The sequence below is a fragment of the Antechinus flavipes genome, chromosome 4 (genome assembly GCF_016432865.1).
Source record: "Antechinus flavipes isolate AdamAnt ecotype Samford, QLD, Australia chromosome 4, AdamAnt_v2, whole genome shotgun sequence".
In the NCBI taxonomy this organism is placed as follows: Eukaryota; Metazoa; Chordata; class Mammalia; order Dasyuromorphia; family Dasyuridae; genus Antechinus; species Antechinus flavipes.
The window spans coordinates 397023604-397095692 of NC_067401.1; positions in this window are offsets into that span (position 1 = coordinate 397023604).

The window sequence follows — 72089 nt, forward strand, 5'->3', positions numbered from 1 at the left end:
CTTGGGGAGCTCCACGGAGGACACCTGCCAGTTTGGTATTGAACCATTCACACATGCCCTTTGAATACAAATATTCACTAATTTTAACTCTGCTAAAGTTTTATATCATGTAGAAAGGGGTTAGAGGTTAGCATATTGTAGTCCATGGGCCAAATGCCACCAATTTGTCATATTTAAGAATGAAAGATTTCTTATGTCTGGAGCCATTTAAAAAAATATGCCTTGGGTAGAATTTGAAATGTAGATGGTGCTAAAAAAAAAAAAAAAGACAACAAAGCTAAAGAAAAACAATAAACAATGGCATTAGGTTGGCCAGACCTATCTTTGATGAAGACTTACTGCTTCTTTTTACCTCCTCCTCTCCTTTCTTTTCCTCCTTCTCCTCTACATTTATCATGTGGAACAACATTTAGATGTTCTGTCCAAAAGAACATAATTTTTTTTTCACTTCTATTTCACAAGATATATTGAGATTTGGAGGCTAGATTTTTTTTTCTTTTTTTCTTCATCTCTTTATTAATTCTATATTAAAAAAAAAAAAACAAGAACTTGGAATACTTAACTCTTGTCTCTTGTAGTTTTCATTTATGATATCTTGAAACATAGCTCTAAAAAATCAGGCTTTGTTAAAGTGGATTGGTTGGCAGGTCATTTTCATTCATTATTTAAAAAGGCCAAAATGACACCACTGTGTTAGAGCCAAATTATAGTGTGACTGATCAGACTAAAATGAGAGTGGAATGCTCTGCCACAGATCAGACAAAAAAACATTTCTGCTTTGCTCATAGAGTACAGCATCTTTTCCAATGAGGGCATGCCATATTGAGCAGCCCTCCAGTGTCTCCCATGTCATACAATCAATTTTTAAACTCTTAAGACAGACCTTGAGAGTATCCTTGTATGCCTTTTTCTAAAATCCATATCATTCAAAAAGAGCTACTTGATTATGCCTTTGTACCCAAATCACTCTGACTGTCAATGATTTGCCAATAACACTTCCCAGTCCAAACCTCACTTGTTCATTATTTGGGCTTTGATGGCTCAAAATGAGTATAAATAATAATTGTTTTTGTTCTGGCCAGGAAGTCTGAGAGCCTTCCCCTTCCAGAATGATTCTTTTATGAGGCAAACTAGGTTATCTTTTGTCTCAATTCTTACCTAATATTTATTTGCTGAATGGGCATTGCTTCACACACACTGAGACCTGGAAAAGTTTGAAAATGTAGAGGTTTTCCACTGAATCTAGGGATATTGCCAGTCATCTTGAGGTATGTCTTGTCACTGAACTCCAATGACTCTGGAGGAAAGAGAGAGGCTGATAACTTCACAGCTCTATCTTATATAAATACAATTCACTTGTGATTAGAAATCACCCTCCTGATGTTATTGGCCCTTTTTGAGAAAGAGAACTGGCTCTCTGGCATCCATACTTCTTTGTGTAGGTATTGAAAAATGTATTTTAAGAATATATTAATAATATATTATAGAATAAAATATTCTAAGCAGAAAGGTAGGCGTCACAGAAGAAAGAATGCTGTTCCCTGAGTCATGAAGAATTGATTTCAATTTTGGTCAAAACTCTTAACTGTGAGAACATTGCTTTATATTTATTTTTTTTTATTTTTTCTTTATTTTATTAACTGTCCCAGCATTGTTGTGAGGATTAAATGAGATCATCTTTGAAAAACCCCCAGCACAGTGCCTAGCACATAGTAGGAGCTATATAAATACTTCCAGTTATTATCATTGATTTTACCTGGAATTGAAGGAAAGCTTATTGACTTATAGTTGAAATATTCTTCACTTTTCTGGAATTTGGAATGATAATTATCTCCAAATATTGTAAGTACCTCCCCTGTTCTCTGAAAATTATTCCAAAGGCATTGAATGTAATTTAATTTGCCAGTTAAGAAATTTTCCTAAGAGGTGTAATTTATCAGAACTAGGGAACTTGAACTCATCATCAAAGACATCAGACAGCTCTTTTTTTAATTATCTCTCTAAGATGTTGAGAATCACCTCTTCATTAATCAATATGACCCATTTTTCAAATCCAAAAATGTCACTGAAAAATGGGTGAAAACAAAATAAGAGTTGAGCTGCTCTTTATCATTATTTAAAATCATGGAGTAGTTAGGTGGCACAGTGGATAGAGTTCCAGGGCCAGAGTCAAGGATGCTTGAATTAAAATCTGTCTTCAGATATTTACTAGATGTATGATCCTAAACAAGTCACTTAAACTATTTACTTCAGTTTCCTCATCTTTAAAATGAGCTGGAGAAAGGAATGGAAAACTACTCCAATATCCTTGACAAGAAAATACCAAATAAGATAGTAAGGAGTCTTACATAATTTAAATGACTAAACATATGTATGAGGAGAGGAGAGAAAGAGAAAGGAGGGGAAGGGAAGAGGTGGGGAGAGGGAAAGAGGGAGAGAGAGAGAGAGAGAGAACAGAGAGACAGGCAGAGAGAGACACACAGAGAGAGAGACAGAGAGAGACAGACAAAGACAGAGAGAGAGAGAGAGAGAGAGAGAGAGAGAGAGAAAGAGAGAGAGAGAGACAGAAACAGAGAGAGACAGAGAGAGAGGAGGAGGAAGGGAGAGTTATAAGATATTACCTAACTGAACTATTTAGAAGTCTAACAAAAGCTTATATTTGGGGAAAGTAATGATAGAAACAAGCCCTAGAATATAATACAGAATATATTACAGGGCCTCCCCAAGAATATACTACTGAAGTGAGGCTAGTATAAGAATCAACATAGTGAAAATAAAAAGAATGGAGAAGAGATAAAGAATGAGATGGATCCCAACTTGTGTAGGAGCAAGAAAATAAACTTGATAGAGCTTCAGATCACCCCGAAATATCTTGAAACTTTATCTTTTTAACACATATTCTTTTAGTATATTATATGGATGGGCATCAAAGGATGACATACCTGTTGAAGAATTAAAACTATCTAAGACTTAATAGATAATGGTGAAATACACAGTAGGTAAAATTAGTCTGAGGCATATTACTTTAACTTCTGGCTTAAGTTCTAAAAGATTGAGATTATTCAATTAATAAATGGAAAAAAAAGAAAGATTCCCAAAATGCTATGAAGTTTTACTATAACAGTGAAATAAATGTATTCACAATAAGAAAACAAAAGTTTTATGGAGTACATATACAAATATTCATGACATATATGTGTGTTGTATATATGCATAAATATATATGCATACATATATCATGATATAGCTAGATATTTAGCTATGTATCTAGATATATCTACTTCTGTCTCAGTTTCTCTGTTGGTCGTTGGTCTATCCATCCTCAGTCTCTCTTTCTGCCTCTCTGTTTCTTTTTCTTTCTGTTTCTGTCTGTTTTTTCTCTTTATCTCACTCTCCCTCCTCTCTCTCTCTCTCTCTCTCTCTCTCTCTCTCTCTCTCTCTCTTCTTCTATGTGTATGTCTCTCAGTCTCTCTCTTTCTCTCTCTCTCTCTCTCTGGGTCTCTGTGTATGTCTGTTGGTCTCTGTTTCTCTCTCTGAATTTCTCTGTCTTTCTATCTTTCTCTGTGTCTCTCTACCTCTCCCTCTCTACCTCTCTACCTCTGTCTTTCTCCCTCTTCCCTCTCACTTGATAAATAGACTGACCTATATATCTCTGAGGCCATTGAAAAATCTACCCAATCTTGTACCAGAATATATTTTTTACATTAAGCAAAGTCATTAGCCAGAAAGAACATATCTGTTAGAGTATACAAAGTGTAAGACTTCATATCTATAGTCCCCCAACCCTACCTCCCTACCCAAGGGTATTTGCTAGCTAATCAGTTTAAAGTGGGCCCTGTACCTGCACTGGGCCCTTCCCCAAAGGATGGTTCTCCTGTCCTTCCCTCTCATTGTCAATGTTAGGAGTTATTTGGTCTCCAAGGGGAAGGCTAATGGGCAAGGGGAGAGTGCTAATTGAAGGTTTTTTTTTTTTTTTTCTGGCCAAAATTACTGGGCCAAGTTACAGACATTGTTGTTCTTCAGTCATTTATTAGTCATTTCCAACTCTCTATGACTCCTTTTGGCAAAGATACTAGAATGGTTTCCCATTTCTTTATCCCACTCATTTTACAGTGAAAAAACTGAGACTCAGAGATTTAAGTGACTTGTCTAGGGCCACACAGTATATAAAACCAGATTTGAACTCAAGAAGAGAAGTCTTTCTGACTGCAGACCCCCAATCTATTTGCTAAGCCACCTATCTGCAATTAAGATTCTTTAGTTGTCAGCATGATCAACTACCTCTGAAGGCTTAAACATCTTTCTTCAGATGCAGCTAATTATGAAGCTTTTCAACTCTCATGAACTCCCTTGGTCTTCCTTAGGATTTCAATAAATATGGTTTGGTCAGTCCCATAATGATCACTTACCTAACAAAAGGGAAAAAAAATCTGACCCACTTTGTTAACATTTTCATGTATCACTATTAATAAACTATCATGATAACTGTCTAGCACCATTTTTCTCATGTAACTCAGTTTACCTTAGAGTCATTTTACCCACCACAATTGCATTATAGTAGTCATTTTATACATTGTTCCCCTACTGAATTACATTTGCATGAATTGATAGCTTTCCCAATATAGCAATCATTCCTGATATTTGTCATTACTCATAGTATAATTATATTTTATTATTTATAAAACACATTTTAATCAGTATTTCTCAACTGGAAGATTCACAATATTTCTTTTCTACTATAAAAAGGGAGATTTTACTTTATGTAGTATCTTTCTTTTTGTCTTTGACTACCCTAGGTCAAAGTAAGAACACTAGCAGTAATGGGGTCTTCGGCCAAATTATAGAAATAATTTATTCAGTTTTCTTACATGATTCTAAAAAAATTTCTTACAAAAATAAAATAATTTATAGCTTCACTAATAGTATGTAATGTCTCACTCTACCATAAGCCATGCAAAAGAGAATGTTTATATTTTTAATCATCTTAGGCAATTTTATGACAAAACTCTGAGTTGTTTTGACGATAATTTGTTATTGTATATTTAGTGTATTTACATGTTTGTTGATATTTTTAATTTTTATAAATCTGAATTATTTTCTAATATTCTATTTATTAGGAAATGATCTTTGAAGAGAGAGATAAGAGAAATAAAAATGATATATATATATAGATAGATAGATAGTATATAAAATTTTAGTCATTTGTTGGCTTATATGAGAAAAGGAACTTGGTTCTACTCTTTCATGGCTGATACAGTCACTGAAAACAAAAAATACATATCAGAGATAAGGAGGTATCAATTTTTAACGAGATATTTAGATCAGGGATTCTCTTGACAATGTGTGGGCATCTTTCTCTTAGTGAATTGGAAGGGACAATGAGCTCTAAATAACTAAAATTGGTCATGCCTATTAAAATTTTAAATACTTAAACTCTGATGAAATTTCAGATTTATAGAATACAGGTCAAAAGAATGCAGTGATAAAGATACTTGAAGGGAGCAAGGGAAGGGATATTTTTCTTTGTCTTTCACCCAAACAATGATTATGAAATCTAGCAGCCGAACTTCTCACCCAGAGTTGTTTCTCCCACCTATTTCTTTTCTTTATCAGTATAATTACACAGCTAGTTTTTTTTTTATTATATTTCCTTTAGGGGTCAACATAATTGTCGTGAGGTTACCTTTTTCTAGTTAAAAGATTCTATACTGGAGCAGCTAGGTGTTGCAATGGATAGAGCACCAGTCCTGACATCAGGAAGACCTGAGTTCAAATCTGATCTCAGAAACTTCCTAGCTGTGTGACCATGGCCAAGTCACTTAACCCCAATTGCCTCAGGGGAAAAAAGATTCTTATGTTGAATGCATACTATGTAGGTTGCAACCATAGAATATAGAATATTAGGGTCTAAAAACTGTGTGCTTAAAGTGTCTGGAAACTCATCAAAGTATTCTTTCCTTCCTTCCTTCCATCCTTCCTTTCATTCTTCTTTCCCCTTTTCTTCCTTTCTTCCTTCCTTTGAAGAAAATAAAAGTTCTACAGCCATCACCATGGGCTCATCAGCTCATTAGTTTTATGTTGTTACACAAAGACCAGGAAAGTTATTTGTTTTTACCTGAAAGCTTAAGATATGCCTTCCAATCAACCTAGAGTCTCCAATACCTCTGAAGAGAAACCCTGTCAATTCTGAGAGCTCTGTAGTAAATATCAGACTTTCTTTCTGTGGAAAGTATGTCAAATATCTTGCTTTTATTTTTCTTATTGTTTTTGGGTTTAAGGAAGGCCATTGTAAGCAGTAAAATAGATGGTAATCTTTAAGTATTTCACAAAATGATGTCTACTTGTTAAAATTGCAATAAGGACTTAGGAAGTTATCATCACCAGGCCCATCAGCTGAATTGTCTGAATTCTCTTGCCAGCATGTCTTTTTTTTTTCTTTTGCCAGATTTTTTTTTTGAGAATGCTACTGCATGAAATCTTCTGATACTTTTTAGTAGAAGACACTGAAAACAATATTTGAGAGAAAATATGTGAGACTGAGAGGAACTAGAGATTTCTCTATAATTGGGAATATGGTGTTAAACAAAAACAAAGCATGTATGTTTGATTTTCTGAACAAAATAAACATTTAATTGGAGGGAGAGTTAAAGGGGTGGTAAGAAGAATGGTAATTTATAGCCTAATATAACTAGAGTCAATATAACAGAAAGTATTAAGTAATTAATGAAATAGTTATGAGATAGAAAGATGAGAATACCCGGTGATAATTTTACACTGAGATATATAGATATAGATGATATAGGTATAGATATAGATGATATAAATATTGTTCTGAATGAATAAGAAGCAACATGAGTTATTGGATTGAAAATGATTATGGCACTTGGAGACTTCAGAAGTTGCACAAACCCTGTAAAATTTTGGAGTTCAAAGGAATATAAGTCAGAAGAACTCTTTGGAGTGGAGACATGCTTTGGATGTAGAAGTGAGGAAAATAGATTTCTTTCACCTCTTTTATTAGCCAAGTGTCTAGCAGCAAATCTTCTCCTAGGTAGAGGACACCATATCCAGTAGATGGAGATTCATTGGAAGAAAGTTAAAAGAAAAGGTGAAGAAGCAGAAACATACACTCTAGATATTCACTTAAAGAAGAAAATTGGATCTAGGAGTGGGAGCTCTAGGAGTAATACTTAAAACAAATACTTTAGAAGGCCTTTGCAAGAAACAAATGGCATAATGCATATCCAGTATTGTGTGCACATCTCTTCCTTATAGAATTTCTCAGAACATTTTGCTTAGGACTTTCCTGGAATTTATCCCCCTATCACTTATATCACAATAATGTTTGCACCTAACTTTTCTAGTAGATAATCAATAAACATTTACTTGGGACTTACAGTTCCAGACACTGTGAAAAGTGCTGGGGATTCAAAGAAAGGTAAGACAGTCCCTTTTCTCATTGAGCTCACAATCTATTAGCTTATAAGGACTTTAAGAATAAGTCCTATGTTTTATCTGTTTTCATATTCTCTATCACCCAGCACTGTATGTTATTCATAAAACATGAAATGAAACAAGTTGAAAATGTTTAGACTCTGACAGAAACTATGGAATGAATATATTAAGGAAGCAATATTAAAGTACAGATCTTTGTAAAGATGAATGGATCAACTAAGTCCAAGATAAGTATTTTGTTTGTTTGCTTGCTAGCTTGTTTTTAATAAAATCAAATTGCATCCTACTCTTAAATGTCTCCTTAAGCTCCATGAAGTCGAAATAACTGATTTTTGATATGATTTTTGATATTCATGATTTAGTACTGATAGAAATCATTGTTGATGTCAAAAGGAAAAACAAAGAATTACTAGAACGGAAATTATTGTATATCATTCAAAGAAAGATAAGGAATTCTTGTCACACTAAAATTTCTTTTCCTTTGAAATATGTATTTCTGTTTGTTCTAGATTCATAAATGTTTTTCAAGAAATTTATTGTTCTAACTCTTGTGAAGAAATTTATTCAATGAAGCTCCTCAGAGTACTTTTTGTGATGCTTCATAAATGGCAGTGAAATGTTTATTTTTAAGGCATGGGATTTAAAACTTAATAGTTTTTTTTTTCCATTTTTATTTCATTTTTCATTTGCTGATGATCCCTTTGAAGTCACAAATCATTTATACTTTTTTTTGCATTCAAAATAATGATAAAAGAAAATCTCCATGGTCATTTTAGGCAGGTTTTAAAATGTGGCTTATCAATCAACATTAGTGGTTATGAAACTGTCCACAGTTTTCATATGCTATCATTGTATTAATGATTGTTCATGTAGCTCATATGTGATAGTACAAGCAGATTCATAGGCTTGCAACCAGACTCTGTGTCTCCCAATCCTATGTCAAAAGAAAGATTCTTGCTCTATCTATTTCAGTGTGCTGCATAAGTATTCTGATAGAAAACTAAAAAACAGAAGGTACTGGGCAGATCACTAGTTGTATGTGTGTGAATATGAGGGGAAAGAAAGGAACCTCCACTATATATAAAGGAAGAGACTGGCATCCAAGATGGTAAGTTGGTACACAGACTAAGACTGGTTAATTAGTGTATTCCATAGGATGAGAGAAGTCTGAAATAGCTTTGAATTTTAGTTTCTAAGAAAACAGTCATCAAAAGGAAAGGGGAAAAAAAGAACAACAGGAGGATATAAGGAAAGAATATTTAAGTTACTAAAGAACTTAAGGGAAAGAAAATCCAATTATTCAATTGAAAATTCAAAATACAAGTAAATAAATAAGGAATGTATTTTTTAATTTATAGAAAGGAATGTGACCTCTATGTCATCTAAGTCCAGCCATCTGCAGAAAAAAATCAAGAAAAAAGAAAATGAATTAACACTTAATAAGACAAACAATCCTATTTATCTCCAAGAAAACATGAAATTACAGTAGTATATTCTTGAATGATCTAAGAACAATAAAATAAGAATCATGAAAGTAGAATTCATAGCATACATACCAAGATACTAGAAAAACTTGAATCTATGATAGCAAATATCATGAAACAAAGAAAGAAACAAGAGAAAAATTCATAGAAAATGCCAATACACATAAATAAAGGAAAACATGGAAGTGGAAAAAACAGTAATATTACATGAAAATATTATCTCTACTCAAATACAAATATTGATTTAGAAGAAAGTATGTGATGATTACTTAAGGTTATGTCTTGCTGAAAAACATGGCAAATAAAAAAAAAAAAAGCCAAGTGAAAAGAAATAATATAAAAGGAAATAGCTCTAAAAACATTTTCAATTATAGAGCTTTTGCTAACCTTGTGACTGATTATTTGCAGAAAATAATTTTTAACATGCTTCTTGTCTATGATCCAACATATTGGCAATTCAAAAGGCCAGTCTAATATAGCATAAAAGTTCTCCCACCACTTCCCAAAGGAAATGATCATAGCATAAAGAAGCCACACCAAAAGAAGCAAAAAAAAAGACACACATAAAGAAAACTAGCACCTACAACCACTATTTTCTGTGGTGAAGAGGTCTTACTTAAAGGACTATTTAGTTTTAAACAGATAAGACTTGGTCTCATGATTCTCACTAGATACTTTTCTTCCCCATATTACTGAAATTATCTTCATTTTTATCTTTGGAATTTTCCATTTTTCTCATGTTGACATTCTATTTTTCACATCTAATCATTTTTTTTTTCTTGTTTTTCCCCATATCCATAATACTTCCCCTCTGCTTTTCCAGGTATTTATTTTCCCTGACTTCCTTTAAAACCTAACTGGTTGAATGGTACAGACAAGTTATTAACAATTCAATGTCAAGTTGTCAGAAGTTCTCTCAGTAAAGTATCCTAACAATTCATCCTTGGCCTTTTGCTACTTAACATTTTAATCAACAACCTGGATAAAGTCAAAGATGGCATGTTAATAAAATTTATAGATGAGTTAAGACTAAGAAGATAACTATTATGTTGGATAACACTCAGAACCAGAAAATAGGCTGCTTGGCTAGAGCACCAGGAAGAATCTAACACATTTAGATATAATGAGCATAATGTAAAGTCTTACACTTGGATTTTCAAAAATCTGTTTCACAAGTCAAGTGTAGGAGAGGCAAGATGAGACATCGGATCAACAAAAAAGAAAATTCTAAATAGTTTTAGTGGACTACATAATATTAGGCTACATTGAAAGAATTCTACTATATATAACAATATTTGGCTACAGTGAAAGAGTTTACATTCTAAGCATGCAGTATCTACCTTAAAGATTGGTTTTCTGGGGGCAGGTAGGTGACCCAGTGGATAGGGCATCAGCCCTGAAGTCAAGAGAACCTGAGTTCAAATCTGGTCTCAGACACTTTACCCCAATTGCCTCAGAAAAAAATAGTGTATGTATGTATGTGTATGAGACAGAGACAGACAGACAGACAGAGAGAGAGAGAGAGAGAGAGAGAGAGAGAGAGAGAGGGAGAGCGCACGAACACAAGATTGGTCTACTGTATTCCCTGGTCAAACTACATCTGGAGTAATGGGCCCAGTTCTGGGCATAACAGTTCAAAGATTTTATTTAGTTGAAATGAATCCAAAAGAAGGGGATTAGACTGATAATAAGACTTTGATTCTATGCTACAGTAGGATCAATTGCAGAGCATGAGTATGTTTAACCTATCGAAGTGAAAGCTAATGGTGAACATGATAAGTGGTCTTAAATTATGTGAGTTAACTGCCATATAGAAGAGAGATTCACTTCTTTCTGTTTGTCTTCAGTATGCTGAAACATGAAAAATAGAATTAACAATGGGGCAAAAGTTATACCTGATGTTCTAATAATTTTGCGGCTGACAAGTAGAATAATCTCTTATGAGTGGTGATAGATTTCCTACTCTTAGAATTCTTTAAGCAAAGGCTAAAATAAGTATTAGATATGTTATAGCAGGTATTCTGGACGAAATAGCCACTGAGCTCCTTTCCAACAATGAAATTTTGGGATTGTATCTGTAATTAGACTGTAAAAATTAGTTACAATAATTGAATTGGAAACTTTCATTGTTAAAATTTTCTTCCAAACTTAGAATCCCAAACAGAATGATGAAGCAGTATTTTTATGTTAACTATGATCAGGTCTACATAAAGAATTAAAATTCCTCAGATCAGTTAGAATATTTTCTCTATTCAAACAAAAATATTGATTTAAAAGACAGTATGTGAAGATACCTTAACGTTATAAGTCTCCTTGAAGAACATGACAAATCAAAAAAATACCAAATGAAAAGAAACAATATAAGAGAGAATAGTTCTAAAAATACTTTCAAGTATGTAGCCTTTGCTACTCTTGTTTGTGACAGATTACTGCAGAAAAGATTTTTTAATATTCTACATGACTATGATTCAATATGCTGGCAATTCAACAGGCCAGTCTAATGCTAAATCATTGATAAATTCACAACATTGCTAATTATATTTTTTTCATTAAATTATCATTGTGGAGTGGTAGAATTTTAGCTCTAAAGACGATAGGACTTAAATGTCATCTAGTCTAACATTACCATCCACCATCCTACCCATACACACACACATGCGCGCGCACACACACACACACACACACACACACACACAATGCTTCTCTTTTAGAGATAATGTAACCCAGACTCATTGAGATTAAGTGAATTGTTGCTGATGTCCAGACAAGTAACAAGTGATAGAGCCAGAATTTAAACTCAGGTCCAACTCTAAGTTAAATAGTCTTACAAATGTGCTGTATTGATAGTCACAAATATTCATGAACTAGAAAATGAGAGATCAGATAGTTCATTGAGATTATACAACCATAGACTTAGCAGTGAGAAAACAAGTATAAAGAATACCCTTTAAATAATGAGTCATTATATATATATATATATATATATATATATATATATATATATATATACACACACAGACACTTGAACATCCTTCAGTATTTAAATGACAGAAAAATAAGATTATTATTTATGTTATATATTATACAAAAAGGGTATTATTATTAGTTATGTTAGGAAAGACAAAAGAAAACCGTAATAAATGAAGTTTAGAGTATGATAACCATTTTTTCTTTTCTTTTCTTTTTTTTCCTTTCTTTCTTTTTTTTTTTTTTTTGCTGAGGCAATTCAGGTTAAGTGACTTGCCCCATGGTCAAACAGCTAGGAAGTATTAAGTGTCTGAGACTGATCTGATTCGGGAGAGCAATTTGAAACTATGCTCAAAAAGTTATCAAACTGTGCATACCCTTTGATCCAGCAGTGCTACTACCGGGCTTATACCCCAAAGAGATACTAAAGCAGGGAAAGGGACCTGTATGTGCCAAAATGTTTGTGGCAGCCCTGTTTGTAGTGGCCAGAAACTGGAAAATGAATGGATGCCCATCAATTGGAGAATGGTTGGGTAAATTGTGATATATGAATGTTATGGAATATTATTGTTCTATAAGAAATGATCAGCAGGATGAATACAGAGAGGCTTGGAGAGACTTACATGAACTGATGCTAAGTGAAATGTGCAGAACCAGGAGATCATTATATACTTTAACAATGATACTGTATGAGCATGTGTTCTGATGGACATGGATTTCTTCAACAAAGAGATCTAACTCAGTTTCAATTGATCAAGGATGGGCAGAAGCAGCTACACCCAAAGAAAGAACACTGGGAAATGAGTGTAAACTGTTTGCATTTTTGTTTTTCTTTCCGGGTTATTTTTACCTTCTGAATCCAATTCTTCCTGTGCAATAAGAGAACTGTTTGGTTCTGCATACATATATTATATCTAGGAAATTCTGTGACATATTTAAAATGTATAGGACTGCTTGCCATCTGGGAGAGGAGATGAAGGGAGGGAGGGCAAAAGTTGGAACAGAAATGAGTGCAAGGGATAATGTTGCAAAAAAAATTACCCAAGCATGGGTTCTGTCAATAAAAAGTTAAAATTATAGGGAAAAAAGTGTCTGAAGCTGGATTTGAACTCAGAACTCAGATCCCTCTGACTTCAGGACCAGTTCTCTACTCACTTTTCCATCTAGCTGTCTATATACCATTTTTTCTTATAGAAAAAATCAAATTTGGTTCACAAAAATTTTGGCACATTAAATGTTTAAATTGAAATATATATAATCAATGACATTTTTCCAAAATTCAGATGTTGTTATGCCAACATTATAACTACTGCTATTAAATTCCACTTAGTTTTGTCAACTAAAAATGGCTCCTTTGGTGCTTCCAGATTATTTGATTTTACACAAAATGGGAGGAATTATGGTATCTTTTTAATATGTCTTTTGAGAAGGAATTCTCCCTTTACACAACTTGGGATGATGGATCTTCCTTGCCCCAGGATTTCTTTTATATCATCAGTTGACAGAAAGCTAGTGCAAATTTAAATTAAAGCTTAGAAAATGATATTTTAAGATTTCAGATTCTTATTTTCTTTCTTTTTGCAATAAGACTAATCCTTGAGGGCTCATGCCCTAGCCAAAAAAAAAAAATTCTTCTCTAGATATTTCAAAAGATTAGTCATTTGGTGTGAATCATCATTTTCAGTCATGAAAGTATGAGCATTATTGTCACAGCATTAGTTACCATAATGCACTCTACAAGGTGGAAAATGACAGAAATTATCAACAGAATGAACTTGTTCAGATTTACTACTGACAGCAAAGTTTCAAATGCTCCCAAAATGGGACTTTTCAGTCAGAGAAATACAATCTATCTGATGTGAAACTTGGGCCTTGAATGAAAATTTGTTAATGCTAAGAAGTGGCAAGTAAAGAAACTGAAGGTCATTCATCATTGTAACACTTTGTTTTGCACTAAACAGAGAGAGAAAAAAAAAGATTCTCTTCACAAAACAATTTCCAGTTTTGTCAACATATATATATATATATATATATATCCTGCCACAATGAAATATTAAAACTAATGAAATGTCTGTAGTTATAAGGAGTCTAGTTTAGGATTATATGAATGGAGACTGAATCTATTCTGGGTAACATCTCCCCCATGGAAACTGTCCCTGAATTGTAGGAGGAATTAAGCCATGTCATAGAAGAGCCTGAGGTCTTAAGTGGCAATTAGAGAGTGCAGTAGGTAGAATGTTGGGCTGGGGGTCAGGATAACTGAGTTCACATTCAGCCTCACACATTTACTTGCTATATGGCTCTGTGCATATAGCCTCTTTTTGCCTTCATTCCATCAACTATTAAATGGAGTTTATGATAACATTTACTTTGCAGGATTGTTGTGAGGATCAATTGAGATAGTATTTGTTAAAAGTGCTTAACATAATGCTCAGCACATAGAAGCTATACAAATGCTATTTCCCTCTCCTCCCTTGTCCCTTCCTATTTCTAAGTCTTTGACCTGAGAAAGAATTACTTTTAAGAAAATGGTCAAGTGAAAACTTAGAAAAAGATATATCTAGCCATGAATGGTTTTATATTTCTTCTGCCAAACCTGACAGGAAGTTTAGGGCATATATGTTGATTCTCCTCCTGCAGAAATCATAGTATAATGAAAGCAAGATGAGTGCTTAGAAGGCAGTGAAAGGAAGGTTTTGACTAGAACAGACCAGAGGGGCACACAGCTAACTTGGAACCAGAAACTGGCAGTTGATGACAATGAATCCCACTGACAATTCATTTCTTGTCCTACCACACTTCTCTTTATCTCTACTTTGGGAAGCTCCAGTCTGACTACTTTTCTTCCAGCTCCCTTTGAACTATAAATTTAATGTGTAAAACCTTTAATAATAAAGTAAAAACAGTAAATGCTTCTAATTTCTGAAACACGGAGGTATTTCCTTTTTCAGTTCTGAAGTGTTTTGTGGAAATAATCTATTTATTTATAATCATATACCTAGTTTAAATGTATAAAATTTTTGAGGACTGAGATTATTTTAATTCATAATAATTCGGCCATTTTAGAAAACATTATTATTATAGTCATATAGGTTATCTTGTTTCTGCTTTCCTTATTTGGTTGTGCTTTACAGAAGTCCTCTCATGGTTCTCTGAATTCTTCACATTTGTCATGCCTCAGTAAATAATTATATTCCATTAAATTAATAGACCAATTTTATTTAGGCATTCTGCAGAACACATTTTTTTGTCTCCAGTTTTTATTACAATAAAAATTGCTATGCACACATATGTATACATATATGTATATAAACATGGCCACATTTTATATGAATACTTATTGTTTACATATATGTATATGCCAATTATGTGCATATGTGGCATATATATATATTATATACTCTATATGCGTGTATACACACATATGTTAGGAGATTGTGAATTTGTATGTGTGTATGTGTGGGGCACTTAGATGACACAGTGGATAGAGTGTTGGATCTGAAGTCAGAAAGACTTATGAATTTAAATCTAGCCTCAGACTTTTATGAACTGTATGAACTTGGACAAGGCACTTTATCTATGTAACCTCAGTTTCTTTATCTATAAAATGAAGTAGAATTGGAAAATGACAAATTACTCCAGTACCTTTGCTAAGAAAATGGCACATGGTTTTAGTATATGTCTGTCCATCTATCACTCTGTCTATCTATCTATCTATCTATTGATCGATTTATTACCTTTTTTTCTATCACTATAATTTTTGGGGGTATGTATACCAATATTAGTGAGATGACTGGTTTAAAAATTTGAACTATTTAGTATCTATACTAGTGAAATTTCAAATTGATTTCCAAAAGGTTTGAACCTTCTCTCAGCTCACCAACAGTTTATTATATACAGTCATTAAATAGCTTGATTTTATAGGAACACAGTGACTTGGTCAGATTTAGCATGTTTATAGAGGCAAATGATATCAATACAAGTTTTGATTTTTTCCTCCTTGTTGTGAAGTCCAAGTCACCTGCATGAGCAAGCAAGAAAATCACCACTGGGATATGGTGAAATCAGATTCTTCTCCCAGGTCTATGGAGGCAGGAATAGGAGGATTCTGAATCAGAAACTGGAGCACAAAGAATATGGGTCAAGAAGCAATAATGGAAACAATCCAAAAGCTTAAGGTTTGACTTGTAGTGTCAAAAAAGAATTTTGAAAAAATTAGCTTTAATAGTTCTCAAAAATAAGAATTAGGAGCAGAAGGCAAGTAAGGAAACATCAGGATAGACTCATGTTTCAGATAAGTTGAGAGTAATGCAAATTAAGATAGTAGTGATGAGCTAGGGGTTGAGGGAATGGAAAATCAGATTAAATGATAGATTTTACTCCTACTTTTTCTTGCGCGCTTCAGAAAAACATCCTGAAACTCCTACCAGGCCATGAATTTTAAGTTCTTGCTTTTTTATCTGTTTCTAGGATGTTAGATAAGTCAGTTCACTCAACCAATTAAGATTTTATTTTATACCTACTATGTCCAAGATACTAAAAATACAAATATAATAAATGAAACAATCCCTACTTAGAAGTTTGTTTACATTATAATGGGGAAGACAAAAGGACAAATAATTCAGCATATCAAAGATTAATGATTGGATTAACTTTTAGTTTGCTGGTATAGTTGGTTTGTTTGCTTGTTTTAACACAAATGTTAATTTGTGCATTCCATTCCAACCCTTTTGTAAGTGAAGAAATAGATAAATCCTTTGTAACAAATATTCATTCAAACAAAACAATTTCCCACAATGAACGTGTTCAAACATTTATGTAAATGTCTTTATATTTGTATATGTATATATGTGTATTTCCTTAATCTGTTAGGTTGTAAGTGTAGATAAACATTTAAACATCTGTCCTTTGGCATCATGGATGCCCATTGGGTTGATCAGAACTCTTATAGCTTTCAATTATGTTTGTTTTTTAAGGTTTTGTTCTTGTATAAATTGTTCTGATCATATTCATTTCATTAATCATTAGTAAAATTCAGTCTTAGGAGAGCTTCGTTTTTTGGTTTTGTTATTGTTTTGTTTTTAATCCTGGGTTAGCACTTCACTTAACTTTGTGGTTTTGAGCAAATTACTGAAGTTCTCTTAATCTGAAATAAGGTGATTAGGTTTCAAAGGTCCCTTTTAGCTCAGCATCTAATACTTCATAATCCTACCTCATAATGTACTTGCAAATCCTACCTTTTGTAGTATTTTTCTAAGATAAGTTAGGTCCTATAATATGGGGAGTATTCCAAAAAATAATTAATTCTTCACTCACATTGATAATAGCTGTTTATAGATTACTGAATTTCCCTGAATTTGTATCATGATTTTTCATATTCCAGCAATAAAGTTCAAACAACAAAACTTTGATAACATTGAATTTGATAAATTATTGATGGGTATTTTGTTTAATTATACTGCTTTATCGAAGAAATGAAATGATATTTTATTTTCAAGTTTGTTGTCTAGTCTGTCTTAGTTCTATACATACAAAATACTGATATAGGCAAAAAATGTTATTTTAATTAGTATCTTTTGAAATGTGTGTTCATTGTAATTTTTCAAACATGAAAGATGTATCTAATTTTCTTATTTTCAAAAACAAATACACAAGCACTATTAATGCAAATTATACCATGTTGTCTTTTTAAATGTGATCTGAAAATACTTTATTGTGTATCTTCAAGGTTAAGGAGAATAAGTTTTGTGATATTTTTGAATTCTTACTAAAGTAATAAACTGTAATATAGCACAGTCTGTTTCCAAAAGGCACATGTTTTTGTATGGTTGAATATTCAAAGAAATTGGGCAATAAAAATGATAATAAAAGAGAATAGTTATTTTAATAATTCAAAATATATCTTCATTATGTGGGTATAAGGGTTTTTACATATAATAATGCAAACATCTTCACACTATCTAAATCTTAATTATAGAATGTTTCTATAAGGAAGACCCTCTGCCCCTTTTTTGGGGGAAATGAACACTATTTGAATTTTAAAAGCATAAGCTTTTCATTTCATTGCATTAGAACTGAGACTTTAAGACATAATTCGGGTTAATTGTTCTACTGTCATTCATAACCTACTTATGCTGAACTCATGGAGTTATGATGTCAGCAAAAATTAAATTATAGCCTTATATTCAGTTTGGAATCATTCTATTTTTTAAAATAATCTGACATCAGAAAGTAAAAACCTTCCACTTCTAAAGGAGCATGATAATTGTAGTTCATTATGAAAACTGATCAAGCTGCTGACACACTCATTTTTGAGAAGAGTGAAAAAAACAGCTAGTTGAGAAGGCTCGATTATTTCTGAAAATAATGAACTCCAAAGGAGGGAAATAGCATTGCCCTATAATTTAGCTTTCATAAAATCATAAGAAATAGAACTGGAAGGAAGTCCTCCAAGTCTTTGGCTTTGACCTATCACTTCAGGGCAGAAATATTTCAAATACAGAAAAAAAAAAAAAAAAAACAATCCATTCAAATTATTATCAATTTTTTTCTTTAAAATATCTAACGGGATATTTCCCACTTTTCTAAAAACAAAAAGACTATGATTTTTTTGATGCTTAAAGAAAACATATTCTCTTTCAGTTTAAATTTATTGATTTTTATCCTTTTCCTTTTTATACCATATCAGATAATGATTAGTTATTAGCCATCATGAATTAATTGACAGGTTAACCTTCTAAATACCTCAAAACTGATCATCCTCTCTAATTCCAAAACATATCTGAACACTTTTGTAGCTTGAATGGTCTTTATGATCTTATTAGGAAATGCTCTAAATTAGTGACCACTATGCAAAAATTCAAAGTTATTAGACCCTTTTGCCCTAATACTAATCAAACCATAACCTTTATTCAAAATATATCTGAACAAATAGCTTTCATAGATCAGATTATGTGGCCATGTAGACTTTATATAACATGTGTCTTTGTTGATGATAGAAAAAATAGTTTGGAAATCATCAGTCCATATTTGATTTCTTTATATCACACTAGGGCTAAACACCGGAGAATATATGCATTTGAATAAAGGCTAGGTACAGATTACACAGTTTATATGGATTTACATGATATACATACGTATGCATACATACATATTGCATTTTTATGTATGTATGTATATATGTGTGTAAACACAAAATTGTTTCTTACCATATTGTCATCACCATCATTCTTTTTTTTTTAAATAACTTTTTATTGATAGAACCCATGCAAGGTTAATTTTTTACAATATTATCCCTTGCATTCACTTCTGTTCCGATTTTTCCCCTCCTTCCTTCCACCCCCTCCCCCAGATGGCAAGCGGTCCTTTACATGTTGAATAGGTTACAGTATAACCTAGATACAATATATGTGTGCAGAACCGAACAGTTTTCTTGTTGCACAGGGAGAATTGAATTCAGAAGGTATAAATAACCCGGGAAGACAAACAAAAATGCAAGCAATTTATATTCATTTCCCAGTATTCTTTCTTTGGTTGTAGCTGCTTCTATCTATCTTTGATCAATTAAAGCTCTCTTTATAGAAGAGATCCACTTCCATCAGAATACATCCTCAAACAGTATCGTTGTTGAGGTATATAATGATCTCCTGGTTCTGCTCATTTCACTTAGCATCAGTTCATGTAAGTTTCACCAGTCCTCTCTGTATTCATCCTGCTGGTCATTCCTTACAGAGCAATAATATTCCATAACATTCATATACTCATTTACTCAACCATTCTCCAATTGATGGGCATCCTTTCATTTTCCAGCTTCTAGCCACTACAAACAAGGCTGCCACAAACATTTTGGCACATACAGGTCCCTTTCCTTTCTTTAGTATCTCTTTGGGGTATAAGCCCAGTAGAAACACTACTGGATCAAAGGGTATGCACAATTTGATAACTTTTTGAGCATAGTTCCAAATTACTTTACAGAATGGCTGGTTGTGTTCGCAATTCCACCAACAATGTATCAGTGTCCCTGTTTTTTCCACATCCCCTCCAACATTCCACATTATCTTTCCCTGTCATTCTAGCCAATCTGACAGGTGTGTAGTGGTATCTCAGAGTTGTCTTAATTTGCATTTCTCTGATTAATAATGATTTGGAGCATATTTTCATATGTCTATAAATAGTTTCAATTTCTTTGTCTGAGAATTGTCTGTTCATATCCTTTGACCATTTATCAATTGGAGAATGGTTTGATTTCTTATATATTAGAGTCAATTCTCTATATATTTTGGAAATGAGGCCTTTATCAGAATCTTTGATTGTAAAAATGTTTTCCCAGGTTATTGTTTCCTTTCTAATCTTGTCTGCATTTGTTTTGTTTGTACAAAAACTTTGCAATTTGATATAATCAAAATTTTCTATTTTATGGTCAATAGTGATCTCTAGTTCTTCTTTGGTCATAAATTCCTCCCTCTTCCACAGGTCTGCAAGGTAAACTATCCTATGCTCTTCCAATTTATTTATAATCTCATTCTTTATGCCTAGGTCATGAACTCATTTTGACCTTATCTTGGTGTACAGTGTTAAGTGTGGGTCAATGCCTAGTTTCTGCCATACTAATTTCCAATTTTCCTTAGCAATTTTTGTCAAATAATGCATTCTTATCCCAGAAACCAATGTCTTTGGGTTTGTCAAACACTATATTATTAAAGTTATTGACTGTTTTGTCCTTTGAACCTAACTTATTCCATTGATCAAAATACCAGATGGTTTTAGTAACTGCTGCTTTATAATATAATTTTAGATCTGGTACAACTAGGTCACCTTCATTTGATTTATTTTTCATTAATTCCCTTGAAATTCTTGACCTTTTGTTTTTCCATATGAACTTTGTTGTTATTTTTTCTAGTTCATCAAAGTAGTTTTTTGGGAGTCTGATTGGTATAGTGCTACATAAATAGATTAATTTAGGTAGTATTGTCATCTTTATTATATTTGCTCACCCAATCCAAGAGCATTTAATATTTTTCCAGTTGGTTAGATCAGACTTAATTTGTGTGGAAAGTGTTTTGTAATTTTGCTCATAAAGTTTCTGATTTTCCCTTGGCAGATAGATTCCTAAATATTTTATACAATCAGTAGTTACTTTAAATGGAATTTCTTTTTGTAACCCTAACTGTTGGGTTTTGTTAGTGATATATAAGAATGCTGATGACTTATGTGGGTTTAGTTTGTATCCTGCAACTTTGCTGAAGGTGTGGATTGTTTCTAATAACTTTTTGGTAGAGTCTCTGGGGTTCTCTAAGTATACATCATATCATCAGCAAAGAGTGATAATTTGGTTTCCTCATTGCCTATTCTTATTCCTTTAATCTCTTTCTCAACTCTTATTGCCAAAGCTAGCATTTCTAATACAATATTAAATAGTAACGGTGATAATGGGCAACCTTGTTTTACTCCTGATCTTATTGGAAATGGTTGCAGTTTGTCCCTATTACATATGATGCTTACTGCTGGTTTTAAATAGATGCTACTGATTATTTTAAGGAAAAGTTCATTTATTCCTGTACTCTCAAGAGTTTTTAATAGGAATGGATGTTGGATTATATCAAATGCTTTTTCTGCATCTATTGGGATGATCATATGGTTTTTGTTAATTTGATTATTAATATGGCCAATTATACTGACTATCATTCTTTCTTTCCTATCTTCTACTGCCAAAGTACTAGTGTCATCTTTTCTTCATCCATTTTCATTCTGCTACTATTTCTCAACCATTTATAATTTGACTTCTGAACCCACTACACTTCTAATTTTATTCTTTCTAAGGTGATAAGTGATCTCTTAGTTGTTAAATCCAATGGTCTTTCTTACACATCCTCAAACTATTTGATATTGTGCATTGCCCTTTCATTCTTGACATTTGGGGCACTTCTCTTTCTTGTTTCTTTCCCTACATATCTTCATCTCCTTTCTTTATATAATTCATCACATTATATTCAAACAAAACAATTCCCACATTGAATTTTTTTTTATTACTCCTCTAACTGCCCCTGCCCTCCAAAGATGACTCTATCTCCAAATTCCTTTTTTGTCCTTATTTGAGAAAAAAAAACTCAATCTATCATTTAAGATTTTCTTTGATCTGGAAATTCCTTCCTAGTCTATTTTATTTCATACTACTCACCTTGCCTAATTCTCAGAACTGACCTATTTGCAGTTCCCTAAATTCAAAATTCTGTATTTCTCCTTTCAGAGTATTTTTGGCTATTCTCTAATTCTTAAAATGCATTCAATCCATCTTCATATCTTTCTCTTTGAATCCTTATATTCTTTTGAACTTCAACCCAGCTATCACATATATTCCCTGGCCCAGGCTTTCTTCATCCTCCTCTATGTTGCACTCTATTTCTACAAGTGATATCTAGTATATTCACTTATATTCCCTTGCCCAGTCTTTCTTCATCCTTCTATATGTTACCACTCTATTTCTACAAGTGATATCTTGTATACTTATTATATAGATGAACAAACTCTTTTTCCTGCTGAAATAGAATCTTTCAGGATCTTTTCTTTGTAGTACCTATCACAATACCCTACATAAAATATTGTCAAATTGAATTGAATTGAATTGAATTTCTAAGACATAGGTTCAGTCTGTCATTCTCCTGCTTGGATATCTTAAAAAGTTCCTCAAGACTTCTAAGATAAAATATAAGCTTTGTAGAATGTGACATTTAAATCAATTATACTCTTCTTCCAAACTTCCTTTCAGATCGTATTTAATATGACACCTTTTTACATATTCCAACCAAATGGTTTTTCTCCAGTTTGAAATGACATGCCATTTTAGCGGCTCACAGATTTAGATCCAGTATGATCCTTGGAGCCTATAGAGTCCAATAGTTTTCTTTCAAATATGACAAAACTAACACGCAGAGGAGACAATGAATATTCAAGGTCAAACAGTTTGTAAATTTTATAGGCAAGACCAGGTCATTCTACTTCAAAGTCCAGCACTCCCTGTGCCTCATAGCTTCTTCCTCTTTTTCTTCTTTCTGTTCCTCCATTTAACTAAGCTATCCAAATTCCTTAAAAATATTTATTCCTAATATCTAACTCCTCTGTATTTTATCTTTCTTTTTAATTTACTTTAAGGAACAATTCTTCAATGAAGTTTCTCTTTTCCCATTTTTTAGAACTGTCTTCCACATGAAAAGTGATTTGTAATATTACTATTCATATATTTCATCCTCTGTTAATCTTTAAGCTCAAGGAGGATAAAGATTCTTTTTCTTTTCCTTTTATTTTTTGAGGGAGGAGAACAGGTTATTCCCCAAACCCATATATTGCAGATGTTTAAAAGCACTTTTTAAATTGAATAATGTTGAATTATTACATATTCCTTACAGGACTTGCAACAAAGCGAAATATCATAAACACATTTTATCTAGGTTTTTAATTTTCTAAGTCTCTCAAAGATATTATCATAGGCAACATAAAAACATATATACTGAATGATAATATACATAAATATATTTGGAAGTAGTTTAACAAACAAATCCCCAAACTAGTAATTCTTTTGTACATGTCAAAAACCAAAAGCTATCCAACCAAAATATTAGGGATTCTGTGTTTGACTATTTATTGTTCACTATTTTTATCAATAAAGTGTTTTGTGTTATAAAATGCATGTTTATCAAATTTGTACAACTAGCTACAATTTATAGAGTAAAAAATTCTAGTTACAGGAGTATTTATGTTTTAGTATACCTACTGCAGACAAATTAAAAAAAAAAAGTCCTATCCCTCATGTTAAAAGTTAGAATTGTCTAAAGTAGAATAGATTCCCTATTGGAGATAATGAGGTCCCCAGCAATGGAAGTCTTCAAAGGGGAGGTAAATAATCATGTTTTGAATATATTTCAGATAGGTTTCCTTCTTAAGTATGGATCGGGCTAAATTTTTAATAAATATCTGTTATTCTACAAATTTGTATTATAATTATAAACATATAATGCCCAGAGTAGATTATGCATAATCTGAGGGCAGTGATATTATTTTATTCAATCATTATATCAACCCCAGAACTTAAAATAATGTTCTGTATTTTATGGGTTATTCTTAATAAATATTATAAGAAGAACAAGAAAACATGAAAGAAAGTGACTTAGCTGTATCAGATCTTAACTGTATTTCAAAATAGTGATAAAAATAATCTCATACTAGCTAAGAAATAGAGGGCAAGATCATTGGAATAGATTAGGTCCACAATTTATAGTTGTAAATGATGATAGTAATCTAGTGTTGGTAAATCCAAAGTTCCAAGCTTTTGAGACAAAAATTCACTATTTGACAAAAAATGCAGGGGTATTCTAGAAACTAGATGTAGACAAATATCTCATACCATATACTACAAGAAGGTTAAAACTGATGCACAGTTTAAACATAAATTGTGGTATCATAAACATTAAAACATTTTATCAGTCAGCTCTATAAATAAAAGAATTTGTGATCCAACAATAGAGGGTAATTTAACATATAAAATGTATCATTATGATTACATTTAGTTGGAAAGTTTTGTGCAAACAAAATTACTACAACCAAGATTAAAATGAAAACAGAAAACTAGGGGAAATTTTTTTAAAAATATATATTTCTCCAATAAATGTCTCATTTATCTATAAGTAATAGAGAACCGAGTTGAATTTATAAGAATACAAGTTATTCCCTCATTAATAAGTGATTAAAATTATGAACAGGTAGATCTTAAATTAAAAAATCAAAGCTATCTGTGGTTATGTGAAAATTATTCAAATTCACTGTTAGTTAGAGAGATGGAATTTAAAACAAAGCTGAGATGTGACCTTATACATATCAGATTTATAAATATGACCTAAAAAGAAAATGAGAAATGTTGGAGGAGATATGGGAAAATTGGAACATTGATGCATTGTTGGTCAGAGTTGTGTGGACTGATACAACCATTCTGGAGAGCAACCCAAAGACTACAAAATTGTGCATACTTTTTGGCCCAGCAATAGTGCTACTAGGTATTTATCACAAAGAGATCAAAGGAAAGGGTATATCTTTTTAGCAGATCAGTAATGATGAGCAAAATGCTTTCAGAAAAATCTGAGAAGACTTACATAAACAGATACAAAGGAAAGAGAGCAGAACCAAGAGAACATTGTTCACAGTAAGGACAACAATATATCATAATCATCTGTGAATGACTTAGCTATTCTTAATAAAACAAAGATTTAAGACATTTCCAAAGAGCTTAGGACAAAAAATGCTATTCATTCTTACTTAAGAAAGAAATAATGGAATCTAAATACACTTGGAAGAATAATTTTTTAAAATTCATTTTTCTTCCTTCCTCCCTCCTTGTCTCCTTTCTTTTTGTTTTTCTTTCTTTCTTTGTTTTTTTTTGTTTGTTTGTTTCTCTCTCTGTTTTTATCTGTTTTTCCTTTTTATAACATAACTATTATGAAAGTATGCTTTACACAACTCCAAATGAATAACTTCTATCAAATGGCTTGTTGTCTCAATGAGTAATAGAGAAACATGAGAGAAGAAAAGAATTTAGAATTAACAAAAAAAGAATGTAATATTTTCACCTCTAATTGGGGAAATTAAGATGATAAAAAAGTTAAATGAAGTTAAAAACTGACTTCTTTTATTGTCCCAATTAAATTCCACCTCCTCTATCAGACTACCCTCATTGTCAGATTAGTGATTCCCATATTAATTGTTAAACCATGTGCCTTTTGTTCATGTATATCCTACTAGCCCTAAGCTGGATCATAGGATTAAGGATAATCTATTTAGAATTCTGAGAGAGCTTGGAGGCTAACTTATTCAATCTCTTTGTCAAGTGAAAAATCAGAGAAGTCACCTGACTTGTTTAAGGTTGCATGGGCAATGACAATTAGAATCTGAATGTAGGATCTCTTATTCCATTGGAGGGCCATTTCCACAATACTACATTGACTCTTCTATTGTCATGAGCATTGATAACAATAGCAATAATTTATATCTCTCAGTAATGCTGTACTCTAAATGAAACAGAATTTTCATATACCTATGTTGATGATAATCAAGATGAATGTCAAACAAATAGTAACAGATAAACAAATTTCAAAGCCTCTTACCAGCCTTTTTTTTTTTTTTTCAACTTATGTCAAGACTTTGGGTATATGTTACTCATGATTTTATTTTATGGAAATCAATGCAGAAGACACCCAGCTTTGTAAAATTCTGCCAATGCTAGATCCTTTATTTATGTATCTGTAAGCATATGAATCATCTCTTCTTATATTCAATGTAATGTGATTTTGATTATTTGGGGAAGTTTTTTGCCTAACTGAATTTTATCAGCTGTAATGCATATGGAAAAGTCCCATAATGGTTAAAGCCTGATTACATTTGCTCATTATTATAATTTTTTTGGTTGTAAAGCAAAACACATGTAGTTTTTCTTTTTATTCCTAAGTGCTATGTTTAATAATTGATGAATAGCTATAAAATGGACTGGGCTTAATTGCTTTTCGGGTCTAATTTGTTTGTTTAATGAGGTTTTTTTTTTTTGTTTGTTTGTTTTTGTTTTTGTTTTTTTATGGAGGGAAAAAAATAAAGACAAATTTGGGCAACTTTTGGCTTTAGTTATATAAATGTAAAACATGTTCCTGAAAGAATTATCCTATAATTTAGGAATATTATCCATATGTTATAAAACATTATCATATAAGGAACATAATATTCAGGTTTATAAAAATCCATCTGGCTTCAATAAAAAAAGCAATATATACTATTTTTAAATTTTTTCTTACTATTACCTTGTGTCTACAATTTGGTAAAAGGAAACATGAGTAGAATACACTATTGTCTGTTAGCATTTGAAGAAAATCCCAATCAAATTTAGTATAATATTTAAAACACCTAAGCTCCACATCTTGAAATGTAAATGTTTTTAAACACAAGTCACAAAGGCATCTGTCAAACTGTTGCTTTTCTGTTTTACTTATTTATTTTTGGCAATGGAATCTGACATATTCAATTAAATTTTGGTAACTAATAGCATTGTCATAATTTTTTGCATTTGAAATTGGAATAAAATTAATTCAAGTTTGAACTGCTACAATGGACTCCTATCTGAATTATTTTTGAATGACATTCATAAACAGCAGTTTCAGAAGTACTCAGTTTTCTACCTTCTTAACCATGACTATTTTGCAAAATAGACTATTTTGGTCTAAAATGTACTCTTAAAGTCATGCTCTAGTTCAGATAAAAATACCTGAGTTTGATTAATATAGACAATATTGTATAAAGCTTTAAATAGACACTATCTCTCTTAATTGAGACAATTGTAGAGACAATATAGTGTTGTAGAAAGAATAAATTGAAAATTGTGAGGCTTTAATCCAGATTCCAATTCTTCATCTATAATAACAGCAATAGCAATAATAGCAACTACAATATAACATTCATTAATAATAGCTATCATTTATATGATGCTTTAAAGAAATTTTATAAATTCAATGTAGCTTTTACCTTTCATACTCTAATGAATATCTATCCAAAGAATATATAAAAAGAAGTTTTATTCACTTTCCATTTCAATATTTAGTATGAATTATAATTGATGGTGACATGAAAGAAAAGTATGACCTATTTCCATTTCTTATTAAGTTCATTAAATAAATTTCAGAAGCTGAGGTCACCATATTAACTAATGTCCTTTATTCTATATGAAAGTGACTGCTAATGCATCATCTATATGGCAAGTACTTGTTTCCAAATGGCATGATATATTTATACTGGTCTGGTCAATAAACTCAGTTTTCACTGACTTCTACTAAAATTAGTATCATTTATATATACAGTAGCAAGCCATAGTTTTCAATGAAAACTCAAATGCTGAAAAGTACTGTGCAAAAATAGATATAATAATACATACAAATATTAGTGGAGCTGTAAACTGGTCAAGACATTCTGGAAAGCAATTTAGAACTATGGATCCCTCCAAAAAGCCCTAAACTATCAAATGTATATATTTGACCCAGCAATATCATGACTAAGCCTATATGTCAAAAAAGATAAGAGATGTCCATATTTCTACATGGATAGAGAGATGTTGGTATCAATATAAAAATAATCATATACATAGATAATGATATGTCATATATATATATAATATATGTAGTGCAAAGTGTATATATAATTTATAACAATTCTTTTTTTTTTTTTTTTGTGGTGGAAGAAAATTGAAAACTGAATTAGTTTCCATCAATTGGTAGATGACTGAACAAGATATAGTATATGAATATGACTGTGTAATTAGAAATGATAAGGGAGTCCATTTCAGATAAATCTGGAATGTTTTATGAGTTTTAAGAGTGAAGTTAACAGAACTAGTAGGAAAAAGAATTATATAGCAATATCATAAAGAAAACATCTTTGAAAAACTTGTTGACTCCCATGAATTCAATGACAAACTCTAATTCCAGAGGACTTTATGACAAAACATGCTACTCACCTGATTGAAAGTAGTGTACTATAAATGGATATTGCGATATGGTTTTTGGACACAAACAATGGATAATTTGTTTTGACTGATTATACATATTTACAATAAGGATTTTCATTTCATGCTTTCTCAATTGGGGCTACAAATATGAGAAGGCAGATAATTATAAATTAAAAACAAATAAAAACAGAATTAAGTATTATAAAAGTTAAATGACTTATACAGGAAGCCAGAACCATGATATTTTTAGCATTCAATTTTGACTAAAATTAGACATAGCAAGTTATTTTTGTTGAATTCAAACATGGTATTTTTTAGCTTAATACAGTGAAGTTACTGAGTTTTTACAAAACATTCATAATTATTATGTGACCATTATGTTGGGAAAGACTGAAGGCAAAAGGAAAAGGTCATGGCAGAGCATGAGATGAATACTCAGTGTCATGGAAGCAATGAACATGAACTTGGAAAGATTTTAAGAAACAGGAAAATAGAAGGACCTGGTGTGCTATGATGCATAGAGTCAGGAAGAGTCAGACTAATGAAGAGTCATACATGACTGAATAATTGAACAACATTATTAGCAAATTTTTAAAAGAGCATATTCTGCTGACTCTCATGAAATGATCCACATAATTTCTTATTTTATTGTGTCTTCTAGAGGTCAAAGTATATAATTTGTTACCCTCTGTTTCATATATATATATACACACACACATACACCTATACATATGTATTTTCATTTTCTATGTTAACTATGACATGCAGATACTGTCATAGCCACATGTCTTTTAAATCTACTCCTTTCCTCCTCCTTTATTTTTTTGTTCTGCATGTTAAAATATATGTTTAATCCAATATATGTAAACATATTTGTACAATTATCTTGCTGCACAAAAAATATCAGATCAAGAAGAAAAAATTAACCAAATCATCCTTGAACTCTCTCAGATATCTATATACAAAGCTTTTAATATATATATATATATATATATATATATATATTATATATATATATATATATATATATATATATGTGTATATATATTATGTAAAATTAATGTTGTAATTCAACTGATTTAATTCAGGAAACATTAAATAGCTTTATACAAGATACTTAACTAGGTACTGCACATACGAGAAAAGAAAAATAATTCCTATCCTCAAGTAGTTGACCAAGAACTTACCAATATAAAAAAGTCTAAACACAAATTTATCACCTTAAATTAATTAATTCTTTAAAAGCAACAATGTCTAAAAGCTTCAAACCAATAACATTTTTAATATCATTGTGATCTATTCTGAAAAAATACAAGGATTTGGTCATTTCATGTTTCCTTTATTTTCTGGAAGAAATTTAGGAATATTTTCTCAGGTTTTTCTGTAATAGAAATTAACCTGTATGAAATGTCCTATAATCATTTTAATTTTAACCTTGACTAGAATATTTTCTGTCTTTTTTTCCAACCTAGTAATATGCAATTTATATTTTATTCATAAAAATAATCTTTCTGCTTGTTTCCACACATTTAAGTCATGAGTTCAAAAGAGGTTTGTGACTTTTAATAAAGACAGTTTCTGAGTATTAAATAAATGAAATTGATTTAAAACCCAATAATATCTTGAAATCCCACTCAAAAATAATCTATGATACCAGTGCTATCATATATGTCTGTTGAGGAAATCTACTGCTAGCTCAATTGGAAAGGTACACAACAATAATAATATTTGATGTGGGAAAACACATCCAGCCATTCTGTAGAGCAATTTGGAACTATGCTATCAAACTGTGCATACCCTTTGATCCAGCAGTGTTTCTACTGGGCTTATACCCCAAAGAGATACTAAAGAAAGGAAAGGGACCTGTATGTGCCAAAATGTTTGTGGCAGCCCTGTTTGTAGTGGCTAGAAGCTGGAAAATGAAAGGATGTCCATCAATTGGAGAATGGTTGAGTAAATTGTGGTATATGAATGTTATGGAATATTATTGTTCTGTAAGGAATGACCAGCAGGATGAATACAGAGAGGACTGGCAAGACTTACATGAACTGATGCTGAGTGAAATGAGCAGAATCAAGAGATCATTATATACCTCAACAACGATACTGTTTGAGGATGTATTCTGATGGAAGTGGATCTCTTCGATAAAGAGAGCCTTAATTGATCAAAAATGGACAGAAGCAGCTACACCCAGAGAAAGAACACTGGGAAATGAATATAAACTGCTTGCATTTTTGTTTTTCTTCCCAGATTATTTATACCTTCTGAATTCAATTCTCCCTGTGCAACAAGAAAACTGTTTGGTTCTGCACACATATATTGTATCTAGGATATACTGCAACCCATTCAACATGTAAAGGACTGCTTGCCATCTGGGGGAAGGGGTGGAGGGAGGGAGGGGAAAAATCGGAACAGAAGTGAATGCAAGAGATAATGCTGTAAAAAATTACCCTGGCATGCATTCTATCAATAAAAATTTATTTAAAAAATTAAAAAAATAAAAAATAAAAATAATAATATTTGAGTTCATGTCTACAGAGAACATTGGGGAAAAAAAAAAATTATGTGAGAACTACCAAAACAATTTACAAATAGAGATAAAGACTAGATGGCATGGAATTGAAACTTTGATCTAGATTATTGACACCAAAAGGTAATTTTTTTCAGAAAATATCTAGTAAATTGAGGTAATTTTAAACACATGTGAATATGCATGCATGCATGCATCCATAGATGCATGGGTGTATGTATTTGTGTGATGTTTATATATCACATACCCTTATCTATATATGCATGAACCCATATAACATTTACATGCATGTGTATATGTGTTATGCATATTTCACATACATACATATATATACACAGATAAACATATATAAACTCAATTCCCCACTTTTCAGATGGAAGTTTTACTTTTAGTGTCTTGTATTTATTCTAAATAATTCAAAGGAATACTAGCTTTTCAAATGAGTTTATAATTTGATCTATTATTACTTCCATTCTCATTTTCATCTGCATAATTTTATAGTTTCGTCAAAGTTGGTAGTCAGGACCATAAAGAATAACAAATATGGAGTCCAAAGGGGAAGTGTCATTCCTTAAAAACATGTGATCCTCAATTCTCCTGTATTCAATCCTCAAATACTTATGTTTTATTTTTCTGAATCAAAGGACCACCTCTTCAACATCAATATTAAGTGTGTTTGTTTATAAAATTTTGAATTAGTGGTTATAAGTCCATACCTTATATCCTACTTAAAGTTAGAGACAATGATCACTTTACAAAGGAATAGAAAAAAAAATATGTGAAAGAATGTTACTATTGATTCCTAAATATTCAATTGATATATAGTATATTCTCAGAGAAGTTAAAAAGGCCCCTAAAAGGAATGTCCAAAGGATATAAAATAAAATAAAGTTCACACAAACCCTTGCCTAAAACTCAAATCAGAATATTTATAATGTTCAGAAATGCAGAGAACTCATTACTCATTAATCACAATGCCAGCTTGGGTCAGGGCCAAAAGCTCAAATATGTTGAAGACTCAAATCTTTGATTCTTGAGCTTTTAAAGGCTTTTTTTTAACATCATTGTGTATTCTGCTTGTATAAGAGATAATGAATATGGTAAAGAGTTCTTCAGAGAAGGTCAAAAGCACAGATACTGAAAACCTTGAAGTCATTTTAACTTAGAACAATACGAGCAGGGAAATGTTATCCAACTCTAAAGTTCACAGATGACTTGGGATTCTTCCTTCAGCTAAAACTTTGACATCGGTCCATTACCATTTGTTCAGGCTGTCAAATTCCTGACATTTGGCCAATCTATACAATGCCATTCACACAAAAGCTATGAAAAGTAATTCATCTAGGCTTGTGATATAGCTACAAAAATATTGGAAAATGAATGAACTGCATGAATAATGCAAAGAAATAAACTAGACTATCTAAACTTTTGCCAAAAAATGAACATAAATTATTATTTGTGTGTTTCTTTTTAATTTATCAAGACCACCTAAAATTTTATACTCTGATGCTCCTACAAAGTCCTAATTTAATTATTTATTGTGCTATGATGGTGGCCTTGAGTACCAGAGCCAGGGAATTGGAAAATCCTGCTGGGTTCTCCCATTCTAGAAAAACAACAAGTAAGATCCTGTAAATAAGATTATGGTCATTCACCACAACTAAATGAATATAGTCATAACATTTAATTTGTCACTTGTTCATGAAATGTTTATCCATGGTAAATAATGGACAAAGAAAATAAAATAAAATAACTCTCCATGCTCTGCAACTCCCTTCTAGCTATTCAGTGGCAGTTATAGGAAAAAAAAAAGAAAAAAAAAAGAGTTTCAGGAAGCATAATGTTGTTTGTCTGTCTATGAACTTAGTAGTTGGCGCCTTAATTGTGACATCATTGCCCAATGACTGACAAGCCAACATACTACAAGAAAAACAAATCACATCAATCTTGACATTCCCACTATAAACAAAACTATAAGATAAAATAATGAGTCCTTAGAAATGTGCATGCTCAAAGGCATGTATCTGTCACTAATATTGGGGGGAATATATTTACATAATTTCTGGGCAAATTGTCACCCTTTTAGCATCAAATGATATGGCTGCTTTAAAAGAAACTTTAGGAAACAAATACATATTACTAAAATAATAATTCATATTTCTTTAATAAGTGATAAAATCAGAAATTAAAACGATAGGTTTTCTTTTTTTCCCCTCTCTATTGTAATTGTATAAAATCAAATATTTATCTTGGCAGTTACCTTACATTTCTCAGAGGCATCATGTTTCTGTCAAAAAATTTCAAGATACTGATATTCATAAGGATAATAATTTATGAAATGTTCAATAGATTTTGAACATTTTTCTTTTGCATATAATTCCTTTAATTGTCACTTGAACATCACTGCTGCCCAATTCTCCTATGAGAGAGTTCTACCTACAGCCTTATTTCTCTAACTATTCTGCACATTGCCATCAGATTATCTAAGTTACTGAATTACTATATAAACCTCAAAAATCTGTGAAGGTTTCTTAATTATAATAAGAAAGGATCTTGTTTGGTTTGTAAAAATAAACATATATGCTTATTTAGACACATGTGTACACATATATAACAGTGTGTATTTTTATACACATGTACATATAGATCTTGGTTGGCTGTTGTCATTTGTGCCTGAAGAGGACCAAAGTGACATCTATGCTGGGATGAAAGAACAGTGCATCTAATTATGACTGATCAGATCAGCACAAGCACTGAAGGCTATATGAGAGTTTGGATACAAATACCCCATATGATAATTGGAGTCCAGATGTTACTTTACATGTCTTTTGAGCTACCACAATTCTGCTTAGCTTAAAGAGCACAGCTTATTCTTTCTTGTAGGCATGTCATGCTGGGTGGTCCTTTGTCAGTGTTCTAGGGGAGAAGGAACCAGCTTACCTGGTGGGTTCAGAAGCAGTGGAATAAGAACACTGCAAGTTGCAATCATTTGCAGGAGGGGAGAGCAATTGGCTTGGATTTCAGATTTGAGGGAAAAGCTGAAGTGAAGCCAGAAGCAGGACCCTCTTACCCAAATCCAGGATTACAGATGCTTACATGAATAATTCTCATTTTAAAAAATGAGCAGGCAAAGAAGAAAGAACCCAACTATCAACATTTTCTATGGGAAGAGGGAAGACTGGGACTCATCTTCAGAGGGGAACAGTAAAGTAATTAAAAGAAAAAAACTTTTTCTTCTCCAAAGAGTAATGTTAAATGACTCCCTGCCCAGAAAGAATTTATAGAACACACACACACACACACACACACACACACAATGAAAATCAAATGAGAAAGATTGAGGAAAAGTTATTAAAAAAAAAAAAGAAAAGAAAAGAAAAACCCCTACCATCCAAGAAAAGCAAGATCACACTGGGAGGGAAGAAGTTTATCAACTAGAAAAAGAGATATAAACTTTTTTTTTATTATTATTAATAGCCTTTTATTTACAAGTTATATGTATAGGTAATTTTACAGCATTAACAATTGCCAAACCTTTTGTTCCAATTTTTCCCCTCCTTCCCCCCACTCCCTCCCCCAGATGGCAGGATGAGTGGTAGATGTTAAATATATTAAAGTATAAATTAGATACACAATAAATATACATGATCAAACCATTATTTTGCTGTGCAAAAAGAATTGAATTCTGAAATTTTGTACAATTAGCCTGTGAAGGAAATTCAAAATTCTGGCAGGCAAAAATATAAGGATTGGGAATTCAATGTAATGGTTCTTAGTCATCTCCCAGAGTTCTTTTGCTGGGCGTAGCTGGTTCAAGTTCATTATTGCTCCATTGGAACTGATTTGGTTCATCTCATTGCTGAGGATGGCCAGGTCCATCAGAATTGGTCATCATATAGTATTGTTGTTGAAGTATATAATGTTCTCCTGGCCCTGCTCATTTCACTCAGCATCAGTTCATGTAAGTTTCTCCAGGCCTTTCTGAAATCATTCTGTTGGTCATTTCTTACTAAACTATAATATTCCATAATATTCACATACCACAATTTATTCAGCCATTCTCCAATTGATAGGCATCTACTCAGTTTCCAGTTTCTGGCCACTATAAAGAGGGTTGCCACAAACATTCGTGCACATACAGATCCCTTTCCCTTCTTTATGATCTCTTTGGAATATAAGCCCAGTAGTAACACTGCTGGATCAAAGGGTATGCACAGTTTGATAACTTTTTGAGCATAGTTCCAAATTGCTCTCCAGAATGGTTGGATGTATTCACAATTCCACCAACAATGTATTAGTGTCCCTGTTTTCCCACATCCCCTCCAACATTCCGCATTATCTTTCCCTGTCATTCTAGCCAGTCTGACAGGTGTGTAGTGGTATCTCAGAGTTGTCTTAATTTGCATTTCTCTGATTGATTATGACTTGGAGCATCTTTTCATATGGCTAGAAATAGTTTCAATTTCTTCATCTGAGAATTGTCTGTTCATATCCTTTGACCATTTATCAATTGGAGAATGGCTTGATTTCTTATAAATTAGAGTCAATTCTCTATATATTTTGGAAATGAAGCCTTTATCAGAACCTTTGACTGTAAAAATATTTTGCCAGTTTATTGCTTCCCTTCTAATCTTGTCTGCATTAGTTTTGTTTGTACAAAAACTTTTCAGTTAGATATAATCAAAATTTTCTATTTTGTGATCAGTAATGATAAGAGATAGAATCTTAAAGAAAAAATAATTCTTTGAAAATTAGAATAGGATAAGAAGAAGGCAGTCAACCTGTAAGAGACAAAGAATAACACAATGATATATAAGAAAATGGGAAACATTGAAAAAAACACAACAGATCTGGAGAACAAATCAAGAAGAGAAAACATAAGAATAATTGGAGAAACTTAAAGCTATGACCAAAAAAAGAACCTCAACATAATAATTTAAGAAAAATCAAAGAAAAAATTCCCTGGAGTGATAGGAATAAAAATCTGGTCTCCTAGACTCAGTGATCATACTTTCAGAAGTCCCTGGGTGATGTCATCTACTATTCTTCTTCTATTCAGCATTACTAAGTACTCAGGAGACTAATTTATACCTCATAAGCATATTAGTTAACATGTGATTACCTGATTTCGTCTATAATCTGCTTTATTCAAGCTGATTTTTTTTTTAAAGGTAATGCCCAATTGAATACATTTGTCATTATCAACCTCACTTACCATGTTCCCCCCTCCCCCCTCCGCCTCAGATTTTCTACTTATTTTTCAGATGTTATGGGCTAGAACTCTGTACTTGAAACAAGGATTATTACCAGGTGCTAACTTAGTGGAATTGATGATAGAATGGTTATCTAGTTTAGTATGGTGATTAATATTTCTCTAGTTCAGTATGATTGATTTAATCTTACAACAGATAATGGTTCCCTAGTGATATAATGATTGGTTTATACTTAGTATACAGCATATAAACTGGGACAAACTCAGACAAACCAATTTATTCCATTTCCCACATTTGTGGTGTCTGGAGGCTAGAACACAAGCTCTCAGATTCAGAGATTCACTCTATCTCACACCACCTTGGTGGCAGTCCTCTCCTCCTTTGCTTCTTCACTGAAACCAAGACTTAGGAAGGCCTCTAAGAAAGCTAGCCTGGGCCTCAGGCAAGGAGATAAGATTTTGAAGGAGATAATAAAGAATTTGGACTTCAACACCTGGCTATTCTCATGGTGATTACTCAGGTGAAACAAAGGCTGGTCCAGAGACCTCCAAAAAAACCAACTGGAACACTACATTCAAATAAAAAATCTATCACTCAAGACCAAAATCAAGTTTGACTTCATCAAGTTCTCTCTCCTAATTCTTCCATCTTGAATTCATCTCTCTTGTCTAACTAGAGATTTTGATATGTTATCATTCCCTTTATGTTATTATCTTAACTTTCTATTGCATATCTGTCTAATTTCGCTAATAGGTCTAGAAACTCTGAAAGTAGAAACAAATTTATACTTTCTTTTGGTCTTCCAGTGTGCTTTTTGCAATAAACTGAACAATATATACACAGTAAAATTTTACTGATTTGTTATAGAAAGTACTTAGTGAACTAAATTTTCCAATTCATTAAAGTGATTAGAAGGGGGAAAGTAAAAAAGAATGTTTACATAAATATATACATATGTGTATATATATAGTAGGTGTATATATATAAATATGTGTGTGTATATGCATAAATTTATATGTATGTATACCAAAACACATACATATTGCAGGGGAGAGAGAAAGAAGGATTCTACGTCTTTGCCACAAAAATCCCAAAAGATGTCATAGTCAAAGAAGACTAAAAAATGACTAAATAACAATAAATGTTATCCCTAATAATATATACAATAATGTTATATGCTTATGTACCAAATAACTCAGTGACCTTAAAGAGATCTGAATATAGATTTCACTAATGAATCAAATATTTATGCTTATAAGTTTCAATTTACCAGAGAAAAATCTTAATTTTTGATCACCCTAATCAATAGTAGTAACTTTTACTTGTCTTAAACAAAAGCTTCAAAGAGAAGGCCAAAATCCTAGTTAACTGAAATGAATATAGTTGCATGAATGAAAAAACTAACAAATGAATGAAAATTTTTTTCATGAAATGCAAATTGTTTCATGAACAGTTTTATGTATTAAAAATAATGTATATTATGTGATTCATTCAAGGTCATACAAATCATATGTATCTGAAGTCAGGCATTCCTGACTTCAACTATAAGTTGTACATTTGCTATCTAGTTGTCTACCTTCTCCCCACTCCCCCACTTCTATCTAAATGAAAAATGACTCTTTACTTAAATAAAACACGATTAGTTTGCATACATTAGAAAGAAGATAACAGGTTGTTATACAGTTTATACTGGGATTCTTGTTAAGTATGGGTTAGCCCAGTTGAACAATAAAACTCATTCCAATTTTAATTCAGTAATTTTATAATGCAATAAAATAAACATATCAGTATGAAAGAAGTTGAATCTAAGGCTCTTAAACAATTCTCATAGCAATCAACTTTACACTATAAATTTGCTGTGATTTTAATTATGTGAGAACTTTCATGGGCACAGATCACAAATATTTTATGATTTATATTATTGAGAATTGCTGTGGTAAAAAAAAAAATTACAATCCTGCAAACAACCTAAGAAAGATCTATTCCAAATATAATGAGGTTAGCCCTCAAATGACAAGTATATGTTCTATATTTGGGTGTGATGTTCAACCCTTTTGGTCTTGATGTCCCTGCTTAAGATAACTAGATACTCCAATCTACTCTAAGCTGTCATGGATTCTCTGATGTGCCACTCAGATAATTTTAAATCCCTTCTGTACATAGTATTTCATTTAATAGTAAAGGCATAGGGCTTTAATTGAGCTCATTGAGGATGGGACACAAACAGATCATACCAAGACTTTAGAAAAATCACCTTGGCTGAAGATAGAAGATGGATTGGAATAGAGAGGAGTTTGAAACAGGGAGACAAATTAGAACACTGTTGAAATTATTTAAGCAAGTGGAATAGATTAGATATACATGACACAAAAATCAAGGCTTATAGTAATCTAGTATTTTATAAATCCCCAAAATCCAACTTCAGGAATAGGAATTCACTATTTGACAAAAATTGTTAAGAAAACTGGAAAATAATGTCACAAACTTGGCAAAGACCTACATCTCACAACTCATACCAAAATAAGGTCAAAATTGGTACATAATTTAAGGCAAAAAGGATACCATAAACAAATTAGGAGATCAAGGGATAATTTACCAGATCTTTGGAGAAGGGAGGAATTAATGACCAAAGAAGAACTAGAGAATGTTATGAAAGGCACAATGGATAATTTTGATTACATTAAATTAAAAAAGGTTTTGCACAAACAAAACCAACAGAAAAGAGATTGAAGGGGAAGTACATAGCTGGGAAAAAAATCTTTACAGCGAATATTTCTGATAAAGGTCTTATTTTTAAAATATAAGAAGAACTATGTCAAATTGATAAGAATACAAGTCATTCCCCAATTGATAAATAGCCAAAGGTACAAAGTAAAGTAAGCAGAATCAGGAGATAATTGTATATGGCAACAGCAGTATTAAGTGATAATCAATTCTGATGGTCATGGCTCTTTCCAACAGTGAGATGATTGAGGATAGTTCCAATGATGTTGTGATGAAGAAAGCCATCCACACTCAGAAAGAGGATTGTGGGAACTGAGTGTGAATCACAACATGATATTCTCACTCTTTTTGATGTTGTTTGCTTGCATTTTGTTTACTTATTCATTTTCTTTCCTTTTCTACCTGATTTTTCTTGTGCAACAAGAGAATTGTCTAAGTATTTTTACACATATTGGATTTAACATCTATTTTAACATGTATAACATATATTGGATTGCTTGCTAGGGGAGGGGTGGGAGGAAGGTGGGGAAAATCTGAAACACAAGGCTATGCAAGGGTCAATGATGAAAAAATTATGTGTGCATATGTTTTGAAAATAAAAAGCTTTAAAAAACAAACCAAAAAAAAAAAAAAAAAGGATAAATGGTCAAAGGATATAAACAGACAATGTTTAGGTGACAACATCAAAGCCATCTATACTCATAGTAAAAAAAAAAAAAAATTGATCTAAATCACTATTGATTAAAGAAATGCAAACTAAAACAACTCTGAGATGCCAGCTCATACCTTCAGATTAGTTAAGATGACAGGAAAAGATAATGATAAATGTTGCAGGGGATGTGGTAAAACTGGAGCACTAAGGCATTGTTGGTGAAGTTATGAAATTATCCAACTACTCTGGAGACCAATCTGAATTATGCCCAAAGGGCTATCAAAATTTGCATATCCTTTGATCCACAATGCCATTACTGGGTCTGTAACCCAAGGAAATCATAAAAAGGAAAAAGGACCCACATGTGCAAAAATATTTGTATAACTATTATTTTGGTAACAAAGAATCGTATAATGAGTAGATGACCATTAATTGGGGTATGGCTGAACAAATTATAGTATATGAAGATAATGACATATTATTGTTCTATAAAAAATGAACAAGCTAATTTTAAAAAGGCCTAGAAAGATTTACAAGAACTGATGCTGAGTGAAATAAGCAGAACCAGGAATAGATTGTACACAATAACAGCAAAAATGTGTGATGATCAACCATGAAATAGTTGGGGCTTCTCAGTGGTTCAATGATCCAAAGCAGTTCCAATAGACTTTGGACAGAAAATGCCATATGAATCCAGAAAAATAATTATGGAGATTGAATGTAAATAACACATGCTTTGTTTGCTTGTTTTTTCTATTCCATGTTTTTTTTCTCTTTTACTCTATTTTTTTCTCCCCCAACATGATTCATAAAGCAATGTGTATTAAAAATAAATAAATTAAAAAAAAAATAAAGTATTTAAGCAAAAGTTAAGGAAGGGCTTAAATAGAGTTGTGGTTTATATAAGTAACACAGGAAGATACATACAAGAAATGTTGTGGTTAAAAACAACAGAATTTCACATGAGATTAGTAGAATAAAAGTATGTAGTCTAGGATGAAACTGAAGTTTTAAGCTTATGTAACTGGGAGGGATAGTGGTGACTTCAAAATTGATATAAGGTTTCAGAAAGAAATAGAGGAAGAAAGGTTTGAATTTGAGATGCCTATGGGAAATCTAGTTAGAAAGGTACAAGAGGATGTCAGAGGTGCATAATTATAGTTAATCATAAATTTCAAGGCTATATACATGTAAATCTGGGAATCATCTACAATGGAAGCTAACATAGTTTCCAAAAGCGATATGTATGGGAAAGAACTCTTTACAACTATTTAGAGGTTTTTATTTATTTATTTATTTTTTAGATTAGGGCACAGCATATTAGTAAGTGAGATAATACAGTACCATAAAGTAAGTCAAAGACATACTTGGGATTGAGATGAGGAGATTCATCCATTTAACAATTATGGCTTAGATAAAAGAAATTGAAGATTGGTTGGATGGAGAGGAAGTGAATCAAGAGATCAGTGTCACACATATATGTATATATCAATGTGTGTACATGTGTATGTGTATATACATACACATGAAACTTGAAATTGTTAATCAAGAAGAGAAAGATGATTAGCAATTTCAAGTTCTAATAAAAAGTCAAGAAGGATCAGGAGAGAGAAAACATTTCATTTTTGCAATAATGAAATCACTGATATCTTTTATTTAATGTTTTCTTTCTTTATTTATTTGTATTTTATGTTTTCCCAAATATCTACATAGTTTTTAACATTAATATTTGTAAGATTTTGATCTCCAGAATTTTGTGTTCTTCCTTTCTTCCTTCCCCTTCCTTCAAGATAGAGAGCAATCTGATATAGGTCAAACATGTATAATCATATTAACATGTTTTCATGTTAAGGATGAGAAAGAAGATTCAGAACAACATGGAAAAATCATAAGAAAGGAAGCAAATAGAAAGTGACAAGTGTATGCTTTGATCGATATTTGGACTTTGTAATTCTTACTATGGATGTGGTCAGAATTTACTATACTGAGTACCTTGGAATTACCTTAGATCATTGCATTGCTAAGAAGAGCTAAGTCTATCATAGTCTATCATTGTACAATATTGCAATGTTCTCCTGGAGCTGCTCACTTAACTCAACATGAGTTCATGTAAGTCTTTTTTTTTTTTTTTCCCTGAAATCTGACTGCTCATCATTTCTTATAGAACAATAGCATTCAATTATATCCATATATCATAACTTTATAGGTATTCCTCAATTGATGGGCATCCCCTTGATTTTCAATTCTTTTCCACCTCAAAAACAGCTATAAATATTTTTGTACATGCCTGCCCTTTTCTCTTTTTTATGATCTCTTTAGGATACATATCTTGTAGTAGTAATGTCGGATTGAATGACATGCACAGTTTTATAACTCTTTGAACACTTACAAATTGTTCTTCAGAAAAGCTGAAATATTTCAAAACACCACTATTGATTCATTAGTGTTTATATTTCTCCACATCTTCTCCAACATTTTTCATTTTTCTTTGTCATAGCTATGAAGTGTTGTTTTGAAGTTGTTTTAATTTGCATTTCCCTAAGAGTGCTTTAGAACATTCTCATACAATTATAAGACTATAGAAATAGAAAAGACATATTTGATTATAGAAAGATATGTTTATCTAAAAACTGCTGATCTATATCCTTTGATCTATTAATTGGGGGAAATGAGATCTTTATCAGAAATTCTTGTTGTAGGGGTGGAGCCAAGATGGTGGAGAAGGCACAGGTGACTTTCTAAGCTTGTCTCATACCCTCATGACCAATTATTAAATTCAGCCTCAAAAATAGCATTTGATTGGTAAAATTCACAAAGATTCAAAGTACAACTTACCAGTCAAAGATAATCTGGAAGATCACCAGAAAAGGTTTGTCCTGAGTGGTGGGAACAGACCAGTGTAGACAGGGAAAGAATTAGAGGCTATCATATTGAGCAGACCTGGCAGGGGGGACTTCTGTGGTTAGAAAATTTACAAAGATGACTCTGTCATAGGCTGACTACTCTGCCTTGGTTGAAAAGCAGTAGACCAACAATGAAATTAAAGCCAAAGGTAGAGGATACTCTAAAAAATTCCAGAACCTAAGAAGATCTGGCTATACCCACCAAAAACAGGAAGTGATTCAGCATAGACCACAGCACAGCTATGCAGTAGCATTCTAAAAAAATGAGCCTAAAGCAGGGAAGTCACAAATCTGTACGGCAGTGGGGCTCAGCCCGGGGAAACCTCTAATCTGCACAGTATGGGGGGTCTTGGCATGGGGCAATAAAACTTCCACAACACAACTGTGCTTCCCTGGGCAAAGACACTTCTGGTCCCTGTGGAGCTATTTGCTTTTCAACTGCTAATACCCACCGCTCCACAACAGGCTTTGGCTTGGAGTAGTGATACTTTCACTGCTCAGCCTCTAGGCCCAGGGTAGTCACTAATCCCCACAGTGGGCTTCTTCACTGGCCACTTCCACAGATCTGCACCCTCCCCCTTACCCCCCTGCCCCCAAGGCCTGAAACACTTCTGATGGGGAACTTTTTCCCAGAGCACTAACATTCCTCACTGCTTTTTGTGGCCTGTTGCAGGACAGCTACTGTCCATATATGTATCCCTGCTCTGTAGAGGAAGCTGGTAACCTCCTTGCCCTGAAGGCAGACCCTACAGACTTTTAAAAAATGAGTAAAAAAATCAAAAAGATTATCAATAGTTTATATATAGAAAGAGAGCAGGTTTTCAACCCCGAGGAGACTAATATCAAACAGTCTCCAAACAATACCCCAAAGGGGAATCTAACCTGGCCCCCTTAACACAAATATCTCACAGAAAAGACTATTAAAAATCTTAAAAGAGAGCTAGAAGAAAAATGGGGAAAGGAAAGTGAAGCTATGCAAGAGAGTAAAACTTCCTGAAATGTGAATTGGAAAAGGTAAAGAACTCCCAGGAAGTGCAGGGAAACAGAATTTGTGAATTGGAAAAGGTAAAGAATTCCCTGGAAAGCAGGATTTGTGAATTGGAAAAGATAAAGAACTCCCAAGAAAATAAGATTTGTGAATAGTAAAAAGAAAATAATTCACTAAAAAAAAAAAAAAAACAAAATTGTGAAATGGAAAAAAATTCATAGAGCAAAACAAGTCATTTAAAAATTCAATTGGACATGTACAAAAAGAAGTAAAAAAAAAAAAACTAATGAAGAAAACAACTCATTAAAAATCAGAACTGAACAAATAGAAACGAATGATTTACTGAAACATCAAGAATCAGTCAAGAAAAACTTAAAAAAAAAAATAAATCTAGGAAAAAACATTAAATATCTACTTGGAAAAAGAACAGACCTGGAAAATAGATCTAGGAGAGATAAGCTGAGGATTATTGGACTTCTTGAAAATTATGATGAAAAAAAGAGCCTAGTTACTATTTTACAGAAAACCAACAAAGAGAACTCCTCAGATATAATAAAATCAGGAGGTAAAATAGACATTGAAAGAATTTATCAAACACCTTCTGAAAAAGACCCTAAAATAAAAATCCCAAAGAATATTGTGGCCAAATTTCAGAACTATCAAGACTAAGGAAAAAAATATGACAAGCAGCCAGAAAAAAAAATCAAATACGGAAGTGCCACTAAGGATCACTCAAGATCTGGCTGCCTCCACATTAAAGGATCGAAGGGCCTGGAATCTGATATTCCAAAAGACCAAAAAAAAAAAAAAAAAAAAAAAAAAAAACCTTGGATTGCAGCCATGAATAAACTACCCAGCTAAGCTAAGCATTTTTATTCATGGAAGAACATGAACATTTAATGAAACAGATGAATTCCATTTGTTTCTAAGGAAAAAAAAAACAGATCTAAACAAAAAATTTGATCTCCAACCATAGAACTCAAGAGAAGCAGAAAAAGTTAAAGGAACTCTTGCTGTTGTGGATATACATAAAGACCACATGTATAATTGGATTTTACTTAGATAACATAAAAATGCGGAAATAGAAATGAGAAAGGGATAATGTCAGAAAAAGGGAAAAGGAGAGATAAAGAGAGGGAAACTACATCCCACAAAGAGGCAAAGGAAAACTATCATATCTAAGGGAATTTAGAGATGGGGCAGAACATTGTATGAATCTTACTTTCATCAGAGTTGGCTCAAAGAGAAAATAATTGACATATTTGTTTTACAGAAAATCTTCTCTCATCTCTTTAAAAAGTGGGAGAGGAAAAGGGAAAAAGGAAAAGAGTAATAAGGGAAGGATACAAGAAAGAGGAAGGGCATTGAATGGGAGAGGGAGGGATCCTTAAGAGAAAGAATTTTGTCATGCAAGTGGGGCCTATAAGTTAAATACTGGAAAAGGGGCAAGGGAAGGGCAGGGAAAAGAAAAGCATAACCTGGAGGTAAGAAGATGGCAGGAAATACACAATTAGTAATTTAACCCTAAATGAGAATGGGATGAACTCTCCCATAAAGTGAAGGCGGATTGCAGACTGGATCAAAAGTCAGAACACTACAATATGCTGTTTACAGGAAATACATTTAAAGCAGGAAGATAGATACAAAGTAAAGGCAAAAGGCTGGAGCAGAATCTATTATGCTTCAAGTGAAGTCAAAAAAGCAGGGATAGCCATCCTTATCTCAGATCAATCAAAAGCAAGAATTGATTTAATTAAAAGAGATAAGGAAGTACACTGTATCTTGCTAAGGGGTAGCATAGACAATGAAGCAATATCAATACTAAACCTATATGCACCAAATGGCATAGCATCTAACTTCCTAAAGGAGAAGTTAAGAGAGTTTTAAGAAGAAATAGACAGCAAAACTAATAGTGGGAGATCTCAACTTTGCACTCTCAGAATTAGATTAATCAAACCATAAAACAAATAAGACAGAAATTAAACAGGTAAATAAAATATTAGAAAAATTAGGTATGACAGATCTTTGGAGAAAACTGAATGGTGACAGAAAGGCATATGCTTTCTTCTCAGCAGTTCATGGAACCTATACAAAAATTGACCATATATTAGGACATAAAGACCTCAAAATTAAATACAGGAAGGCAGAAATAGTAAATTCTTTCTTTTCAGATCACAATGCAATGAAAACTACATTCAACAAAAAGTTAGGGGTAAATAGACCAAAAAGAATTGGACACTAAATAAACTCATCTTAAAGAATGATTGGGTGAAACAGCAAATTATAGACACAATTAATAATTTCACTCAAGATAATGAAAATGATGAGACATCATAGCAAAATTCGTGGGGTGCAGCCAAATCAGTAAAGTAGAAATTTTATATCTTTAGAGGCTTACTTGAATAAAATAGAGAAAGAGAAGACCAATGAATTGTGCTTGCAACTTAAAATGCTAGAAAAAGACCAGATTAAAAACCCCCAATCAAATACTGAACTTAATTCTAAAATTAAAAGGAGAAATTGATAAAAATGAAAGTTAAAAAAAAACTATTGAATTAATAAATAAAACTAAGAGTTGGTTTTATGAAAAAAAAAAACCTTTTGCAAATCTGATTAGAAAAAAGAAAGAAGAAAATCAAATTATTAATATTAAAAATGAAAAGGGAGAACTTTCCACCATTGGAGAGGAAATTAGAGCAATAATAAGGAGTTACTTTGCCCAACTTTATGCCAATAAATTTGATAACTAAAGTGAAATGGATGACTTCCTCCAAAAATACAGGTTTCCCAGATTAACAGGGGAGGAAATAAATTGCTTAAATAGTCCCATTTCAGAAAAAGAAATAGACCAAGCTATTAGTCAGCTCCCTAAGAAAAAATCCCCAGGATCAGATGGATTTAAATGTGAATTCTACCAAACATTTAAAGAACAATTAGCCCCAATGCTGTATAAACTATTTGAAAAAGTATGGATTGAAGGAGTCCCACCACATTCCTTTTATGACACAGACATGGTACTGATACCTAAACCAGGTAGGCTGAAAAGAGAAAAAGAAAATTATAGACCAATCTCCCTAATGAATATTGATGCTAAAATCTTAAATAAGATATTAGCAAAAAGACTAAAGAAAATCATGCCCAGGATAATACACCATGATCAAGTAGGATTTATATCAGGAATGCAGGCTGGTTCAATATTAGGAAAACTGTTAGTATAATTGAACATATTAATAACCAAATTAACAAAAACCAAATGATCATCTCAATAGATGCAGAAAAATCATTTGATAAAATCCAACATCCATTCCTATTCAAAACACTTGAGACTATAGGAATAAATGGACTTTTCCTTAAAATGGTATTTATATAATATATATAATAAAATGGATGGTATTTAAAACCATCAGTAAGCATCAATGAAATGGGGATAAACTGCAACCATTCTCATTCAGATTAGGAGTGAAACAAGGTTGCCCACTATCACCATTACAATTCAATAATATATTAGAAACACTAACTTTGGGAATAAAAGTTGAGAAAGAGATTAAAGGAATTAGAGTAAGTAATGAGGAAACCAAACTATCACTGTTTGCTGATGATATGATGGTATAATTAGAAACCCCAGAGATTCTACTAAAAATCTGTTAGAAATAATCCACACCTTTAGCCAAGTTGCAGGATACAAATTAAACCCACATAAGTCATCAGCATTCTTATATATCATTAACAAAATTCAACAGTTAGAGATAAAAAGGGAAATTCCACTTAAAGTAACTGCCAAAAATATAAAATATTTGGGAATCTATCTGCCAAGGGAAAATCAGTAACTAAATAATCAAAATTACAAAACATTTTCTACACAAATAAAGTCAGATCTAAGCAATTGGAAAAATATTAAATGCTCTTGGATAGGGCGAGCAAATATAATAAAGATGACAATACTACCTATTTATGTAGCACTATACCAATCAGACTCCCCAAAATCTATTTTAATGAACTAGAAAAAATAGCAAAAAGTTCATATAGAAAAACAAAAGGTCAAGAATTTCAAGGGAATTAATGAAAAAAAAATCACGTGAAGGTGCTCTCTCTGTACCAGATCTTAAATTATATTATAAAGCAGTGGTTATCAAAACCATTTGGTATTGGCTAAAAAATAAACTAGTTGATCAGTGGAACAGGTTAGGTTCAAAAAACAAAACAGTCAATACCTTTAATAATCTAGTGTTTGACTAACTAGAAGACCCCAGTTTTTGGGATAAGAACTCACTGTTTGACAAAAGCTGCTGGGAAAATCGGAAATTAGGATGGCAGAAACCAGGCATTGACCCACACTTAACATCGTATGCCAAGATAATGTCAAAATGTGCTCATGACCTAGGCATAAAGAATGAGATTATAAATAAATCAGAAAAACATAGGATAGTTTACCTCTCATACCTGTGGAAAAGGAAGGCATTTATGACCAAAGAAGAACTAGAGATCATTATTGATCACAAAAGAGAAAATTTTGATTATATCAAATTGAAAAGTTTTTGTAGAAACAAAACTAATGCTGAAAAGATTAGCAGGGAAGCAATAAACTGGGAAGACATTTTTACACTCAAATGTTCTGAAAAAGACCTCATTTCCAAAATATATAGAGAATTGACTCTCTAAGAAATCAAGCTATTGTTAAATTGATAAATGATGAAAGCATATGAACAGACAATTCTGAGACAAAGAAATTGAAACTATTTCTAGCCATATGAAAAGATGCTCCAAGTCATTATTAATCAGAGAAATGCAAATTAAGATAACTCTGAGATACTGCTACACACCTTTCAAATTGGCTAGAATGACAGGGAAAGATAATGCAGAATGTTGGAGGGGATGTGGGAAAACAGGGACACTGATACATTGTTGGTGGAATTGTGAATACATCCAACCATTCTGGAGAGCAATTTGGAACTATGCTCAAAAAGTTATCAAACTGTGCATACCCTTTGATCCAGCAGTGTTACTACTGGGCTTATATCCCAAAGAGATTTTAAATAAGGGAAAAAGACCTGTATGTGCAAGAATGTTTGTGGGAGCCCTCTTTGTAGTGGCCAGAAACTGGAAACTGAGTAGATGGCCATCATTTGAAGAACAGCTGAATAAATTGTTGTATATGAATATTATGGAATATTATTTTTCTTTTTTTAATAACTTTTTATTGACAGAACCCATGCCATGGTAATTTATTTACAACATTATCCCTTTCACTCACTTCTGTTCAGATTTTTCCCCTCCCTCCCTCCATTCCCTCCCCCAGATGGCAAGCAGTCCTATACATGTTTAATAGGTCACAATATATCCTAGATACAACACATGTTTGCAGAACCAAACAGTTCTCTTTTTGCACAGGGAGAATTGGATTCAGAAGGTCTAAAATACCTGGGAAGAAAAACAAAACAGTTTATATTCATTTCCCAGTGTTCTTTCTTTGGGTATAGCTGCTTCTGTCCATTCTTAATCAATTGAAACTGAATTAGATCTCTTTATCAAAGAGATCCACTTCCATCGGAATACATCCTCAAACAATATCGTTGTTGATGTATATAATGATATCGTGATTCTGCTCATTTTACTTAGCATCAGTTCATGTATGTCTTGCCAGTCCTCTCTGTATTCATCCTGCTGGTCATTTCTTACAGAACAATAGGAATATTATTTTTCTATGAGAAATGACCAGCAGGAGGATTTCTTAAAACCCTATAACGACTTACATGAACTGAGGCTGAGTGAAATGAGCAGGACCAGGAGATCATTATATACTTCAACAACAATAACGTATGCTGATCAATTCTGATGGACATGGTTCTCTTCAACAATGAGATGAACCAAATCATTTCCAATATAGCAGTAATTAATAGAACTAACTACACTCAGCGAAAGCACTCTGGGAGATAAGTATGAATTATTACACAGCATTTCCAGTCCCTCTATTTTTGTCTGCCTGCATTTTTTATTTCCTTCACAGGCTAATTGTACACTATTTCATAGTCCGATTCTTTTCGTATAGCAAAATAACTGTTTGGACATGTATACATATATTGTATTTAACTTATACTTTAATATATTTAACATGTATTGGTCAACCTGCTATTTGTGGGATGGGGTGGGGGGAAGGAGGGGAAATATTGGGAAAAAAAGGTTTTGCAATTGTCAATGATGAGAAATTACCCATGCGTATATCTTATAAATAAAAAGATGTAATAAAAAACTTAAAAAAAAAAAGATTCTTATTGTAAAATATGTTTCTCAACTTTCTGCTTTCCTTCTAATCTTGGTTGCATTGCTTTTATTTTTGAAAAGCCTTTTAAATTTAATGTAATCAAAATAATTAATTTTACTTTTCTTAATGATCTCAATCACTTGTTTAGTCATAAATTCCTTTCTTCTCCATAGATTTGAGAAAGAAACTATTCCTTGCTCTCCTAATTTGCTTTTAAGATCACCCTTTATGTTTAAATCATGTACCCATTTTGACTTTATCTTGCTATAGGCTGCAAAATGTTGGTCAATACCTAATTTTTGCCATAGTATTTTCTAGTTTTCCCAGTTTTTGTCAAATAATGAGTTCCTATTTCAGAGGCTACAGTCTGAGTTTATCAAACACTAAGTTGCTACAATCATTTACTTCTGTGTATTGTGTCCTGTGTACCTAACCTGCTCTATCATTCCATTTCTTTACTAGTACCAGATAATTTTGATGATTGCTGCTTTATAAAGGATCTGATACAGCTGTCACCTTCCTTTATAATTTTTCCATTAATTCCTTTGATATTCTTGGCCTTTTGTTCTTACTAGTAATGTTGAAAGGGGTTGTTTCATTTGATTGATGAATTCAGAAGTCAAGTGGTACAGAAATCAGAAATAAGAAGAGAAGAGACATGTCTTAATATCCTTCACAAGGATTTTAATCACAAAAGAGAGGAAAGATAAAGAATAATAGATAACAGACATGGCTAGATCAAATGAATATTGTTATTCTTAATGTGCTTTTGTTTTTAGTTGAGGAAGATATCATTCTATGTACAGGTTATCCTCTATGCTTTGAATGCCTTGATGTCTTTTTTCACTTATAAAATTACTACTCTTTCTTTAGGAAGCATTTAATATATTTTTACTTACAGAACTTGAGTTTCCTTTTCTCAATTTCAAAGCACTTTATATCTCAAATTTACCAAATATCATATTCACCTTGTCCCACATTTGTTATAGGTATTGTTTTGATTATTTGGATTAATTTTGCTATACTTTCAACTTCTAAATGGGAAAAAAAGTTTATTATTTTTCTTTGGATGCCTGCCCTGCAACTCCTAGAACAGTGCTTTACATATTCTGAGATTTAACAGAGTTTGTGTGCTTAATTCAATTAATAGTAGTATTATTTTTTCCAGTTTCAAGGTTTATTCATTCAATAACCATTCTTATTAAACACAAGATGCTGTGCTAGGTGCCAAGATTACAAACATACACACACACACACACACACACACACACACACACACACACACACACACACACACACACACACACACACACATGAAATCATCTTTGAACTCTAAGAAACTTAAATTCCCTTGAAGAAAAACAAAATCTACATCAAAAATTCAACTTACTTTTGCCAGCAAGTATAGGGATGTATACATCTGAAGTGAGCTTTGAAAAAAGGCAAGTATTAGGTAAGTTATATGAAAGGAGGGATTGAATTCTTGGGGGCAGGCTGTGCAAAGACCCAAAAACTAGAACAGGAATGACTTTTATCAAAGAGCATTTAACTAGACGTAGTGTTCTAGAAAATGTTTAATAAGCTGGGAAAGACATCTGGGAAATAAATTTACTTTTTAAAAACTTAAGCTTGTAATTTAATTTATAGGCAAGAAGTAAGGAGTAGAGTTTCTTTAGAGGGCACAGGATATGGTCCATTTTGTGTTTAGCAATATCACTTCAGCTTCTGTGATCAGGATGAATTGGAAACATAAAAAGGCTAGATGCAAAAGGAATAATTATGGAGCTATTACCATGAGATCTGAATTAACAAAAATGTTTTCTTTTAATAGGTCTATATTTTTAAAATATAAACATAATAAATTTCCTTCATAGTTCAAACGCTGAATTTTTTTGAAATAGACATATAACAAGTTAGTTGTTTCAAAAAGCCAGTTTCAGATAAGTCTTGAGCATACCACATAACTCTACAAAGACACCTACTAATGTTTAATGCCTCTTAAATCTTCTACAAGAGGGTTTTTACAGATGTCATTAATTGTGTTCAATTAGAGCAAAAGAAGTATGTACTAGGCATGGATTTACTACACTGATTATTGTAAAATTAAACAACTACATAAATCAAACTCCCTTTAGGAAGCAACTACCAAATTATATGCCTGGTGTTGAAAGGTATCAAGTCCTATAGCTATTATTACTGATTTCCATGCACAAACTATGGATTTTATTTTCTGAACCCTAAAAACAAATATTTAACACTATTTTGACCTCAGACTAACAGACCATACAATCTTCTACAAGCTTAAAGTTGGCCCCGAGAAATTTTAAGAAAAGATGTCTTCTTTCTTCTTGATGTAGTCACACCAAAGTGTCCAAAAAAAATCCAGAGTCTACCATTAATTTTGCTGTTTCCTAGAATGTATTCAGAGAAATAGAAGACTATTATGAGAAAGGAAAAATCCATTATAAATGGAATTGTAGAATAGTTGAGACAGTATATAAGCCCTGTTTTATATATATATATATATATAGTGTGTGTGTATGTACCATGTTTCCCTGATAATAAGATACCAGAGGGTTTATTTTCAGGGGAGGGCTTATTTTAATGAACATTTGTTGGAATCCTTACTAACTGCTAACTAATTAGAGTTGATCTAATCTTACAAGAAGATTTTGGCCAGAACCTGAAACAAGGTATTAAGTAGAACTAATTAATACAAGGTTTGTGTTCACACCTTTACTCATTGGAGTTCACAAGTATGCCAGCTTCACAAAGTAAACTTTCTAACTTCAAGGGAGTTCACACCTCCCTTAAAGCTCTTTGGGCCAGAGAGCACTATGGGAGAAAACCCATAATCCCATTCTCTCAGAAGAGTCAGATAAAAGGCCAGCGATGAGGGATCTAGGGCAGAATACATTTTCCTCTTGGCTGGCTGGTCGCAGAAGAGAGTTCAGCTGGACTCGAGAGGAGCGACTCTGGTGCAGAGAGCACTTTGACAGATTTCAGTGGAATTACGCCAGAAGCCCTCTTTCCGAGGCAAGACAGAATATATTCCATTTGGCTGGCTGGTGGCACACGAAGAGTTTTCAGAGGATAAAGCTACAAGTGAGAGTTCAGTGGACAACCAGATTCATCTTCATCTCACACCCCTGTGGCTGAAGAAAGCAGAGGCAGAGGCTGAAGGATAGAACCTTTGGATTTGGAGATATTCGGAGGGCCCTAAGCTAAACCGGCTGTGTTTTGAGAAGAACAAGAACTCCAACATTTGAACTCATAACAAACATTGACAGCAATTTTAATAAACAGGTAAATGTGAATTTAAAAAAGTACCTTTATTCAATAATGATCATGTCATCTTCTTCAACAACATCGTCATAAGTGTCCATACCCTGAATTCCATCCTGGATGTCTTGCACCTCTATTTCCTTCAGAAGAAGTGGACCCAATCTGTCATGTCCAGCAATATAGCTCTCTTTAAATGAACATGTCTTGTCCAGGTAACCTGCTCGTAGTGCCTTGGCGACACAGCTGTCAGTAATTTTATCCCATGACTTCACCCAAGTCACGACCTCTTGCAGACAGGGCTTCACAAAGTTTCTAAGCTGATTTCTTTCCATTCTATTTTCAATATAGTCATTGACTTCCATGCGCAAATGGTCCTTGAGGGTACTGTAATATAGCGTGTAGCACAGGGGATCACTTTCACTACAGTAGCAATCTCAATAGGGCTTATTTTGGGGGGAGGGCTTATTTTAGAGGAATCTTACATAGTAAAGGGAGGGCTTATTTTCGGGATAGGTCTTATTATCGGGAAACACAGTATATACATATGTGTATATATAGGTATATGCATATGTGTGATGACTGCATATTTAAAATCAGCCTGAGTCAGGAATTCAGATTAAGGGAAAAATCTTCAATCTTTATTCTCAGTAGAGGTGAAGAAGGATTGTGATAGCAATATGGACAAAAAGGATTGCAATAGCAATATGGGCAGCTGCTACAGGAAGCCAGCTAGCAGAGGTGGTAGAGGTGAAGGGCGGTCACGATTGCAATGTGAGCAGCTCTGTCAAGAAGCCAGCCAGCAGTCTCTCCTTCCGCTTCCCTTTTCCACTCCCTTGCCTCCACCCACCAAAAACATCATTTCCTATACAACACATCAGGACTTGCACAAAGAGTGGGCGGGGGCCATTCTTTTTCCAAGCTTATATATTAATAGAATATGGTCCAATTACTATTTAGTCTCACGTGCTTGGGATCTCAGTGCATCAACTTAAGCCTCAGCCCATTACACATATGTGTTATATATATACACATTGTGAACAATCTTATAACAAATAAAATTATGAGGATGGCAAAAAGTTAATTGAGAAGTAACATGACAAATAAGAAAATAATTAGATTTTTTCTGATCCTCAAAATGTCTCAGACCTCTCCAAAATGTTAATTATGCATCAGAGATAATGCAATTCCAGTTGTTTCCATGATCTAGGAAAACAAATCAGGACACTAGAAGAAGATACAAACACCAAGAGACTATTCTACCAGTAGCATGGCTGCAGTGACTTGCAACAGAACTCATTTCCACAACTTTATCTCTCCTCTCATTCTCCAATGCCATGTGTATATATGTGTGTGTGTGTGTGTGTGTGTGTGTGTGTGTGTGTATAGTTTATTATAGTATTGGGAAAGAATTCCTAATTCTTTTCCTTCCTGTGTCTTCCCCTTTCATTTGAAAAGACAAGCAGAACATATTTCCAAGTTAGACTAATGCAAAATTATTTAAAAAGGAAGAAAAAAATGAAAAAAGTGCTTTAATCTGTATTCAGGAGTTCATTGTTTCTCTCTAAGTGGATAACATTTTTTCATTAGGAGTCCTTTGGAATTGTCTTGAATTATTTGCTTGATCACAGTAACTAAGTCTCAAAGTTGTTAATTACAATATTTTTGCTGTATACAATGATCTCCTGGTTCTCTTCACTTTATTTTGTATCAGTTCATATGAGCTGTCCTGGTTTTTCTGAAATCATTCTATTTGTTATTTCTCATAGCAAAATCGTACTTCATCATAATCACATGCCACAACTTGTTCATCCGGTCTCTAACTAATGAGCACCCCTTCAAATATATCCCCTGAATTCATGCTTCCACTGATAGTTCATTAGTATCATTATTTTTGCCTCATCCTCTAGTGTTTCTCATTTCTGATAGGTATGAGATGGCACCTTTGAGCTCTTTTAGTTTACTCTTTTAAATAGTGACTTAGAGTTTTTTCATATGATTATAGATAACTTTGATTTCTTTTTTTATGTAAATTACCTATTATACTTCATTATGTTGGCTCAAAACTCTGTGTATGTGTGTTTTAATTTTTTAACATTGAACTTCAAATTCTCTCTCCATCCAATAATTTTTTTTTCCTAATAATGTTTAAACATGTTTTAATTAAATCCACTTTTTTGTACTTATAGTTAGGTTCATATTTGGGGGAGAGGTCATATTTGGCGATATCTTGGACTCTTTCCCTCCATAGAAGACATTATTCCATTCCCTCTTGCATTTTCTGGTGAGTGCAAGAAAAGTCTTTTATAATTTGTACAACTTTTTCTTTATATTTGAAAGAATTCTGATTTCTTTTAGAATTTCTTTTTTCCCAGTGGTATTTGATGATTGTAGCTTTTGAAATTTGCAGTACAAATTTTTTAATGTTTTCATCATTGTGATTTTCTGGAGGCAATGTGTAAATTAAATTGGGTAGCAATTTATCCTGTGTTCTTCTGGAAAATCTAAATTTTTTACACTTTTTCTATATATACTGTCTTTGAAATTAATATGATTTCCTTGAATGGGCATTATCTTTTTATTAATATTATTGGTTTTGTTTCTTTTCTCTTAGGATGCCATTTAATTCCACTTTTGTCAATTTCAATCAGTAATTATCTTTTTAAAAAAATTTTCTTTGGTGAAAATTACTATCTTTTTTTTTTTCTATTTTGCCAATTACTTGGATTGCAAAGACTATAAATTCTGCTTTTACAATTTGTGTTTCTCTTTCAAACTATTCAGGAACATCCTGATTTGGTATGCAGATCTTTTGTGAATTTTCAGAGTCCTCTGTTTAGTCAGGTATTGCTTCAGTTTGCTTTGTCTCATGTCTTATTAATAAAAGTCTTAACCCTTTTACCTGACCTAAAAGCCACATTCACCTTTGCCATTAGAACCATCTCTGTCAATGTATCTACTTATGCTCTTATTCTTTAATTTTCTTCCTCATGAGATTTTTAAAAATGTCCTTATTTTGTTCCTTATTTTGCCATTTTGCTCACTTTCTCTCTCTCTTCTAATGGTAGGTTTTTGTTGTTGTTGTTGTTGGTGGTGTTTTGGTTTGGTTTGGTTTGGTTTGGTTTTTTTGCTGCCTAGATGTCAAAGTATCTAGCCACCTGTAAATGGAGATCAATTCAAATTTCATCAGATTCTTCTGCCCCAAGTGATTTCTGGTGGAACAGAACTGTACCCAACTACATACTAGCCTTTTTTCTGCAAGTTTATTGGAGTGTCACACAAATGTCCTTAACTTTTTTCCCTCTCTAGCTCCATTCTCAGCCAAGTTTTATTAGAACACAGAGCCCTGCCACATTGCTATGGCTGTATGAGTAAATTTTCATCTTATCTCCATAGCATTGGAAGGAGGGAGCAATGTGGAATTCAGCTATATTTAAAATAGTGTGGGTAGGCTTGTGTAGTCTTGCTCAGGGGAGCATGATGGATGGTGGGAAGTAAGGAGTACTGAGTGAACAAGTATTAGAAACTAGAAATTATCCTTGGTTGCTATTACTTTGGACTTTTACTATTTTGTGTTCTTGATTTCATAGATTGTGGAGAAAGCTAAAACTGATTTATTGCTGGTGTATAATTTTTATTTCCAAGAAATCTGAGAGGTTGTGATGATGAAAAAACTATAATCCTCAATATTACTGGTCACATGACCTAAAACTGTCCTGCTTTGGTTAAATCCTTAACTCTTAGTTTCTTCATAAATCACTATTTTCCACATACTATGCAGTGCATTGATATTATCCAATCTAATATTCCATATACATGTCATTCCATTTCACTACTCACTGTATTCTCACTAGTTATACCCTGTATCAGAAATGCACTCCCCCTCTCATCTTTTACTCTTCTTGCTTCCTACAAGATTAAACTCTAATCCTTTTCAAGATGCCTTTTCTGCCCTCCTGTATACCCCAAGTGTCTATGTGATTCTTCTGAGATTATTTTCCTTTAATGTTGTATATATTTCATATGTACACAGTTGTTTATACATTATCTTCCCAACAGATTGAGTTCTTTGAGGGAAAATTTTTTTTTTGCCTTTCTTTGCATCCCCAATACTTAGCTTCTGTTAATTACTCAATAATATACCTGTTTAAAGATTGATTCCCTTTAATATTAATGCAAAATTCCTATACTATCTGTGATGAGTGAATATAGTAATGTGTTATGTCAAGACTTTTTCATTTCAGTACAGATGACAAATCTCTAATTTGCTTGAATCACAAAAACGTAACACACTTCAATTTTGAAATTTTAGAATAACAGTCTCTTTTCCTATTTGTGAATAGGGTCTAAACTATTCAGAGATAATGAAGTACCATGTTTTCACTTGAAATGAAAAAAGGACTTTATTATTTACATAATTAGCTCTTTCCAGATAAAAATATTTCTCATTTATTTGTATTTTTTCCTTTGTGACACAACCTCAGTAAACATATGCAAACATGTTCTTATATCATAACATTGACATACCACAACATTGACAGAAAATAAAGAACTCTTGGAGCAACACCAAATAAGAATGGGTACCATAAAATCTCTCCCTCTAGATTCTAGGAGTCTCCTCCCTTATAGACTCTTTTTGAAATGTCAAATATTCTCTCCACATCAAATAACTAGACACTCCATCTATACCTACTCTTTACTATCAAATAATAGATTATTTCCAAATCCAGCTATTTTCTACGTCCCAGAAAACTTGCTATCAAGGACACAAATATTCAGAAATAGAATATCAACATTCTATATTTGTAGCTCCCCTTCTCATTTTCATATCATCCCTCAACACTGAATAATCTGTACTTTTTTTCTTTACCTACCAACCTCTACAGTCTACTCTCTTCACACAGAACTAATATAAAATATATGGTATCTTCTCTATGGACTTGAAAAGCCCTAGTATGCCTTGCTGTTACCTTGCTCCATGCCTACACTTGAATATTTAATTAGGTGCTTACACAAGAATTTATGAACTTCCGTATATCTTTGATAGTCGATCCATTTTTATTTTCCAGTCATAACCAAAAACACATTTACTTAGTATTTACTATATGTCAAGTACTGTGCTAAATGTTGGGGATACAAAGAAAGGCCAAAACAGCACAAAAAAATTGCAAAATAAATAAATAAATAAATAAATAGATCAAACCTTACTCTCCAGGATTTCACTTTCTAAATGTGATAGAAAAGAGGATAATGGATAGCGATCCAGGATGACCTGAATTGTAGTCTCACTTATGATGCATACTTGCTATTTGATGATGCTGGGTAAGTTAACTGTTTCATTTTCTAGGCAACTATTTAAGGCAAAATTGCAGAGAAGATCCTTATTAAGTCCCTTATGATATCATCTTGCTGATTAACTCTTTATACTTCTCCAGAGCCCTTGAAAATTTGAAAATCAAAGTTTCCATTCATCTCTCATCTTTTCATGATAAATGCCTGAAAATCCTCTGTTTCATTGAATGACCACTTTTTCCTCTTTAGTATTATATTCGGTTTTACTGAGTAGATGATTCTTGGTGTCAAGAATAGTTCCATTGCTCCCTGAAATATTATATTCCAGTAGAATCTTTTAATGCAGAAGTTGCTAAATCTTGTATTATCCTGATTATGGCTCCTCTATACTTCAGTTGTTTCTTTCAAGATGTTTGCAATATTTTCCCTTTTACTTGGAAGTTCTGAAATTTGGTTACAATATTCTTAGGAGTTTTTATTTGAGGATCTTTTTCAGTGGATTTTTTCAATTTCTATTTTGCCCTCTTTTTGTAGAATATCAGGTCAATTTCCCTTAATAATATCTTGAAAGATGATGCCTGGGCTCTTTTTGATAATGACTTTCATGAAGATGGATAATTTTAAAAGCATCTCTCCTGCATCTGTTTTCCAGATTAGTTGTTGTTCTAATGAGATAGTTCACATTTTTTTCTATATTTCTATTATTTTTTTTTGTTTTGCTTTATTGTATCTTGTTTTTTCATAAAGTCATTAGTTTGCATTTGCTCAATTCTAATTGTTAAGGAATTATTTTCCTCAGTGAGCTTGTGTACATTACCAAGGGACTAATTTTTTTTTCATTTTGCAACTCTTTTAATTCTTTCCCTAATTTTTCTTCTATCTCTCTTAGTTGGATTTCAAAATCCCTTTTGAGCTCTTCCATGAACTGAGCCCGATTCTTATTTTTCTTGGAAGCTTTGAATATAGGAGCTTTAAATTTGTTATCATCTTCTGAGTGTGTGTTTGGATCTTTCTTGTCACCATAATAACTTTTAATTATCAGAAACTTTTTCTGTTGTCTGCTCATTTTCCTAGCATATTATTTTGTCTAATTTTAACTCTTTGTTAAAGTAGGACTGTATTATCCCAAGGATGCACTATCCCAAGTTTCAGAGATTTTGTGCAGCTGTTTTCAAAAATCCTTATGGGAATCTGACCACAAGCATCCTTTTCTGCCATGGAACTGTGAGGTGAGTCCCTGCCCCATTGTAGTTGTAAGATCTAGTGTGCTGGTCAAGATGAAGCTCTGCTGACCCAGACTGTGTTAGGACTGTACAGCAGACCCCCACCCTATTGCCACAGACCTTCTCCACTGACCTTCCAAGTCTTCTGCAGTGTCCCCAGGCTGAGAGGTCCAGAAGCCCCCAGCACTGCTGCCGATTCAGAGGTCCTGTCTCACTGACACTGGGGTCAGAATTGTGCTCTGGGCTCTCACTCTGATTCCACAGGGCTTTTCTGTACACCCTCCATGTCTCCTCTAGTGGGCTAAGAGTCCTGGAAGCCATCACTGCTGCTAATCCAGAGGTCAGCCTAACAAGGGAAGGGGCTGGGTCCTAGCTTACACTGGCATGCCCTGCACTAGGACTGCCCACTGGACTCTCACTCTGATGTCCTAGACTTTTTCTGCTGAGCTTCTAAGTTACTGTTCCACTGAAAAAGTTCTACTCCATTTTGGGGTTGTTTTGACACTAAAATTTTGTTTACAGTCTTTATTTAGTTAAAGCAAAACAATACAGAAATTCTCTAGGACTTCAATAACTCCCTGCCAGAACTTTAAAGCAAACTTTTTAACTCTCTTTATGCAAAAGAGACCCCCAGATGGGTTCAAAGATCAGAAATTTAACCCAAAATACCCCAGGCTCATATTGATATTTTTTGCTAGCTATAGACCCAATTGTTATTATGAGAATAGAGGGATGGGAGAAGGTTAACTCAAGTTTCACAGGTCCATAATTATTCTGATTCATAACAAGTGTTTACCTGAATCACCCTGATGACTACTGTCTTTTGGTTTTAGCAAATATATATGTCAAGCCCAAGCCTCAACAGGGAGCTTGATTTTTTTTTTTTAATTTCCTCTCTCCAGGTTGAAAATTTTAAATTTTATTCCAGTCCTTAGGTTTTCTTGCTGACTGTGAAGGAAACAAACTTCACTTTTTTTTAAAGTAAATTCTCTCTGAGGTACTTAATTGATATTTCAAGCAAATACAGGAAAAAAAAAATAATTTACTGAGTTTGCTCAGTAAGTCAAAGGACTTTGCCAAAAGCAATTCCCAAGTAACCATTATAGTAACAAATGAAAAAAAATGGGGTAATATAATCAATGAAAAGATCAAAGTATTTAATTTTCAGCTATTCCTTTAATAGTTAAAACTAAAATAGTTTTATTTTTGTGATGGTTAACATAAAAGGAGTAATGGCACATTAGACACACTTTGAAAAGGTCTACTCCTTCAGTAGTCCAAGGCATAACGAAAATAACGATCAATTCTTTGAATAGTCCAGAGGTTTTTAGGTATCCATATAACTGACATCCCTTCAAATGACTGATAATAACTCTAATATCTTTACTCAGCTTATAAATAATAAAACATGTTTTTTTTTTTTTTAAATACAGCATTATAATTTTCTCCACAGAAGATTCTACTCGAGGTAGAGTATGTACTTTAATTGAAGTAATTTATATTTACTTTAAAGAGAAAGAGAATTTATATTCCCCTCTTTAGATTTTTAGAGAACATGTCATTCTCTGCTGAGTGAGGAAAAAGGGAAAGTTGGTATAGAGCAGCCCTTTTTTCCTGATTTCCTGAGAAACATATTCTCCAGTTTAAGTTTCTTGTCTATCTGTTCACTACTCTAAATCTCAATTTTCTATTCTAACACATAATAGCAGGCTATTTTATTTGGAAATGAATACTTTGGAAAATTATATTGCAATGTTTTTTTTGTTTTTAATATAAATAATATGTATAATATATTTAATATAAATAGATTGCTATAAGAACAATAAAGAATATATTAAAGTCAAATTAAGCATTGTTCCAATTTTTTTACTAAGATGCTGACACTGAAAATCTAAAATTCATGCACAAATATTATCCCTCTCTAATGCTCTTAAATGAAAAGGCCCCGATTCTTATGTGACCAAATCACATTTTAACTTTATTATTCACATTATTATAACACTAGGTCATGATATAGGTTTAATGAAGAAAATTGAAATAAACCAATAGAAACTGAATAACTTTACAATGAAAAGACTGACTGGTAAATAAAATGACTAGACTTTCAAGAATGTAATGTAACAGAGAGATTGTGAATTGAAAAGTTAGTTTTAAGCAACTATTTCTGGGAGGTAAAGAACAAGTAAGATAGAATTCCTCTGTGTGTGTGTGTGTGTGTGTGTGTGTGTGTGTGTGTGTGTGTGTGTTTTGGGGGATAATTAAAAATAAAACTTTTTAAAAATTATTTTAAAACTATTACAAGTTCAGGGGCAATTAGGTGGTATAGTGAATGGAGCATCAGCAGTGAAGTCAGGAAATCCTGAGTTCAAAATCTAGCTGTGTGACCCTGGGCAAGTCATTTAACCCCAATTGTCTCAGAAAAACAAAAAACAAAACAAAACAACAACAACAACAACAACAACAACAAACTATTACAAGTTCTAAAGGTTAAAACTTAATATTCATGGGTACACTTTCTGTGGTGCACACACAACAACAAAAACTTCGTTTTCTTAGTGGGTTGAATAATAGTATCAAACTTTAAAATGATTTGATCTTAAAATTAAAAATTAATTTAGGTCAAACTAATTGATTAAGCATATAAATTAAATAAACAAATCAATTAGGTTCCCAAATTTAAAAAAAAATGTAGAAATCTGATAGCTTAAACATTTCCACAGGATAGCAAGGGAAGTAAAGTCCCATAAAAAAGGAGGAGAAAGAGTAGGATAAATAATTTCCAGTTTTATATTCTAATTTTGTCAGGATGAAAAGAAAAATGACGAGAGCACAATGTAAAAATAAAATACAATATATATAATCCTGTGATTTCATTGATCTGGACAATTCCTAGTGAAGACACTGCCTCCAATGTTGATGGTGAGCAATTTTTCCACAACTATGAGTCAAACTGGGATTGTAATAAGACTGGTATTATACCAGTGAGAAAACATCAGTTACTGATTGATCCAGGGAGAGAACATCTCAAGTACTGAGACTAGGGTGGGTAATATTACAGTTGAAGAAAGATGGCAAAATCCCTAAGTCATAAGGAGAGACAAGAAGGATATGAAGGCTGATTGGCCTAAACTCTCTAAAAAATGGAGCTCGGAAAGACTCCCAGTACCTATAAATCTATAAACATCCATTTCTATGATCATATTTCTGTTATTATTTGTTATACTTTCCTCTGGGCTGTGCATCCTAAATATATCAGAATGGCTATATTTATTTATTTATCCAATCAATGGCCCAATTACTTGTGTTTGTTCTTGTAATTTAGAACCTGTGCAAATAAAGGTCCCCCAAAATATTTTCCATTTTACTTTAATTTCTTTAGTGCCCATTATTTAACAGAAGTAAATTAGAAATAGATTTTTCCCTTTGTAAATAGTATGTAAATGCTCTCCCAAAGGTCAGATTAATATCAAGACTGACATCAATTCCAGAAGTCATAGTATCTACTATGCAAGGGTAGAGAAAATAGAATGCAATTATGTAGCAAATTTATCATTTTTTTTCTATGAATTGCATTGCAAATTTATTTGGGAGTTCAAAACTACATGTTGATGAGGGGTAGAAAGGAGAACAGGACAACCTCTGAGTCCTGAGTAATTGATACTGTACCTTGATTGGTTAAATTTATCCTGACAGCATAAAAATTCTTAAATAATTCATAGTAAGCTTTTTAACTGAATTTGATATTTGCTCCCTATATTTCAACTATGCTTATCATCTCTCTCTTCCTACAAACATCTATCAAAACAGATACCATATTTATAAAAATGAAATATTGTACACCAATTATTTAGGCAAAAATATATTTAAGTAATATTGGTCATGTCCCTTTCTGTGATAACAAAGCAGCTTATTCAATTTTTGAAGAAACATTAATTATCTAAAATCATTAGAGTTTGGCATTATTGAATTATTCCATGCCATTGTTGGCATAAGATCATGTTACCAGACCCCTAAACCATCACTAATTTTGTAAAGATGGAAACTGAGGACCAGAAAGATTAAAAGACTAGTACATGTTCCCACAAATATCATATAGCAGAGAAAGAATTCAAATCCGGGTTTTGTTCCTCTCTTTGAGAATACTTATTATTGTACTTCAATTTGTTTAAACTGCTTTTAATCAAAGGAATATAGCATCATATAATAATAAATATGTACATACATATACACACATGGAACAGAGAAGATTCTTATCCTGAAGTAAATGGGAAGGTTTGTTTCCATTAATGGGACATAGTGAGATATTGTACTAAAACTATAAACTTTTCAAAAGAAGAGAAGTCATTTATTTATCTTTGAATTTCACTTAGCACCTACCATTACTCCTTTTACATGGTTGATATTTAAATATTTTCTGCATGATTGTTAAAATAGGGAATAGTTATTAGAAAATTCACAAAATATACTTTAAAATATTCACACATTAATAAGTCATTCTTAAAAAGAAAATTCTTAGTTCCCAGAGAAAAGATTTCAACTATCAAAATGCATTAATGTGTCATCTCAGTGAAAAAGATATAGAAGTAGACATCAGCAAAATCTGCTTAGAATCCACACTCCATCACTAACAAATTGTGCAAATTTGAAAATATAATTCATTAGTTTTGCATTTCACTTTCTTCATTTGTAAAAAATAAACAGACTGTATTTGGTACTTTGTAAGTGCCTTTTTTCAACAGTACCATCAATCTTCCAGTTACATTTTTTTATCTCCTTGTCATTCTTTACTCCTCTCTCTTAACCAACATACTGAAGTAGTTGCTAAATTTTGTCATTAATATGTTCATAAAATCTCTTATATCAGTCCCTTTTGTTTTACATAGACATCAGCTTGGTTAATATACTCAAAGCAGCTAACCTAGAATAATGAAATAGCCATCTGCTTTGTTCCTTTCTCTTTCACCTCTCCTCACTTCAAAACCTCTTCTACAACTTACAAAAATCATTTTCCTGAAATACCCTACTCAAACTAGTTCAAATGTATACTGTTTTATTTGACATTTAAAACCCTTCACAATATTACTCCAGTCTGCTTTTCTAGACTCATTGCACAGTAGTTTCTGGAAACTAATCTATGGTGCAACCAAACTGGTCACCTTAATGTTCCTTATGCAAGATTTTATTTTTCCTAGCTCTATGCTTTTGCACTAAATGCCACACATGCTGGCTATTCTGCCCTGGTTGTAAGCAAGTAGATCAGCAGAGAAGTTATAAAACACGCAACACAAACACAAAAGATAAAGAATGAATGTGAAAAGCCAGAATCTCATAGGACCTGGCCATGCCCACTCAGCACAGAGAATGAGTTAGCACTGATCAAAATGGGCATGAGCTGCTTATGAAGGAAGCTTGGAAAACATCCCCTGCCCTAAAAGCAGACCTTAACTTTAAAAAAAAAAAAAAAGAGTAAAAAAGCAAAGAGAACTCTGACCATAGACAGTTTTTATAGTGAAAGAGAAGAACAGATTTCAAACCCTGAGGAGACTAAAAGCAGATCGTTTCCAGATGAAGACCCAAAAGGTGATATAACCTGGTCCCCATCACAAAAGTATCTCCTAGAATAAATTAAAAAGGATCTTAAAAGAGAGCTGGAAGAAAAATGCTGAAAGGAAATTAAAACTTTGCAAGAAGGTTTGGAAAAGGCATATAATTCAATAAAAGGTAGATTTGATGAATGGAAACAGAAAACAACTCCCTGAAAAACAAAATTTGTGAAATGGAAAAGGTAAAAAATTCCCAGGAAAAGAGAATATGTGAAACAGAAAAATAAAATAACTTCCCGAAAAAGGAAAATTTGTGAAATGGAAAAAATACCATACAACAAAACAAGTCATTTAAAAACTTAAATACAAATACAAAAATAATTTTAAAAAAGTAAGTGAAGAAAATAATTCACTAAAAATCAGAACTGAACAAATAGAAATGAATGACTCAATGTTTATCCAGAATCAGTCAAGCCAAAAAAAAAAAAAAAAAAAATAGAAAAACAAATGTAAAATGCCTACTTGGGAAAACAACTGACCTGGAAAATAGATCTAAGAGAGCCAATCTAAGCATTATTTGACTTCTGAAAAACCATGATGAAAAAATAGCATGGACATTATTTTTCAGGAAATCATCAAAGAGAACTGCCTAGATGTCATAGAATCAGAAGGTAAAATGACCATTGAGACAATCCACTGAACATCTCCCGAAAGAGACCCCAAAATTAAAACCCCATGGAATATCATGGCTAAATTTCAGAACTATTGGACTAAGGGGAAAAAATTTACAAGTAGCCAGAAAAAAAAATTCAAATACCGATGTCATAATAAGCATTACCCAGGACCTAATAGCTTCCACTTTAAAAGATGAAAGGGCCTGGAATCTGATATTACAAAGGGCAAAGGAACTTGAAATGCAGCCAAGAATAAATTACTCCACAAAACTGAGCATTTTCTTTCAGCTAAGAAGATGGACATTCAAAGAAACAGGTGAATTCCATTTATTTCTGATGAAAAGATCAGAACTGAACAGAAAATTTTACCTCCAAATATAGAGCTCAAGAGAAGCATGAAAAAATAAAAAGAAAATAAATCTTGAGAACTGTATCTCTGTTTACATAAAGACTGCACGTATAATCTGATTTTACTGCTATAATATTAAAAAAAGAAATTAGAGGAGGAAAGTGGAATGTAGAGGAAAAAAGGCGAAGGTGGAGGTAAAATGAGAGAAAATACATCTCTGGAAAAAAGGAAAGAAATCTATTATGATTAAGGGAAAGAAGGGAGGAGGATGAAAATTGCGTGAATCTTACTTTCATCAGATTTGGCTCAAAAAGAATATATTAGCATATGTGATTCTACTGAGAAACTTTTCTCACTTTATAGAAAAGTGGGGGGGGGAGAAGAAAAGGGAAAAAATGATAAGCTAAATAGAAGGGAAAACAGAAATAGTAGGGGAAAGGAATAATAAAGGGGAGGGACTCTAAAGTGGGAAGGCTGCTTTAGGCAAGTAGTGCTAATAAATAAAATAGTGGGAGGAGGGAAAGAGAAAAAGGAAAGAGAAAAGCATAATTTGGGGTTAATAAGGTGACAAGAAATACAGAATTAGTAGTTTTAGCCATAATTGTGAATGGGGTGAACTCTTCCTTAAAGTGGAAATGGATAGCAGACTGGATTAAAAGGCAGAATCCTACAATATGTTGTTTATAAGAAACACATTTAAAGCAGAGCAAAACATAGACTAAGAGTAAAAGGCTGGAGCAGAATTTTTTTTAATAGCTTTTTATTTACAAGTTATATGCATGGATCATTTTACAGCATTGACAACTGCCAAATCTTTTGTTCCAATTTTTCCCCACTTTGCCCCACCCCTTCCCCCCAGATGGCAGGTTGACCAATACATGTTAAATATGTTAAAGTATAAATTAAATACAATATAAATATACATGCCCAAATATTTTGCTATACAAAAAGAATTGGACTTTGAAATTGTGTACTATTAGCCTGTGAAGGAAATCAAAAATGCAGGCGGACAAAAATAGAGGGATTGGGAATTTTATGTAGTGGTTCATAGTCATCTCCCAGAGTTTTTTCCCTAGTTCAATTCATTACAGCTCTATTGGAACTGATTTGGTTCATTTCATTGTTGAAGAGGGCCACATCCATCAGAATTGATCATCATATAGTATTCTTGTTGAAGTATATAATGATCTCCTGGTCCTGCTCATTTCACTCAGCATTAGTTCATGTAATTCTCTCCAGGCCTTTCTGAAATCATCCTGTTGGTTATTTCTTACACAACAATAATAGTCCATAATACTCATATATCACAATTAAGTCAGCCATTCTCCAATTGATGGGCATCCCCTCAGTTTCCAGTTTCTGGCCACTGCAAAGAGGGCTGCCACAAACATTTGTGCACATACAGATCCCTTTCTCTTCTTTATGATCTCTTTGGGATATAAGCCCAGTAGTAACACTGCTGGATCAAAGGGTATGCACAGTTTGACAACTTTTTGAGCATAGTTAACAAATTGTTCTCCAGAATGGCTGGATGTATTTGCAATTCCACCAACAATGTATCAGTGTTCCTGTTTTCTCACATCTCCTCCAACATTCAGCATTATGTTTCCCTATCATTCTAGCCAATCTGACAGGTGTGTAGTAGTATCTCAGAGTTGTCTTAATTTGCATTTCTCCAAATGACTTGGAGCATGGAGCATAATCTATTATGCTTCAGGTGAAGTAAAAAGGATAATCATCCTTATCTCAGATCAAGCAAAAGCAAAAATTGATTTAATTAAAAGAGATAAGGAAGAAAACTATATATTGCTAAAGGAAACAATAAATAATAAAGCAATATCAATATTAAGCATATAAGCACTAAATGGTATGGCATCTAAATTCCTAAAGGAAAAATTAAGAGAGCTGCAAGAAGAAATATACAGCAAAACTGTACTAGTGGGGAATCTCAACCTTGCTTTCTCAGAACTAGATAAACCAAAGTACAAAATAAATAAGAAAGAAGTCATATCCTTCGGTATGATAGATCTTTGGAGAAAATTGAATGGAGAAAGAAAGGAGTACACTTTCTTCTCAGCAGTTCATGGAACCTATACAAAAATTGCTCATATATTAGGACATAAAGATCTCAAAATCAAATTCAGAAAGGCAGAAATAATAAATGCATTTTTCAGATCACAATGCAATAAAAATTCCATTCAATAAAAGACAAGGGGGAAATAGACCAAAAAGTAATTGGAAACAAAATAATATTATCCAAGAGAATGAATGAATAAAACATGAAACCATAGATACAATCAATAATTTCATCCAAGAGAATGACAATAATGAGAAAACATACCAAAATTTGTGGGATGCAGAAAAAGAGGTAATGAGGGGAAATTTTATATCTCTAGATATTTACTTGCATAATATAGAGAATAAGAAGATCAATGAATTGGGCATGTGTTTTGTGATTTTAGGGAAAGGTTCAGATTTGCTCCTACAAAATGATGCTCTCGGACTCAATTAAAGTGAAAGTAAAATTTAATTATACAATGCACGGAATAGATCGCTTGCAACAACAACTAATACAGCAAATAACACATAACCGACAAAAGACAAAGAATAATAAGAATTATGATTAGAATAGCAGAAAAAGAGAATATGTTACATCATATCACCGGTCGTGGGAACTTTAACTCTAATTTATGGCTGGGAGGCCCCGGTATTTCAGCCTGTGAGTCTCGATCGGGAAAGTCCTAGGCAGATCGTCATCTCCATAGGTGAGGCTTCAAAATGGAGAATGCTTTGCCCACTCTTTATAGGAGTCCAAACAAAGAAGGCTTTGGGCCAAATGAAGACCTCATCTAAAACAAGGGTACCAACTAGAGCTCCAGGTGGTTATAATCAAATGTTGCATTGATAAGGGGGCCAGTCCTTATCAACAGCAACAGTTCCAAGGAGTGGCGAGTTCCTGGAATCATATAATTGGAGCTAAAACACAGGTGGTACATGCCTGTCTTATAGATTAAAAAGGAAAGAGTTGAAATATATGTTCTTATGGGTCAAGCAACGGTCAGGTTTTCATAGGAGAAGGAGTTAAAATATATGCTCTTGGGGTGAGAGAGTAGTCAAGTTCTCACAGGGGGAGTCATGTCCTTCCTCAATTGGGTTCTCAAGGTTTACATGAGAATTAGGTTCATATGGGGAAAGTCACGTCCTTACAATGATTTGAAATGAACTTACTACTAATAAAGAGATTTCTAATTCAGCATGCAACTAAAAAAGCTTGGGAAAAAAATTAAACCCCCCCCAATCAAATACCAAGCTTGAAATTCTAAAAATAAAAGAAAAGATTAATAAATTTGAAAGTAAAAAATACTATTGAATTAATAAATAAAACTAAGAACTAGTTTTATGAATAAACCAACAAAATAGATCAACCTTTAGTTAATTTGACTAGAAAAAAAGAAAGAGGAAAATTGTTAGTCTTAAAAATCAAAAGGGAGAATTTTTGACCAATGAAGAGGAAATTAGAGCCATAATTAAAAGTTATTTTGCCAACTCTATCCTAACAACCTAAGTGAAATGGAAGAATATCTACAAAAATATAGATTGCCCAGATTAACAGAAGAGGAAATAAATGACTTAAATAGTCCCATTTTAGAAAAAGAAATAGAACAAGCTATTAATCAACTCTTAAGAAAAAAATCCCCAGGACCAGATGGATTTACATGTGAATTCTACCAAACATTTAAAGAACAATTAACTCTAATACTATATAAATTATTTGAAAAAAATAGGTAATGAAGGATTCCCACCAAATTCCTTTTATGTCACAGATATGGTACTAATACCTAAACCAGATAGGGCAAAAACAGAGAAAGAAAATTATAGACCAATCTCCCTAATGAATATTGATGCAAAAATATTAAATAACATATTAGCAAAGAGATTACAGGAAATCATCTACAGTATAATACACCATGACCAAGTAGAGCTGGTTCAATATTAGGAAAATTAATAGCATGATTGACTATATCAATAACAAACTAACAAATAAAAAATATTATCTCAATAGCTGCAGAAATAAAAAAAAATGTGATAAAATCCAACACCCATTCCTATTAAAAACACTAGAGAATATAGGAATAAATGGATTTTTCCTTTAAAAAGTCAGTAGCATCTATTTAAAAACATCAGCTAGCATCATATGTAATGGGGATAAACTGGAACCCTGCCCAATTAAATCAGTGGTGAAACAAGATTGTCCACTATCACCATTACTATTCAATATTGTATTAGAAATGCTACGTTTGGCAATAAGAGAAGAAAAAGAGATTAAAGGAATTAGAGTAGTAATGAGTATTAGAGAGTAATGAGGAAACTAAATTATCTTTCTTTGCAGATGATATGATGGTATACTTAGAGAACCCTAGAGAATCAACTACAAAAACCATCAGAAGTAATCCCCAATTTTAGCAAAGTTGCAGGATACAAAATACATCCACATAAATCACCAGCATTTTTTTACATCACTAACAAAATCCAATAGCAAGAGATACAAAAAGAAATTGCATTTAAAATAATTGTCTATAGTATAAAATATTTGGGAATCTATCCCAAAGGGATAATCAGGAAAAGTAAGGAACTATATGAGCAAAACTACAAAACACTTTCCACACAAATAAAGTCAGATCTATATAATTGTAAAAATATCAAGTGCTCTTAGATAGATCAAGCAAATATAATAAAGGTGACAACACTCTCTAAACTAATCTATTTATTTAGTGCTATACCAATCAAACTCCCAATAAACTATTTTACTTATTTAGAAGAAATAACAAAATTCATCTGGAAGAACAAAATGTGAAAAATTTCAAGAGAATTAATAATAATTTAAAAAAATAAATGAAGGTGGCCTAGCTGTACCAGATCTAAAATTATATATTATAAACCAGTGGTCACCAGATGCCATTTGGTACTGGCTAAAAAATAGAGCAGCCGATCAGTGGGATAGATTAGATTTACAGAACAAAATAATCAATAATTCTAGCAATCTAGTGTTTGACAAACCCAAACACCCCAGCTTTGGGAATAAGAATTAACTATATGACAAAAAACTGCTGGGAAAATTGGAAACTAGTATGGAAGAAATTATGCATTGACCCACACTTAACACTGTATACCAAGATACGAAATGATCTAGACATAAAGATTGATATTATAAACAAATTAGAAGAACGTAGGATAGTTTTTCTCTCAAATCTGTGGTGAAGGAAGGAATTTTTGACCAAAGAAAATCTAGAGACCATTATTGACCACAAAATAGATAATTTTGATTATATTAAGTTAAAAAGTTTTTGTACAAATAAAACTAATGCAGAGAAGATTAGAAGGGAAACAATAAACTGAGAAAACATTTTTACATTCAAAGGTTCTGATAAAGGTCTCATTTCCAAAATATATAGAAAATTGACTCTAATAGTTCAAGCCATTCTCCAATTGATAAATAGCCAAAGGTTATGAACAGATAATTTTCAGATGAAGAAATTGAAACTATTTGTAGTCATATGAAAAAGTGCTCCAAATCACTATTGATCAGAAAATTGCGCATTAAGACAACTCTGAGATACCACTACACATCTGCCAAATTGGCTAAGATGACAGGAAAAGACAATGATGAATGTTGGAGGGAATGTGGGAAAACTGGGACACTGATATATTGTTGCTAGAACTGTGAATGAATACAACCATTCTGGAGAGTAATTTGGAATTATGTTCAAAAAGTTATCAGACTTTGTACACCCTTTGATACAGCAATGTTACTACTGGGATTATATCCCAAAGATATCTTAAAGGAGGGAAAAGGGCCTATATATGCAAAAATGTTTGTGGCATCCTTTTTTGTAGTGGCTAGAAACTGGAAATTGAGTGGATGCCCATCAGCTGGAGAATGGCTGAATATATTATGGTATATAAATGTTATGTAATATTATTATTCTGTAAGAAATGACCAGCAGGATGATTTCAGAGAGGTCTGG